General features: G+C 36.6%; 1 long non-coding RNA gene across 2 annotated transcripts; it reads left to right on the top strand.

The window, feature by feature from the left end:
• Nucleotides 1–19,179: 19,179 nt before the first annotated feature.
• On the top strand, nucleotides 19,180–39,662 carry LOC121832775 (uncharacterized). 2 transcript variants are annotated; one of them, XR_013042906.1, is made up of 6 exons: nucleotides 19,180–19,416; nucleotides 19,594–20,525; nucleotides 26,251–26,369; nucleotides 27,638–28,178; nucleotides 31,069–31,226; nucleotides 39,648–39,662. It is a non-coding gene; the product is annotated as an uncharacterized LOC121832775 (long non-coding RNA). The 2 variants fall into 2 exon arrangements; XR_013042905.1 differs by lacking the exons at nucleotides 31,069–31,226; nucleotides 39,648–39,662 and having other exon boundaries at nucleotides 19,182–19,416; nucleotides 27,638–28,483.
• The last annotated feature ends 32,427 nt before the right edge of the window (nucleotides 39,663–72,089 follow it).

Consider the following 72,089-nt stretch of genomic DNA (forward strand, 5'->3'; position numbering starts at 1 on the left):
TATTACTTAGTAAAATCTGAATTTGAACAACATGCATTTTCCTGCAGAGATTTCTTTGATGTTATTCATTAACTTAACTATTAATTTCAGTTCATGAAAACTCATGACTAATGTTATAGTACAAACATTCTATAGTGCATCCATTACTTTTGTTAGTTTCACATAGTTGTATTCCTTGCAGCTTATTTCTTTCTTCTCTATTTTAGGAGCCTGTTTGTTATTTAAAAACATCTATGAAACCAGTGAAAAGCAGGTGTAGATCTGTAATTGTAGATATTTAAATATTGTTTCTATAAATCAATTCATTGTAATGACACAAGAGATTGTATGTCTATGTTTATTGTATGGATTCATAGAAAGGGTAATAATGTAGTAAAATAATTTTGAGGGAAAATATCATTTAAATAATGTTCTACTATTCATTGTCAGTAATAAAATAGTAAGAGTTTTCAGTTATATGGATAAGTTTTATAGAAATTTGAACTTTCCATATGGTCCCTCCTACAGAAATTAACAAATATGATTCCAAATGAGGCCTCAGACATAATAAACTACTTAGAATTTTGAAGTGTCCTGTCTTCTATGATCTAATATTTGAAATGTTCAAATTCCAAGGAAAATAATAAAAACATCTGTTAAATTAATAGCTTCAAATCAATAGCCAAGATGTATGAGTTATCTAAAAATTTGTAGAGGAAAACAATGATAAACATCACATCGTCTACACTTCCCGAGACTACGGCTACCCAATCAACTACATTTTATCTACCAGGTCTACTACAAAAACCTTCCCCACCAAGACAAATAATGTTAATATGGTCTTTCAAAATAAAACAAAAATGAACGGGGTTCAGCTCATAGTCATGGCTTTTGTGAATACTTGCCGAGCTAAGATAAAGTTAATGTACCTTGTATCATACATTAATAGTGAATTTTCACATATGCACCCAAATCAGTAGAAATATGACCATGAGTATGTCAGTTTTCCAGCATTACAGAAAAATAATTATTCTTTTCTCTGTTATAAAAAAATAAGTGTGACTCAAACATTGTAAAATATACTTAATCTGTTTTTAACCAAATAAAATGCATTTTTGGGTAAAGAAAATACTGGACATTACATACATTTTCTAATTCTAAAGACACAAGTAAAATTTTATTTAAGCTTCTCTTAGCTTCATTTTAACTGCATATATTCAATATGCAATAGGAAATATTCTCTGTGATGTGGGTGCCAGCAAATGAAACAGAAAGATATTTGTCTTCGACAAGGTGTATCATCAGTCTGTATGCCACATTTTTGTTTATTGGAATATCAATCCATCTAATCTGACACTGTGACCAAAGTAAAATTGTCATTAACACCTCTGTCACCCCACCTCCCACTGATTAACTTTTCTAGTGTCAGAAGGTGTTTACCTGATGCTGGAGAAGAAACAATATTAATGATCTTACCCAAATGTGAATCATATAATGTATAATATCAATCTGTTTGGCAAGATGTATCCATGGGTACAACAGCGGCATGATCGTTTATGGTGATAACCAAGTCCTCTTTGATTGGAATTAAGGACCACTCCACAAGAGGTAAATCTTACTTTTCAATTATTAACTTGATTTAAAAGCCCATACCTAAAATTAAACTCAGTGATGTTGTTTAGCAGAATTATAATGCCACCAAGATGCCTTGTAAATATTTATATTTGTATCCGCTGACAAGTGCTACACGCAGGTTTAATTAGAGCAGTCTCTTAATTAAATGAAAAGTGGTTAGTGCAAACATACATGTGTGCTCAAGACTGAGAATAAGTGATAGTTGTTGAGTATTCATTCTTAAATAACATATTTATAAAACCTCTACACTATGGTTCAGAGAACACTGTAAAAAGTGGAAAGAAGGAATGAAAGAGCCATAAGCTAAGCATAAAGGCTGTAAAAGGCTGTCTTCTGGTCATGTCACAGCAGCACAGTCATGATTCATGATTTCATAGCATCTATGGCTACTTATTTTGAAATCATGCAACAGTGGGCCTATTAACAATCAATCAAGAATCAGAAAGGAGCTCATAGGACCCTTCTCCTCCCTGCTGAACTACTGGCTAATGATGGATTTTGAGGAAAGGTAGTCATTTTCTTCAGTTGTCTACTCCTGAGAAGTCTACTATATACCAGGAGATAATACCAAATTTATGGTCACACAAAAGACACAAATTGCCTTAAAAAATAATAACTGAATGAGAGTTTTTAAGCTATTTACAATCAATTAATTTAATCTAAATTAAATCAAACTATGAATCATTATTGATTTTTTTTAATATTTTAATTGTTATTTATGGTGAAAATCAGACAAATTACTTCATAGTGTCTTTACATCTTTATGCCACATAACTCCCCAAGAATTGGTTGCATCTCACAGTAAATTGACTGCACTGATGTAAAATTGAGGGAAATCAGCATCAGTCAGGTTAACCCGTTGTCTTAGATTCTTAGGCAACACTTTTATGACCAGCAATGTTTTAAAGCTCAAATGAAGGCAATAATATTTCCTGAGGGATGGAATATTGTCAGAGGAAGGAAGAGAGAGGATATGGTATAAATGATATTCAAACTATTGATAATGTAGAAATACTATTTCTGAAATGTGTTTTCTGATTTGTCAATATATTCATGAAAAACTGAGAGAGGAGAGGGCGATGAGAAGGATAAACTCAAGATTGAGGAGAGCAGGGAACTGAGTAGACTGGAGACAGTATGTCTTGTCGGCAGAGTTGGAATTCCCTGGCAGTTGACGTTCACTAATTTTTTGTACAGCCGGTCAACAGCCTTATTCATTTCATTTGCTATTCAGTTTTCAAATGATTCCCTTAATGAATGAAGAAATAGATTTTCAATTTAAACTAAGACTGAATAGGATCAAATGCACCTGGTACAAGAAGAGAGAGCGCAGTGATGAGATGTCGTTTTAAAGTGAATAATTCTAACAATGCACTACAGAATTTGAGTGGTATAAGGAAGCAAAAGGAAACAACTGAGCTGCAGGATTCTCAGGAAGTCAGATGAGCATATGATGGACGTATGGTAACAATGAAAAACCGAACAAATTGAAGGCAGAGCTGCCTGACAAATGTGCTTGCTGTCCGGGCCAATAGGAGTATGATTGGAGGTGACCAGCTGATTTTTGATTGGATTTGAGGTCACCTTCCTAAGAAGAAATGCATTGTTATTATAAAACTGGTTAACAGCCTATAGCTGCAAAGGTCACAGGGGAAAGTTACTACTGATGCTATGCTAATTGGACCCATAGCGGAGCTGCCTTTGGAATATCTATGTTTACAGTCTTAGTTTAGTGCTGCTCTCTGTTTGGACAGGAGAAGCCTCTTTCACCAATAATACAGAGACTCATGCCCAGTCATGGCTAAGAAAAAGCAACTGTTTGCTGTTCATCCCTGAAGCAGATACCTTTATCACCACCTCCCTCCAAGGCCCAAACAACGTCACAGAAGAAGAGGCAGAAAGATCATAATATCTGGAATATAGGAAGAAGTATTACTACGAAGAGCTGCTTTCTGGACACGACATGACTGTTGTAAATATGAACACAGAGAAGCTCTGAGGACTTCCACAACATTTGCACAGAGCAAAATGCTTGACAGGGGGAAGACTGATTGTGAAGAATGAGTTCAGTCAGAGAAGAAGGGAATGTGAGAGAGAAATGGGGCAAAGGTGAGTGATCACAATGTACTGAAGACATGTATAAATTTGTCAAAAATTCAATTTAAAAAATTTGAGACAGACCATATGTTTTACTTTGCATATAAAGCTGTGTTTTGAGGCTCAGTGCCAAGAATTTAAAAAATTATTTTCTTCAAGTTTTCATTTCAACTAATCATTTAAAATTTATTTAAATAAGAGGCTAATTAGTAGGAATCTTGAACTACATATATACTTATATGTAAAAAGTATAATATTAAGAATCACAACACTATTTCAATCAGTATTCTTACTACTCCAGTGAAAAAGAGATATTTCGTAGTATTATGTGAATATCTATATTAACCAGTGTTCTCAAGAGAAACAGAATTAATAGGTTATATAGACAAATAAAAAGAGATTTTATGAGATGTTCCTGGACAAGATTAAGCAGGATGAGCAGCTCTATAGCTATCTGTACCAGGAAATTCAGGAAAGCTGGGGGTTATAGGTCAACTGAAGCCCAGAGGTTTAAGAACAACACAAGATGAGAAGAGGGTAAAGTAGACATTAATGCTGTCTTTGAGTACATAGCCATCTTTGTCTTATGAGTCATTCATGTTTATACCTTCTATTATTTATTAAGCATCAACATTTGTACCTTGAAAATGGCATTTTAATACATACAAATAACCATTTTTCATTCAGTACAAAGAACCATCTTCCTAATTCTAGTGTTTGATCATAGGAAGACTATTAATCAACTACCTCACAGCTTTCACCCTGTCTCAAGGTCTAATTCCTTTTATTTCTCTCCTTGTCTCCAGTTCCCATTATAAGTGCACATAATTAATCTAATGTTCTTGCTTTGATTCATTTCTAATTCCTTTCTGGTTGTTATTATTGGTTGTGCCCCAGGCCAGGTGTTTTATAATAAACAGCAAAGCTCTTGATGCATACAACCAAGGGATAAATTTAAGAAGCAAATACAGTATGATTATTAAAAGGTAAATGGTTCTCTCTACAAAGGCCTCAGCCCCATTGTCATCTCTCCCCCGCCCTTTTCATATTCAAAGTCCCTTCTCCCATTGATGAATGTGTCCACTTACACATTACTTAAGTTGGGTGAATGCACTTACTAAGTAGATAACACTGTCTTGAATTAAGCAGATCTATAAGTGTCTTTTTTCTTTCTATTTTTCTTGTATTAAAATAAACATTTTTATATAATGTAACATAGTTATGGTTTTCCCTCATCCAAATCCTCCCCTCCCCGAGATCTTCCTAACTTCCCCTCCCATCCAACTCCCTGTCCTTTAAGTCTCTTCCTAGAAACAAACAGGCATCTAAAGAATAATAATAAGATAAAGCAAAAGCAATCAAACCAAAGTAGGACAAAGCAAACAAACAGAAGAAAAAGAACCCCTCTCTAAAAAAAAAAGCACTAGAAACACATATAAATGCAGAGACAATCACATTAGCTCACATAGGAATCCCATAAAAACAGAAATCCAGAAAAATCCAGGAGCTATAATATAAATGCAAATGGCATATAAACAATAAAAATGAATAAATAAGTAAATCATAGATAAATAAAATATAAAACTGACTAAACACTTTCAAACTTTCAACATGTGATTGATTTTGCTTTGTGTTAGCCTTCTACAGCTGGCCACAAGGCCCTCCCTTAAGAGTGATTTGTACCCTCAATGAGATTCTGTCAGGGAAAACCAATTTTTCATTTGTTGGCTATCAACTGTAGATAGCTTCTGGGTTAGAAATGGGAGCATATGTCCACTTTTACTCTTGATACTGGGAACCCATCTGGTGCAGACCCATAAAGGCCCTATGCATGCTGTCACAGTCTCTGTGAATTCATATGTGCTTTGGTTCCCCTGTGTTCAGAAAGCCTTTTCCTGATGTTTCCTCTCCCTCTGCTTCTCCAATGCTTTCCACCTTCACTAGTGCAAAGTTATATGGGCCTGTAGAGAAGGAATTTGATGGAGACTTGCCACTGAGTGTTCCAAGGTCTTCACACTCTGCACATTGTCTGGCTGTTGGTCTCTGTATTTCCTCCCATCTACTACAACAGGAAACTTCTCTGATGATGGTTGAACAAGGAACTGCTCTATGAGTGTAGCAGGATGTCTTCTAGGGAAGCTCTTCTAGATTCAGGAGCCCACTTGGACGGAAAGTAGGAAACAGTGAGACATTTCATGGCAACCAGCCCTGCTTGTACTCATCTATCATCCTTCAAAAGAGTGGTTTGTTATTTATTCAATGCTGCCATTTCCCAGTGCAAAAAAAAAGTGAATAATAAACAGGCATGTATGGAAGAAAAAGAGAAAATTGTACCTACAAAAGAGGTCAGATTAAATTCACTCTGTCTAATCTTCTTGTGTTGGTTAGTTTCAAAAGTATCTTCACTGTTTTGATGCATGTACTTACTGTTAGTTTAAATTTTATGGAAATTTTCAAAAACTTAACCTTTTTAATAAATCTTAACTAAATAAAATACTTGTGTGTCATATTCATGATATAAACTTTGATAACTTGGTAATATATGTTTACTTGTGATTCTAAGTTCTTTTTTATCTTTTTACCTTGGTAAAATAAAATTTGCAACTTACCTTTAAATCTGTTGAGAATTTTTACCAAATAAAATACCTGGACATGTTTCCATATACAATTAATTTCAATTTTTTCTCATTATAAGCTAAGACTTTCCCAGTAACTAAATTAAAGAAATCTAAATACTAAATTATAAAATAATAAATTTAAGCCCATACTCTCATGCTCATAAAACTGAAATGTCAATTCACTTTTCTTTTTAATTAAAAATTGCCCATGAATATGCTGCTTTAAATGTAAATGTGAATACTCTAAATGCTTTATTAATCTAATTTTAAATCTAAAATTAGATGTATAACTGGCAATTTTAGTAACAATGTATTTAGACTTTGGCAATTGACAATTTATTTTTATATCAGTTGTGTAACATATTAAATCAACCCTCAATGATACCAATTACTACTTTTCCAAGGTTTCCTGGGCATAACATTGCAATGGATATCTTCCCAAGGGTCCATAGAATTACCTTAAATTAATATTCTGTTTATATCTAAAATTCACTTACACTTTCACTGTGGAGTGCTTATTGATTATTTGGTTATTAAGTATAATGAATAGGTGATGGAAAATATCAAATTAATAGATAATAAGGAGAGGCATACAGGTCAATATATACGTACAAAAATACCTATGCAGTTAGTAGCCACTTATATATGAAGGTACCTATATTTGTGAGCTAGAGCTTCTATCATCACAACATTTCTAGGAAAATTGTTTGCTTTTCTTTTTTATTAAATTCAATGTTAGATAATATAATAAACACCATCAGTTAGCTATAAACAATAAAGTTAAACAATAGATGTGTACTGCCCTCAGAAATTTATATAGTAAACTTGGTTTGAATTTTTAAGTAGAAATATATAAATTTTATTCTAATTTTTTATATTTTCCTGGCAAATACTGTCACTAATTCTGTGATGTGTTTTTCCAAAATTCTAACATTATTTTTTACAGTAATACAATGGTTTTCTGCAAAGAAAATACAGATCAGTGCATTTGCTGTTATTTGATCTAAATTGTAGACACTATTTTAATCTCCTTGAATCAATGTTTTTCAAATCTTTTTTGTCTGGAGGAACATGTAGAAAGTAAGAGAGAGATGGTCCTTGTAAACAAAAACAGATTCATTAAACCCTGCTCTTCATCTTAAGTGCTGTTGTTAGGGCAACTAAACTTCTAAAAAATTCATGAAAGGAAAGGACATCACCTTAAGAGATGATTTAAGTAGTCATAGCAACCACTGTCTTCAAAACAAGTATCTGTGCCCAATGTTCCCTTCCTTCCTCCTGACTTAAGATTTGTAAAATATTGTTGCCCTCTTTCTACACATTTTGTTTATATGTTATAAACATAAAAAAAAATTCAGAAATGCCAAGCTGTGACCGGTAGTTTTTCTCTGACAGGAGACAGACATCAGCAAACATGAGGAGGGTGCTATTTGTAGTATTTCCTCACAGACTGTGGAACCATTATATTCAATATCTAGCTGACACTAAGAATGTACTTTGATAACAACAGCAATAGCAGGTGAAACACTAAAATGCCTTGGAGAACTCAAGAAGTTGGGGTGTTGGATAGACTTCAAGCAAGAGTTAGATCTAATAATTATTTATTATATTATCTTTGAATATTTTTTTGCTTCTTATTTTCTACTTTTATTTTTCCCTGATGTTCTTGGTTCTCTCAGGAGCTGCTGTAAAATAAGTATCTGCCAGCTGCAAACTTGACCTATGCTCCAGGAGCATCTTAACCCTACTTGATTCCCCCTGCCCCATTTCCCCTTGTGATAAACGAGGTCCATGAACACAGATGATATCTCAAAGTTCAAGATGGGAATTTTCTTGTCAAACACATTGGCACATGGACAGAATCCCAGAACCAGAGAGGCTTACACTGGAGGATTCCAAGTTTAAAATCAACATAGACAGAAAAATGAGTTCAAGGCCATTGTAATAAGATTTATAGTGAAATCTTGCATACCTCTTGAAATTATTTAGGTTAATTTTGTTCTTTAACCATTTCACAAATGCACACTTGGTGTTGATCTCCCTTTCCCTGGGACCTCTGCCATCTCCTCACATTCCTTCCATCCTCTTCGCCCTTTTCCCTGTAAATATTTGAACATATTTACTATTTTAATTTCCTTCCACATCCTACAGAGTTTAATCAGGGCCCTTTGTCAAATACTGTGTTTGGAATTAATGGGTGGGTACACAAGTGGATATAATGCTTCTCCTTCTCCAAGAATTTTCAGTATGTAGTGTATCCCTTTAAATCCATCCCCCTGACTGTAACTGGGTGTGAAGAGGGCCTGATTCCTGTGGACCCAGGGCCAGTGTGCACAGCTGCTGTGAGTTCATGGTTGCCATGCACATGTCCTTCTTAGAAGATTATATTTAACAGCTTCTCTCTCCATTCTCTGGCTCTCACACTCTTACCCAATTCCATCACATATTCCAAAATGTTCCATAAGCCTTATTAATGCTGTGCAAATGTCTTGTCCAGGATTAAGACCTCAATCACAAAACTTATTTTTCAAAAACATTATATAAATATATCAATATATAAAGAACATATATAGGCATGTATATAATGTATATGTGAATATATATAACATATGTGTGTGTGTATAATGTATATGTGACAGCAAAGGTTTGATTTGGACTCCTATCAAAATCTCCCTGTTTTAATGATTTCTAGCATCTGATATTCTGCAAATTCAGGAAGAAGAAGGGAAAATGAACACCTCTATTTACCTCCATACACACAGTTGCAACATGAACTCCCAAATAGAAGTGCCTTTTGATTTATTAAAATGTTACCTGATGCCAAATAAGTTGAATTCCCATCTGGTGGGAATTTACAAGTTAAAAAGTCACAGTCCACATGAGTTGGCTTAGGCATGTAAGTGAGGGAACCCTTGTATAATGGAATGATTAAAAGTTTCTAAACGTTGTTTTAATTCAATCAATTAAAAGCATAAGCAGCATGTGTTTGATTGAGTCAATTTAAGGAACTGCACAGTAGTCAATGTGTTGTCAGCAGGAGTGAAAAATTCATGTATCACCTACACACAGCTTGAAATTTGCATCCTTCAGTTGGATATATCAAACAACCTTTTACCATATCAAAGAAAGTAACTAATTTTGCAAAAGGAAAGAAGAATACAAACAAGAGATATATATTGGTAGTTATTACTTCCTTATCTGTCCTCTAGCATTTGAAATGCTTAAAAATTACCACATCTTCATTATGAAAATTTTTGACTTCTTTCTGTACCATCCAGTTTCATCATCACTATACAAATGCACTTGGTCTTTTAAGAATTAAAAAAAAAAAAAAAAAAGAAGAAGCCTGCCCCCGACAACTTCCCTTCTGGACCAGAGGTGAGTGCCTGGGTCCAGCCCGGACCCCATCCCTGGCCACCAGCCACCCCGGGAGGACCTGCCCAGCTTGGCGCCGGTTCTGGCCACCGGGCAGCTCCCCTTCTAGCCCCACCGGGAGGGATCCCCATTTCCAAGCCCCCGGCAGCCCCTGCAGTCTCCGCGCCCTGCCCCCACGCCCATCTGCCCAAGACCCCAGCCACTTCCTGAGACTTAGAGACCGGCCCCCAGCTCCCAGCCTGCCCCTGACGACTTCCCTTCTGGACCAGATGTGAGTGCCTGGGTCCAGCCCGGACCCCATCCCTGGCCACCAGCCACTCCTGAGAGGCCTGCCCAACTTGGCACCAGGTTCTGGCCACCAGGCAGCTCCCCTTCTAGCCCCACCGGGAGGGATCCCCATTTCCAAGCCCCCTGGCAGCCCCTGCAGTCTCCGCGCCCTGCCCCCACGCCCATCTGCCCAAGACCCCAGCCACTTCCTGAGACTTAGAGACCGGCCCCCAGCTCCCAGCCTGTCCCCGACTGCCATTCTGGACCAGAGCTTGCCCCTGACTTCCCTTCTGGACCAAAGAGTTGGACAAGAGAACTCCCTTTTGGACAAGAGAGAGAGTCTTCCTGAGTCTGTCAGCTCTTTGTGAAACAAGTCCACTGATAAGACCAAGAAGGAACCACAAGGAGATGGGCAGACGTCAAAGCAGAAGTACATACAGCAAAATGAAGAGCAATACAGCATCACCAGAACCTAGCTCGCCTCCAACATCTAGACCTGAACACCAAAAATTGGAAGAAGCAGAAGAAAGTAGCCTTATGAGTAACTTCATGAAGAAGGTAGAGGCTTGAGTAGAGGAAAAGACAAGAAAATTGGAAGAACGCTGTAAACAACTAGAGGAAAGGGCAAACAAATTAGAAGAAAACAATAAAGCCCTCCAAGAAAACAATAAAGTCCTGGAAGAAAACATTAAAATCCTGGAAGAAAACAATAAAGCACTGAAAGAAAATCATGAAAAAGCAATGAAACAAACAAAGGAAACAGTCCAAGATCTGAAAAGGGAAATTGAAAAAATGAAAAAGACACAAACAGAGGGAATGCTGGAAATAGAAAACCTGAGTAAAAGATCAGGAACTTCGGATGCAAGTATAACCAACAGAATGCAAGAGATGGAAGAGAGGATTTCTGGCATTGAAGATACAGTAGAAGAAATAGTTCCATCAGTCGAAGGAAACACTAAAGCCAACAAAGTCATGAACCAAAATGTCCAAGAAATCTGGGACACCATAAAAAGACCAAACCTACGAATTATAGGGATAGAAGAAGGTGAAGAATACCAACTCAAAGGCACAGAAAATATATTCAACAAAATTATAGAAGAAAACTTTCCCAACTTAAAGAAGGAAATGCCTATGAAGATACAAGAAGCCTATAGAACACCAAACAGACTAGACCCCCAAAAAAAGTCCCCTCGACACATAATAATTAAACAACTAAATGTACAGAATAAAGAAAGAATATTAAGAGCAGCCAAGGAAAAAGGCCAAGTGACCTATAAAGGTAAACACATCAGAATAACACCCGATTTCTCAATGGAGACTTTGAAAGCCAGAAGGACCTGGACAGATGTAATGCAGACACTAAGAGACCATGGATGTCAGCCCAGACTAATATACCCAGCAAAACTTTCAATCATCATAGACGGAAGGAACAAGACATTCGAAGACAAAGCCAGATTTAAACAATACCTATCCACAAACCCAGCCCTACAGAAAGCACTAGAAGGAAAATTCCAACCGAGGGAAGTCAGATACACACTTGAAAACACAGGCAATAGATAAAGCCACAACAGTAAACCCCAAAGAAGAGAAGTACACACACACTACCACCAAAAATAACAGAGATGAAGAATCACTGGTCATTAATATCCCTTAATATCAACGGACTTAATTCACCTATAAAAAGACATAGACTTACAAAATGGATACGAAAGCAGGACCCATCCTTCTGCTGCATACAAGAAACACATCTCAAATTCAAAGATAGACACTACCTAAGAATAAAAGGCTGGGAAAAGACTTTTCAATCAAATGGTCTTAAGAAACAAGCAGGGGTAGCCATCCTGATATCCAACAAAATAGACTTCAAACTAAAATCAATCAAAAGAGATCAAGAAGGACATTACATCCTCGTCACAGGAAAGATCGACCAAGATGAAATTTCAATTCTGAACATATATGCCCCAAACATAAGGGCACCCACATATGTAAAAGAAACATTACTAAAGCTTAAACCACATATAAAACCCCACACATTAATAGTGGGAGATCTCAACACCCCACTTTCACCACTGGACAGATCTCCCAAATCGAAACTTAACAGAGAAATAAAGGACTTAACCGATGTCATGACCCAATTGGACCTAATAGATATCTACAGAACATTCCATCCTAACAAGAAAGAATATACTTTCTTCTCAGCACCCCATGGAACTTTCTCTAAAATCGACCACATACTTGGCCACAAAGCAAATCTCAACAGATACAAAACAATCAGAATAACCTCCTGTGTTCTATCAGATCACCATGGTTTAAAGCTAGATTTCAACAACAACAAAAACTACAGAAAACCTACAACCTCATGGAAACTGAATAATGCTCAACTGAATCACCAATGGGTTAAGGAAGAAATAAAGAAAGAAATTAAAGACTTCCTAGAGATCAATGAAAATGAAGACACCACATACCCAAACTTATGGGACACTATGAAAGCAGTGTTAAGAGGGAAATTCATAGCACTAAATGCCCACATAAAGAAGTTGGAGAAATCGCACACTAGTGAATTAACAGCACATCTGAAAGCTCTAGAACAAGAAGAAGCAAAGTCTCCCAGGAAGAATAGACGCCAGGAAATTATCAAAGTGAGAGGTGAAATTAATAAATTAGAAACTAAGAGAATAATACAAAAAATTAATGAAACAAAGAGTTGGTTCTTTGAGAAAATCAACAAGATAGACAAGCCCTTATCCAAACTAACCAAAAGACAGAGAGAGAGAATCCAAATCAACAAAATCAGAAATGAAAAGGGGGACATAACAACAGACATTGAGGAAATCCAGAGAATTATCAGGTCATATTTCAAAAACCTCTACTCCACAAAACTGGAAAACCTAAAAGAAATGGACATTTTTCTGGATAGATACCACATACCTAAGTTTAATCAAGACCAGATAAACTATTTAAATAGTCCAATAACCCCTAAGGAAATAGAAACAGTCATTAAAGGTCTCCCAACCAAAGAAAGCCCAGGACCAGATGGTTTCAGCGCAGAATTCTACCAGATCTTCAAAGAAGAGTTAATACCAATACTCTCTAAATTGTTCCACATAATAGAAACAGAAGGAACATTACCAAACTCCTTCTATGAGGCTACAATTACCCTGATTCCTAAACCAAACAAGGATGCAACAAAGAAAGAGAACTACAGACCGATCTCCCTCATGAACATTGATGCAAAAATACTCAATAAAATACTGGCAAACAGACTCCAAGAACACATCAGAACAATTATCCACCATGATCAAGTAGGCTTCATCCCAGGGATGCAAGGGTGGTTCAACATACGAAAGTCCATTAATGTAATACACCATATAAACAAACTCAAAGAAAAAAACCACATGATCATCTCACTAGATGCAGAAAAGGCATTTGACAAAATCCAACACCCCTGCATGATAAAAGTCTTGGAGCGATCAGGAATACAGGGAACATACCTAAACATAATAAAGGCAATATATAGCAAACCAACAGCCAACATCAAATTAAATGGAGAGAAACTCAAAGCAATTCCACTAAAATCAGGAACGAGACAAGGCTGTCCACTCTCCCCATACTTATTCAATATAGTACTTGAAGTTCTAGCCAGAGCAATAAGACAACATAAGGAGATTAAGGGGATTCAAATTGGAAAGGAAGAAGTCAAGCTTTCCCTATTTGCAGACGACATGATAGTATACTTGAGTGACCCCAAAGATTCCACCCAGGAATTGATAAAGCTTATAAACACCTTCAGCAACATAGCAGGATACAAAATCAACTCAAAAAAATCAGTAGCCCTCCTATATACAATGGACAAAGAAGCTGAGAAGGCAATTAGAGATACATCACCCTTTACAATAGCCAAAAATGACATAAAATACCTTGGGGTAACACTAACCAAGCAAGTGAAGGACCTATATGACAAGAACTTTAAGTCCCTGAAAAAAGAAATTGAAGAAGATCTCAGAAAATGGAAAGATCTTCCATGCTCATGGATAGGCAGGGTTAACATAGTAAAAATGGCAATCTTACCAAAAGCAATTTACAGATTCAATGCAATCCCCATCAAAATACCAACACAATTCTTCACAGATCTGGAAAGAACAATACTCAACTTCATATGGAAAAACAAAAAACCCAGGATAGCTAAAAGAAACCTGTACAATAAAACAACTTCTGGAGGCATCACAATCCCCGACTTCAAGCTCTACTATAGAGCTACAGTAATAAAAACAGCCTGGTATTGGCATAAAAACCGACATGTGGACCAATGGAATCGAATTGAAGACCCTGACATTAACCCACACACCTATGGACATATAATTTTTGACAAAGAAGCCAAAAGTGTACAATGGAAAAAAGAAAGCATCTTCAACAAATGGTGCTGGCATAACTGGATATCAGCGTGTAGAAGGCTGCAAATAGATCCATATCTGTCACCGTGCACAAAACTTAAGTCCAAGTGGATCAAAGACCTCAACATAAATCCAGCTACTCTGAACCTGCTAGAAGAAAAAGTAGGAAATAATCTTGAACGCCTTGGCATAGGAGATCACTTCCTAAATATAACACCAGTAGCGCAGACACTGAGACAAACAATCAATCAATGGGACCTCTTGAAACTGAGAAGCTTTTGTAGAGCAAAGGATACGGTCAACAAGGCAAAGCGACAGCCTACAGAATGGGAAAAGATCTTCACCAACCCCACATCTGACAGAGGACTGATATCCAGAATATATAAGGAACTCAAGAAATTAGACATCAAAAGGACCAACAGTCCAATTGAGAAATGGGCTTTAGAACTAAACAGAGAATTCTCAACAGAGGAATCCCAAATGGCTGAAAGACATTTAAGGAATTGCTCAACTTCCCTAATCATCAGGGAAATGCAAATCAAGACAACTCTGAGATACCACCTTACGCCTGTCAGAGTGGCTAAGATCAAAAACACTGAAGACACTTTATGCTGGAGAGGATGTGGAACTAGGGGAACTCTCCTCCACTGCTGGTGGGAATGCAAGCTTGTACAACCACTTTGGAAATCAATATGGCGCTTTCTTAGAAAATTGGGAATCAATCTCCCCCAAGATCCAGCTATACCACTCCTGGGCATATACCCAAGAAATGCTCAATCATACCACAAGAGCACTTGCTCAGCTATGTTCATATCAGCATTGTTTGTAATAGCCAAAACCTGGAAACAACCTAGATGCCCTTCAACTGAAGAATGGATAAATAAATTGTGGCACATATACACAATGAAATACTACTCAGCAGAGAAAAACAACGACATCACACGGTTTGCAGGCAAATGGATGGATCTAGAAAAAATCATCCTGAGTGAGGTAACCCAGACTCAGAAAGACAAATATGGTATGTACTCACTCATAGGAAGATGCTAGATGTGGAACAAGGATGACTAGACTGCTACTCACATCACCAGTGAGGCTACCTGGAAAACGGGACCCCAAAAAAAGACACGGAGAAATGGACAAGATCTACATGAATAGCCTGGTCATGAGTGGGAACAATGAAGGGCGACAGTCGAGGGAAAGAGTGGGAGATCCTAGCTGGATCAAGAAAAGAGAGGGAGAACAAGGAATAGGAGACCATGGTAAATGAAGACCACATGAGAAGGTGAGAAGGGGAGGAAGCAGAGAGCTAGGGAGGCCCACGGAGATCCACAAAGATACCCCCTCAAAAGACTGCTGGCAATGGTCGCAAGACGGCAGGAACTGACCTACTCTGGTGATGGGATGGCCAGACACCCAAATAGTGGTGCCATAAACCCCATCCAAGGACTGAGGAATCTGAAGGCAGACATCCACGGCTGGGCCCCTGGTGGAGCACTGGGAGTCTAATTAGTGAGTAAGAAGAGGATTTATATGAGCGAGAATTGTTGAAGCCAAGGTTGGATAAAGCACCGGGACAAATAACCAAATGAATGGAAGCACAGGATCTATGAACCAAAGGCTGAGGGGCCCCCAACTGGATCAGGCCACCTGAACGGGTGAGACAGTCATTTGGCTTGATCTGTTTGGGAGGCAGCTGTGCATTGGTGCCAGGTCCTGGGCTCGTTGCATGAGTTGGCTGTTTGAATCCTGGGACTTATGCAGGGACACTTGGCTCGGTCTGGGAGGGGGGAATGGACCTGCCTGGACTGAGTCTACCAGGTCAACCCCGGTCCTCGGGGGAGACCTTGATCTGGAGGAGGTGGGAATGGGGGGTGGGCTGGGGGGAGGGGTGAGCGAGAGGGGGAGAACAGGGGATTCTGTGGCTATTATGTTGAACTGAATGGTGTTGTAAAATAATAATAATAATAATAATAATAATAATAATAATAATAAAAACCAAAAAAAAAAAAAGAAGCTACTTATTAGGATTCCTGCAAGATACTTTCTTAACATAATAACATGAAATGATGTGTTTACAATCATCATAAAAATCATTGATTTGTTACAAGTTGGCATCAATAGCAAATGTTGTTAAACCTGGAGATGCACAGCTGTAGCCAAAAGAAGATGAGACATGCTCTTACATAATTGATGGCCTGAAAAGATAACAAATGTGGAAAACTCATAAAATTTCTCAAGTTTTTGACTAATACACTTATCTCGGGAGAGCAGATTCCCTTTACAGTGTTCATCGTTTGCTGTGGATATCACTCTATATAAATAAAACACTGATGGCCATTGACCAGGCAGGAAGTATAGGAGGGACAAAGAGAGAGGAGAATTGGGGAAACAGTAAGAAGCAGGAGACCTTGAGTTCAGTCTCCAGCACTGAAGGAATAAAGCCTCACTTTCCATCTATATTCAAACATCTCAGATTTCCTAACTTTGCATGGAAAAAGTATTTCACAGGAAACAAATAGAAAAGCAACAAATTTTGCATATGCTCATACCTAAGGAGAGTAATGGTGCAGTGATATAATATTTTTAATTAGTCATTTGGTAACTTCACAAGTGTACACGTGCATACAAACCAACCTCACCACCTCTGTCCTTTCCCATCTCCTACATTGTCTGTCAGCTCTCTTTCATACAAAACCTTTTTTTTTTCACTTCAATATATTTCTTCTGTTTTGGGACCCACTAAATTTAACCAGGGCTGTCCACATGTCCATGAATCAGGAGCTATCTCTACTGAAGCCTGGTAGGCTCAGCATTCAATTTATAACTGGAGGCAACAGTCCCCTGTCTTTCAGAAACTATCAACTGTTGCAGGATATTTGATCATACTGTGCCACTCCAAGACCATGTTAATAAAGCTACCTTTGAATCAGGGGGCAGAGCCAGTGGCTAGTTGGTAGGAATTAACGATAGGGAAGCCAGGAATATGGTTAGAGAGGACGCACAGGGAGGAGGAGGAAGAGACTTAGATTTTTGAGCTCTCTTCCAGCTGGGAAGTGTGGATAGAATGACAGCTGGTAGCTCCTCTGCCACTTCTTTGATCTATCAGATTTTTATCCCATTATCTGACTCCTGAGTCTTTACTGATAATAGAGCAGCTGTGATAAACACATTTGGGATCCAACGTAGGGCACATATGTTCAAGCATAGGCTAACTGGTACTCTACCTAGCAGGAGACTAGTAGAAAAGGCTTGCCACAGCATGGACACAACAGCCTCCCAGAGCTGGTCCTCTAGCTGATACAGGTGGACTTAAGGCTGTGCTCTCAAGGACCTCAGTGGGGAAAGCCTGCTGACAGCACCATGTGCTAAACAGAGCTTTAGAAGGAGGCTGCAGATGCACAGAAGGGCTTTGCACCATTGTCCTGGAGTCATGGTGCTCAGATGCCACAGTTTATGCTCCTTGCTTGCAGCTGCCCCTTCCTGTCTGGTCAGTCAAGGCAGGTAGCCTGACCCTTTAAGGCTTGGCTCACATGGCAAGAAAAGGCTACAGGTATGCAAATAGCCAGGTCCGGACTGAGGAGACTTCTGAACAGGTACAATATGCTTGAAAATATGCTTAGATGCTAGAGAGAGAGAGAGAGAATGGCTGTAGAAAGTCATAGAAAAAATTTTAAAAATAATATAATAAGCTGGGCAGTGGTGGCACATGCCTTTAATCCCAGCACTCAGGAGGCAGAGCCAGGTGGATCTCTGTGAGTGCGAGACCAGCCTGGGCCACCAAGTGAGTTCCAGGAAAGGCGCAAAGCTACACAGAGAAACCCTGTCTCGAAAAACCAAAATAATAATAATAATAATATAATAAAATTCTCAAAGAAAGAGTAGGGTGAAACACTGTGGCCAAAGCCACTTGAGGAAAAAGTATATTTGACTTCCTCTTCCATATCACAGTTCATCATCAAAGGAAGTCAGGACAGGAACTCAAAACAGGGCAGGAACCTGGAGGCTGGAGCTGATGCAGAGGCCCTGGAGGGGGGCTGCTTACTGACTTGCTCTGCTGGCCTGCTCAGCCTGCTTTCTTATAGAACCCAGGACCATCTGCCCAGGGATGGCACCACCCACCATGGACTGGGCCCTCCCACATGAGTCACTAATTAAAAAAATGCCCTACAGTCCTGCCTGCCTACAGTCTGATCTTGTGGAGGTAGTCTCTAATTGAGGCTCCCTCCTCTTAGATGACACTAGCTGTGCCAAGTTAACATAAAACTAGCCAGCACACCATATAACCAAATTGTCAGGTTTTCTTGTTTTGTTGAAATTCACCAGGTAGGGAGATATTCATTCATTAATAGATTCTCTTTGTATTTATTTATGGGGTGATTCACATATGCAGATACTTCAATATTAATTTTGGAAGGACTTAAGGTGAAATACCCCAAATTGTAGCTAACTTACTAAGGAAGAGACATGGCAGAATGAACCATTCAGTGGAGGGAAATTTCCGGAAGAGTTTACTGAAGCAAACCCTTTACCACATGTTCTATCACAACAATGAGAATATGAAAGAGGGTAGCATGAGTCTCTTGGAGAAGTTCAAGAAAAGCCTCCTATCTGGATCCAGACTCTACTGCCTTAATAGCATCTCCCCCAACCAGGACTGTCAAAGATGATACTTTCTGATTTTGAGCCACACCATGATCTCTGAACCAGTGCCTGCTAATATCACGGCTACGAGGTGCCCACAGTTGGGCTTTGTGTTGTCAAAGGAGCTCCACTGCCACTATTGGCTGGGGAGGATCTTGCTGACCTATCAGGACTCAGGGGTGTGGCCTTCCATTGTTCTTGGTGGCTTCACAAGAAAGTGCCTCTGAGCCCTGAGCCAGACCAACCCAGGCTTCAGTATGGCGAAGGCAACTAAGAAGTCACATGATCCTACCAAAAATATCAGGCCATCAACCTCAGGTACCAAGTCGAAGAAAGCCAAAAGTCGCCATGAGCCCAAAACCAGAACTTCTGGCAAGAAGCATGGTAAATCCAGTTCCAGAAGCTGTAGAATGGTAAGAAGGTCCAAGCTAAGTGTAGTCCTTTCTCTAGTGATTTCCACTCCTAACCCTTTCTTGGCCTAGCATTAAGCCCTTCCTCAACCCACTGCCCTTCTCCTTCAGTCTCCCTCACGTATTCCATCTTCTTGAAGACCCATATGCCCTTGTCACGTTACTCTGTTGTCCTTCCAGGTGCAAATGATTACCAAGGTCAAGAAAAACCCACCAAGGAGGGCAAAGAGAGGCTTCTGAGAAAACTACAACCTCAACAAAAAGGAACAAAAAAGCCAGTTGGAAATTACTATATGGTCACTACCACCGCCTGATGAAAGAGATGACCAGGACTAAGACTGATCCAGGACAAAGCAGCTTAGAGAGTTGCAGTATCTCAGCAAGTGACCTGGAAAGCCAGTAGTCTCAGAATGCCACCAGAGACCTAGCCATCTGTGCAAAGGTCTAGCAGCTAAGCAATGTCGAACTGTGTAGAATGAATTTTTACTACACAGTTACTTTGATGTTGATGAAAATAAAATCAATCTGATATGAAAAAAATAGTAGGAAATATAAAAAGAATAAGCCACGTAAGGATGGGAAATATACACGACATCTGGATCCTATGCAGCGCTTTATTAAATTTAAATTTTTTTAATTAAATTTATTCATTTCACATCTTGACCACATTCTCTCCTCCCATTTTCTCCCCCTACGTCCCCTACCCCCTCCAATCTATTTCTCCTCTGCCTCCGTTCAGAAAGAAGCAGGCCTCATGGTGGAAGCAGGGCCTGTCACTATAAATTTTTTAAATGCAAATGAGCAAAAAACAACATCTGCTAAGAGACATTGGATTGTTGAAACAGCTGAATTAAACTAGCTTATATATTTTAAGGATGTCTGAACTTCAGAATGGAAATGAGAAAATGTGTTGCATTGAGGGGAAGGTTATACCTTTTTTCCAACAGGAAACAAAAAGCTATGGATTCCTTAAAAATTAATAAAGACCAGAGTTGACTGGAGGAGACCTATTGGAAATCTGGTGGCAAACATGAAGGAAGAAACCAAGAAAAACTATAAGACAAGTAACATATATGATGATCCCTCTACTATGGGAACAGCTCTGAGACTAGGTGAGATATAATAAATCCTGTTGGCTATGTACTCCACATGAGTTATTACATGCCATCCTTTTACATATCGTGCCTGGAAATTTACATTACAACTTGGTTATACAGTCCAAAAGATACATACAGTTGATGGATGCCTTTCACCTGCTCAAACATAGAGCAGAGAATCAAAATCTTTAGGTGATTTCTGTACACCACACATCCCATATTTGTGTTAAGGCAAATATGTATTTTACCTTTAATAGTCTGTGGGTTTTCAGAAAAACAAGACCAGATACCATTGAAAAAGGCAAGTAGGCCAGGTGATTCAGCTCTAGAACACGTCTGCTGATATTTACTCAAAAATCTGCATCCAGAACAACTTCAAAGTGGCTAGCTGAGATGGTTCAACCTCAGAGACTACTCCAGCTAGCACTTCAGTTAAGCCCTGCACTTTCCCATTGCACAGAGACTGTACAACAAATGAAACAGCTAGCCTCATGGGACATGACCACTATTCCAGTTTCCTCAGTGTCCCCTAAAGTTTCCATCACCTCCAGACAACAGGAAGTAATTTTAAGAATATGATGCCCATATTCCCTAGAGGTAGGATGGGTGGTTTTGGGTCATGCAGTGGGTTATGTATGTTTGTCATTGTTTAGGGAAGTTAGTTGCAAGTTGTTATTGGTCACAGTCAGGGAGGAAATTAAGCAAGGGTCATTAGATTCAGGGATCTCTTTCTGAAAAGAAAAAAAGGAGGGATATAGGAATGATAAGATAAAAGAGTAGAAAAAGGGTAGATTATTAAATCTAAGGATTTCTCTATTTTGATACAAATTTAAGGTTATTTTTGTTAGAAATTTATATATGTTTCTACTCTTGATTAAATTTTTTGTGTATATTGATATAAAGTTAAGATTATTTTGTCTTATAATGCTGCATATATGTTTCTACTTTTGTTTAAGGTATTGTGCCTATGCAGGTCACTTAAATTGTAAAGTTATAATTCTTGAAAGCTATTATTACAAACTATTTATGATAATAAAGAAATGAAGGTTAGTAGTTAGTCATCTACAACAATCAAACTTGTACTCATGCTAGGTATGTTTTTAAAGTTAAACAGATATATTTTAGATAGATAGATGGTCTTCAAACACTTCAGAGAACTACAGAATATGGTATTTAAGATATTCTAATTACATAAGGCTTTTCATGACAGTGAGATACCTCTGATCCTGTTAGCACCAATTTACTTTAGAAAAGATGTTGGGCATCAATGAACCTCCACATAGAGTTTGCTTTCAATGTGGCAAAAGATAGCCACTTGGAAAGAAACTGTCCTTGCCTCAATTGCTGATAGTATACCGTCCAAAATGGAAAAAAAAATGACACAAAAGAGGATCACTGCAAACTTTGCCAAAACAAGGTAAAACAGTCCTTCAAAATTCCTGCTTCACATAAAAGTCTGTCAGATGTTCTAGGCTTGTAGGCTGAAAATGGATACCCAAAAGTTTCAGAGAAAACTTGGATGACTGTCCAGGCAGCCAGCTGTCTCTGTCATTTCTGTAGATTTGGAAGTTGTTTGCTCTACATTTTCTGTTTACTCGGGTAATATTTTATCCTTCTCAGATCTCTGATTGGGTTGAAGACTAAATTATTTTTAGCCTTAGAGTTTTCCTCATTAACAAATTCAGAAAAGAGATGTAAAGTTTATACAGTTGAGAGATATAAAAGCTCATGTTGTTTATCTAAGAAAATGCTTTAAAGTCTAAAAGGATATTTTAGGCTGGTAATACAAGTTATGATAGAAAGTGGTTTAGATATAAAATTTTGGATTCCTCAAGATAGGATAGATTACAGTGTATTTTCTCACAATTGCCAGATACAAATGTACAAGACATTGTGAATGTAATTGCTACTTGATAATTGTTTTTATTTTATATAGTTTTACTGTGTTAGAGTTTAAGTATTCCTTTTTTCTTTAGACAAAACGGGGAAAATGTTGTGTGATATTTACTCACAATATGACATTCTGAGACCATGTTAATAAAGTTAACTTTGAATCAGGGAGCAGAGCCAGTGGCCAGCTGACAGGAATTAGTCATAGAGTAACCAGTTATATGAATAAATAAGATGTACAGAAAGGAGGAGGGAAGGACCTGGATTCTGCACTCTCGTCAAGCTGGGACATGTGGAGAGGACAGCTGATTGCTCCTACACTACTACTTTGATCTATCAGATTTTTACCCCAATATCTGACTCCTGAGTCTTTATTGGTTAATAGAATAACTTAGATAAACCCATCAATTGATAATCAATCATTCAACAAAACAGATTCCTGTCAAATGTGGCTTTTCAAATTCTAAGACTAATTATTGACAACTTGTCTTTCAAGGACCTATGTCATGTAACTTCAGTTGTGAGTTCATGGTTCTTGTGGCTGTACTGAGTCTTTAGGATCCCCTTTCATGACCCCAACCCTGACTTCCTGCTCTTACATGCTTTCTATCACCTCTTCTGCCTTGTTTTCTGAGTTTTACATGAGAGAATGTAAATATCATTTTTAGGGACAAATGAGTCTTTAACACTTATTTATTCTCAGAATCTTCCATGAGGTTCTCATTCTCAGAGCTTCCATGAGGTTCTGCATTCACCATGATACATATAAAGAGAGGCTTCTCTGAATAAGGCTGAGAGTCACTTTTGTCTGATAGTATAAACACACAGGCAGTTTGATCTTTGCAGGCATGGATTTTGAACCAAGCGTATAGTAGCAAGCCTGGATTATCTCCAATGGAGGTATCCTCAACTTCAACCAGAGGGCACTTGGTCAGTCACACACAGTCATGCTCCTGCTGCACACATCTAACCTGGTAAACTGGGGTTTCAGTTAGTAAGGCTCACAGATGGAGAAGACCAATGTTGCCCATTGGTAGCCTAAATAGTACCTTCTGAGAGTTTAAAAGATAACCATAAAAGAAAAAATTTCCAAAACAGTAACAGCTTCTTTCTCTACATCTTGTAACCAAGATACATGCTATCATCAGCATTACAGTCTTCTTTTCTAATTCCAACACACAACTGAGAAATTTATTGAGACTGCTTTGTTTAGTGAGCCTCTGGGAACTCCTTAATAAATCTTTGCAGAAATACCCATAGCCAGGATTGAGAATTTCATTCAGTAACATGTTGTTTTTAGATTCAGGATTATTTAGCCATCCCAATCAACACTAATTAGTGAGCTGTTTAATCTCCATGAGATTATGTGCATTCTGTGTCTTTTCTTGCTGTTGATACATAGCTTAATTCTACTGTGGTGTTGATGTCTAGCTCTACTCTATTGAAATTTCCCATTATAACTCTGTTGCAGCTAGGTCATGACTTTACATCTGTTAGTATTTGTTTTATGAAGCTGAGTATACCTGTGTTTGGAATGTATGCACATAAGAGTAAACTATCCATTTGATATATTATTCCCTTAATCAGTATAAAATTACCCTCTTTATTACTTCTCACCAGTTTAAACTTATGGAGTATTTTTCAAATACTATAATCACTTCTGTTTTCTAGGTCTACTTGTTTGTAGTACTCTTTTCTGTGATTTGATTCTAGGTTGGTATCTCACTTTGATGGTGAAATTTGTTGCTTGTAAGCAGCATAAAACGGATCATATATCCATTGTAATCTATTATTTGTCTTATCAGTATATTGCAACCATTAATATTCAGAGTTATTGAATGATGCTTATTGATTTCCATATTTCTTTTATTTTGTGATTTTTCTTAGAGTCCCTATGATTAACAGTACTGGGGTGTTTTTATTTTTCACCCATATCCTCTTGAGATGTAAATTTTCCTAAAAGTATTCCTTCTAGTATCCTATGTTCTTCTTTCTCAGTAGTCACATTTCACATTGGTCTATCTTCATGGAAAAGTTTTATTTGTCCTTTAATTATAAACGATAGTTTTGCTGGGTACAATATTTTAGATTGGCATTTCTGATCTTTCAGAATTTGGAATATATATTTCTAAGCACTTCCAAATTTAAAAATTTTTCACTGAATGATAAAGCAGTGTGGCAGGCTGGATTGCTTTGGGGACTCTAGAGATGGTATAACCAAGACTGGTTAGGAGAGGTCTGTGTCATAATCTAGCACCTGAATGACCATGTGAAGTGGTAGGGCCAAAAGGGAGAATGAAATCAGACATTTATGTGAAGAACCAGATATAAGGAAGTCTAGGCCTAGAGATTTCTTAACAGATCTGTAGAACTCATATCACAAATGTGAAATTATATAATTGCAACAATTAAGAATTAAAATTGAATTTGTACCAGAAATGACTGTCATGTTTCAAAACACAGATGTTAAACTAAAGCATTCATGCATCATTTAAATAACAAATTTCTTGCATGTCCCTGGAGCAAAGGTTGTAATAAAAAGATATGTGAGTGTAGTTCCTCAAGAGTAAGAGATAGGCAGGGAAGACAGTGTTGTTTGTTTACAAATCTATGTGTCTGTGGGTTTTACTCAGCAAAACCAGTTTAAGTCCCTACGGCGGGAACATTGGGACCCTTCAAGGATTTCTTATATTTTGGGTTATATATACTTTTAAGAGTATAGATGTTTGTGTGTATGTGTATGTATGTGTGTATAAAAATAATAAAAAGAGATCATAAATTTGAAAGACGAGCAAGGGGTATTGTTGCAGGGATTGGAGGGAGGAAATGTAAGGCAGAAAGTGATATATTTTAATCTCAAACATAAAAGAAAAAAATTTAATGAGAAAAAAACAAATGCTTAAAATCAAATGACACACACAAAAAAACTAGTATGTTAAGCCATGATTTGTTTGTAATTTTCTTAAACATGTCTTCTAAAGATACCATTTTAAGTTTCAAACTTGCTACAATATCATATGTAAAAGTACAAATCTTTAAGTAAAAAAAATAGCATAGTAATTATATAATACTATATTCATGAGGTGCCTAATCACCAAATTTAGATATTTAATTACCAATTTGAGATGTCAATCAATACATGATTATATTTTCTCAAGAGGCTTGAGATCATTTTATCCTTCTAAGAATATATCAATAAACATGAATATATAAATAGCATTATTTTCATCTTTACTTTTCCTATGATGGTACTGGATTATACAGGCTTTAGTCTTAACAGATATTGAGCTTGTTTTCATACTATAAATCAAAAAGTTGTATAATATTACGAACTAGATAGATGATACATAGGTAGATAGATGGATAGATAGATAGATAGATAGATAGATAGATAGACAGACAACACAAGAAAATAAATATTAATTATTTTTATACTTTTTCATCTTTCATATATTGTGTGTTTGGGTATGCATATCTTACAAATGTGTGCAGGCATGCATCCCTGTGCACATGTGCATGTATCTGAGTATATATTCACAGAGGCCAGAGGAGAGTCATCAGGTACTCTCTTCTACCTACATTTCAATGTATTCCCCTAAGGCATTGGGTCTAGAGAATACTGTTCTTACTTTAAACTGGCTTACCAGCAAGAGGCCCCAGAGATCCTCCTGTCTTCAATCAACCCATTCCTCAGACCTGGTGTCATAGGAACAGGGAGCAACATCTGGCTTTTTACATAGACTTTGGGAATCTGAACTGAACTCAGGGCCTTGTACCTGAGCAACAGGGAGTCTTAACTAATAAGTTATCTCGAAAAGTATTGATCCTATTTTTTTTTTTTTTTTTACAGCTCAGTGGTGGCTCACAGCTACCCAACTAGCTAAGGCCAGGCTTGGGGATTTTCAGCACTGTCTTCAGCGGACATGGAAATCTGTCAGCCAATTCTTCCCATGCACAATAAGGAGAAAGGTAGGAGATGAACCCTGCAAAATACAGGTTCGTTCAACCATAGAGATGAACCCTGCAAAATACAGGTTCGTTCTATTAGTTTCCTTGTGAAACTCAAGAAGTTGATTACAATCTTACTGTGAAATGCTCTCATATCATGGTTCTCTTTGGCTTTCTTGATTTTGTTTTTATTCAATTCAATCAACTGTGTAGCCCAGTCTGCCCTGAAACTCAAGGTCCTCACACATCATCTTGAGTTCCTGATCAGGTGTGGATTACTGTTTCTCCAATTTGGTTTTTTTTTTTTTTTTTGGTTTTTTCGAGACAGGGTTTCTCTGTGTAGCTTTTGCGCCTTTCCTGGAGCTCACTTGGTAGCCCAGGCTGGCCTCGAACTCACAAAGATCCGCCTGCCTCTGCCTCCCAAGTGCTGGGATTAAAGGCGTGCGCCACCACGCCCGGCACCAATTTGGTTTTTGATTAAATAAAAAGTTTAATTATAGAAGTATACAAGAATAATCTTAGGGTTGAGAAAAATGATTGTAGATTTTTGAAAGCTTAAAAATACCATAGAAATTATTAAACTGGAGTAAGAACCAGTGTCAATTTTATTAATTCACTGGCTAACATATCTGTTTTGCACAAGACCTTGAATTTATTGTTTTACTCTTCTTCATAGGACAATTTTGTATTTGATTTTTCCCTAGAGAAGCTACAGGGCACTCAGTTTTTGTTGCATGTAATTATGGAAACTTTTTTAATGCTTCATCTTAAGGACTCTTTCCTCATAGGAGAAATTGTAGGGAAAGTTTTAACTTTCTAGAAGCATCTAGAGTATTAAGAATTTTTCAAAGATGAGCTCTTCACTTAGGAATTTTGATCATGATATTTCCTTGTCAACCTACAAATTCCTAATTCAAATACAAAGCTAACTTGATTTATCTGTGTATAAACATTGTATTAGTCAGCATTCTATATAGTAACCAAATTTATAAAATGAATATATATATATACATATATATGTATAGAGAGAGACTCATATATATAATGCATAAATAATGTACATATATATGGAAAGAAAGAGAGAAAAGGAATTTATTAGAATGACTTACAGGCTGTGGTCTAGCTAATCCAACAATGACTGGCTATGAATAGAAAGTCCAAGAGACATTTGATTATGAAAGGGATTGCTAATTTAAACCAGTCTATATATTTTAGAGATGTCTTGGCTTCAGAATGGAAGTTTAGAAATGTATTTTGTTGAAGGAAAGGTTGTGTTTCTGTTTCCACAGGAAATGAAAAGCTGTAAAACCTGTGAAAGATCTAATAAAGATCAGATTTGACCAAGGGAGACCTCCTGAGGATCATAGCTACAGACATGAGAGAAGAATCGAGGAAAGAGTACAGGACAGATGACATGTGTTCTGATCCCTCTGCATGAGAACAACTCTGAGATTGGATGAAGCATGCTGGGTTTTGTTGTTGTTGTTTGGCTACAGAATGCTCATGACTTATTGTTACATGCCACCCTTTCATATGGCATGAATGGAGGTTTGGTATTCAAATGGACTTATAAAGTTAATAGATGCCTTTACCTCCTAAAAAGTAAAACAGAAAATCATCTTTAGCTGACTTGTACACACTGCATATTCCATACTTGTGTTTATGCAGATATATATGTTGCCTTTAATAGTTTATGTGTTTTCAGAACAACAACAACAAAAAAAAAAAAACACCAATAAAGACAAGAAGCCCAGATGATCTAGCCTCTCAGAATTCCTCTGCTGCAGTTTCCTCAAAACTCTGCATCCAAAACAACTTCAAAGCTGCTAGGTGAGATGGTCCAACCTTACAGACTACTCCAACCAAGACTTCGGATGAGCTGTATACTTTTTCATCACACAAATAATACACCTAGATTTCCCGGGACTTGATCATTATCATAATTTTCTCAGGATCCCATAAAGATGTCATCACTCCCAGACAACAGGAAACAGTCTAGAGAACATAATGGTCTCATTACCAAGATGTGGGGTGGGTTGTTTCTGGTCATTCAGTGGATATTTGTCATTATTTGGGGGAAGTTAGTTGTAAGTTGTTACTAGTCATGGTAAATAAAAAAAAAATACTAAACAAAAGAGGTTGGATTTGAGAATATTTTTATGAAAAGAAAGGGGTATTATAAAAATCATAGGATAAAAGGGTAGATCATTGAATCTACTTTTAAACTAAAAAAACAGCTAATTAATCTCAAAATATTTACATTGGCATGCATTCTTGTACATTGATATAAATTTAAGATTATTTTTGTTATACTGTATATATGTTTCTATACTAGTTTATGGTATAATATCTATGCAGCTCATTTAAAAATGTAAAGTTCTTGTCCTTGAAAGCTATTTAAGATTAAAAAAAAACAGGTTAGTTCTCAATAACAATCAAACTTATAGGCATATTAAGTATGTTCAAGGCCAAAGAGAGACATGTTTTAAATAGCTAGATGGTCTTTAAACACTTCAGAGACCTGCAGAATATGGCATTTAAGACGTTTTAATAATGCAAGGCTTTGCATGACAGTGAGACATGTCTGCTCCTGGCAGTAACAATTTACTTCAAAAAAATGATGATGGGCATAGAAGAACCTCCATATGGAATTTGATTTCAATGTAGCAAAGCTAGCCATTTGGGCAAGAAACTGCCCTTGCTCCAGCTGTTGACAATACCTGTCCAAATTGGACAAACAGGACACACACACACACACACACACACACACACACACACACACACACACACACAAAGGTGACTGCCAAACTTTGCCAAGAAAAGGTAGCACCAGTCCTTTAAAATTCTTGCTCCACAGAAAAGTCTGCAAGATATTCTAGGCCTGTAGGATGAAAATGGATCCCCCAATATTGCAGAACGTTGGGTGAGTGTACAGGCAGCCAGTCGTCTCTGTCGTTTCTATAGTTTTGGAAATTGTTAGCGCCGCACTTCCTATTTACTCAGGCAATGTTTTATCCTTCTCAGATCTCTGAAGGGGTTGAAGACTAAATTAAATTTTGTCTTACAGTTTTCCTTGTTAACAAATTCAGAAAAGAGGCTCACAAAAGAGCTGTAAAAGTATGTAAGGTCAAGAGAATAAAAGCTTAAATTGTTAATCTAAGAAAATGTTTTGAGGTCTAAAATGATAGTTTTGGGTTAGTAATCCAACTTAGGATAGAAAGCAAACTAAGTACACAACAACTCACCAAGATAGAATAGATAATGGAGTATTTTCTCTGAATTTGTCAAATGCAAATGGACTGGTTATCTTGAATGTAAAATTCTTACCTGATAATTGTTCTTATTGCATATAGATTTACTTTTTTAGATTTAGAAACTTACCTTTTCACCTAGACAAAAATGGAGAAATGCAGTGGAATATTTTGATCTTACTCTGACACTCCTGAAACTGACAATAAAGTTTACCTTGAAACACAGGGAAGAGCTACCTACTAGCTGGCCAAATTAGCCATAGACATTTTGGAGGACCAAGGACATAGAGTAAGAAAGACCCAGGGAAGTAATAGGGAGCAACTTAGACAGGTTCATGGCACTTTTAGTTCAAGAAGATAGAGTGAAGGTCACTGGTTACTTCTCTGATCAATCAGGTTTTTACCCTGGTATCTGACTCACAAGTTTTTATTGATAAAGAAGGAGTTAGATAAACGCTTCATATACATGTATGTATACATATTATATACGTATACATATTATATACATATTATATACGTATACATATTATATATATTATATATATATATATATATACACAGATAGATGCCGATATATATATAGTTCTGTCCCTAAATACAACCTACTTAACTTGTATGTATGTTTTCAGGAATGACAATTGTGTGTTGCATAAACAGCATTTGTACTCTTTCCCGGGGAAGACTTCTCTACTCTCTGCGTTCCTTTGTTGCCTGTAGTTTTTTCTGTAGAGTTGAGGCCTCCTGGAATGTCCCCTGTCTAGTTTACCATGTTTATTATTGTTGTTCTTGTTCAGCTCATGTTTAATCAGTTACATTTTTGAGAAATAAAGGCACAGTGTCATACCAAACTCCCTGATCTTCTGTTTTTTATAATCTTTTCCCCCCTCTTCTGCAATGTTGCCTGAGTCACAGGTGATGGAATTCTTTGGTGGATGTCTCCATTGGCAGTGCATTTTGCAACTGTTTGTTTTGCTTGGTTGCCATTTCCTATATAGTTTTGATCTGTCGCAAACAGAAGATTCCTTGATAAGGGGTAAAGACTAACTACACTTACCTGTAACTATAAGGACTAATATTTAGAATGTACTTGGGAATTATGCTGGTTTAGTAAAGTAGTGGTTGAGGTTCTCCACTGAGATCCACAACTGTAAAAATTTTAAGACATTGAAATTATTCTCCCTTTTAAGAAATTAATGTACTGTGTCATGAAAAGTCAGCTGAGGCTAACAAGATTGGAAATAGCAAGTGGAAGCATCAAAGACAGGCTTAAAATCCCAACATATGGTAGCATTAACCAACATTAATTTTACCTTCTCATATTGGGATGCAGAGAATTCATGTGACTGTTTTAACCTATAACAGTGACTCTCTCAAAATGCAGACACAGTGCATATTGTAACATGCAATGTTAAAACTCCCTAAAAAGTACATACTAGTAACAATTTTCTTTTTTTTTTTGGTTTTTCGAGACAATTTTTAAAAGGATGTTTCAATAGATATTTGCTTCTATGCCTAGCAAGATTATGAGGAATAAAGAGCTCTTTCTGGTCTCAACCAGGTTTGTAGTGGTAGCACACAACCACAAAACCACTATGTATGGAACTCAACCATTCCAAAGAAAGCGCAGGTAAGAGGTCAGCTATTCACTTTCTTATTTAAATATATTTTAATAGAAGACATGTGACTCATTATGTATGGTACTATTCCAGAAAGTGGATAAAAAACAAAAAGAAAAAAAAAAGTCCAACAAAGTATTTGGCATTATTTTTAATGGAGAAGAATACTGTGAAAAATGAGCCAATTTGTTAGATTTTTTTTGAGAATTTGCTGTGTATTTATGCTGTGTTGAATTGTTAATAACAATTTATAAGACATCCTACAGAGAATTAAGTTCTTTGCATACAGCACTCTGCTTACAGGGTTCTCTCCACTGAATTTTCACTAACTTTTACATGCTTGTAAACATTTTATTTATCAGCTTCTCTTTCCAACTAGATTACAAGCTTTTTTTTGATTCCCACTATGGTGTGTTCCACATACTTACCAGTTCATTTGAAATGAAATAATTCTCAGTACAGGCGATTGCTCAATAATACCATGAGTACAAAGAGTGGAAAGGCAGACTACTCAAAAATAATTTTAAGATGTGTGTTTTTCATTGGATTATGAATGTCTTTTTTTGAGGCAGGGTCTGATTTAGCTCAGGTTGGCCTCAAACTTTTTATATGACTAAGGATGACCAGAACTTCATATCATCTGCATGCTCTTGCATAATGCTGGAATTACAGGATTCAATCTTTATCTCCTTTCCTAACAGAAAGGTTTGCACAAAATGAACAGAAGAGCTCAGAAACATTTGTTAGCTCCTAGTCTGCATCTGAGTTCTTTTGAACATTTAATAATTTTTGATGACATCTCTAAAGGGGTCGGCCCAGTAGAAAGATGAAGAGTTTGTAGTTGTTGCATATACACATAGAGGATTCAGTGTTGTTACTGTAGAACTAGAGTGTTCTTGAAAAGTCATATCCTGTTGTTCCTTCTTGATTAAGATCCAGTTTTAACTTATTCCACATAATACATTTCTCCAAACATTAAAACAAGTTAATTTGCAAACATTGCAACATCAAGAGTCTGTTCTCTACAAAGACCATAGTATGTCCCTAAATGGGTGCAAAACTTCAGCCTTATATTGTGAGGAAGCCAATTAAATTAAACTGCTTTGAGGAAATCAACAATAAATCATGAAAATAATAAATATCAACAATTTTAAATTGTTTAAGGATATATATCAAATTTATATCTAAATTTCTGTAGAAATAGAGTTAATGGCAGTGAGGCATGACTCACTCTTTCTACCAGCCCCATCTGCTCAATAGAAAGTTGAAATAATTTTGTGAAATAATTAAGATGCAGATCCCTCTCTCCCAATCTGACCTATAGTAATTTTCTAACTGGAAGAAACAGACCACCATCTTATTTTCCTTACTGCTAGATTTCAGACTTGTTATTCCATGCTAGATTGACATCGAACTTAGGTGTCTGCTCTACCTAGTACTCTCATGCAGGTACTGGGGTCCACCAGAAGCAGGGGATTTATGTCCTTTCTTCCAGATTGTTCATGTGGTGTATATTCCACATTGCAATATGTTCATTGAGAGAACCAGGGCTATCCACTCTATCCAGTTTCCTAACTGCAATGCTGAGCTGTCATTCCAAAGCAAAAAGACCTCTGTCCAATCCTCCAGCTGCAGTACAGTCATTTTCCACTAGGCAAAGAAGCAACTTACAAAAGCAGAGATCTCTGTAGCTCTTCCAAAGGAGAATGAATATTTGAAACAGTGTGTGGGAAATTCAATTTTGAGAAACCTCTCAAAAATAATAAAGACTTTGGCAATGAATTCATTTAGAGAGAAACCAGTAGATCCAAAATAGAAAGAAGTGAAATGACAGACCCAAAAGCAAGCTTAAGAGACAAATATAAAAACATCTAAGAAGAAATCTCCTGTGTCTAGATAAAGCCACTGAGTGAACAGAACCTGCCTAAATAAAGACATCTCAGATGCAGACCCACAGCCAAACATTAGATGGAATTTGGGGAATCCTGCAAAAGAGGGGGAGAAATGATTACAGGAACCAGAGGGGTCAGGGACACCACAAAAAAAAAACACCCATAGAATCCATTAACCTGGGCTCACAGGAGCTCACTAAGACTGAAAAGACAAGCAGGGAGCCCTCAGGGGACTGACCTAGACCCTCTACATGTGTGTTAGAGTTGTATAGCTTGATCCTCTTGTGAGACTCCTAACAGTGCAGCTGGGGACCGTCTCTGAATCTTTTACTGGCTTTTGAGACCCTATTTTTCATACTGGCTTGCCACATTGTCTTTAATACATGGGTAGGTGCTTAGTATTACTGAAACTTGATATGCTGTGCTCTGTTGTTGTCCATGGGAGACCTGCCCTTTCCTGAATAGAAATGGAGGATGAGTAGATGGGGGATGCGGACAGTGTGGGTGGGGGAGGAGGAAATGGGAGGAGAGGAAGGAAGGAAAACTGTGGCTGGGATGCGAAATAAATAAATAAATGAATGAATGAATAAATAAATACATAAATAAATATATAAATAAATAAATAATAAATAAATATTTTTTAAAAGAATTAAGAAAAATAAATATAAAATACATTGAAATGAATATAAATGAAACAACACACTAAAACTATGGCATGCAACCTAAAACACGCTGAGAGGCAAGCAAGAGCGTAAAAGCATCAATTATAATAGATATTTGGGACTGGGAAGGTGACTCAGTGAGTAAGATCATTTTATACGTAAGCATGGGAATCTGAACTTGGATCCCCATACACACTTAAATGCCGGGTGTTGTTATCCATGCTTACTACTCTACCTCAGGTAAGCAGGCAGAGGATTGCCCAGACTTCTTGCAAGCCACTTTAGCCAAACTATGAGCTTCAAGTTTAGTAAGCGACACTGTTTAAAGGAAATAAAGGAGAGAGTGATAAGGGAGTATGATTCCTACCTAGGTACATGTACCTATACAACATGTTTACACACATACATGTAACATAGCGTTTAATTAATTATTAATTAAAAATAAATTTGTATGAGATACACAAAGATGTCCTCTGACCTTCACATGTGTACATATGGCAAATGTACTTGTACACAGAAGGGACACATACATATAACTGAAGATATCAAACCAATACAATAATTTTCACTTTAAAACACACGGGAAAGGAAAAGGAAAATAAGCATGTAATGAGAAAAAGAAAGAAAACAGTTAAAAGAATCTAATAAAATAGAATACAGCCAGAAACCAGTAAGGACTATGGAATAATCAACAATTTTATGAACACTTAGGAGAGAAAAGCATTGAGAGGGCATTAAATCCAATTGGAAAGTGCTTGATTACTCCATAACATTTGTGCCACTATTTTAACAGTATATTTTCCAGGTATGTTTTGTAGATGGGTAATGTTGATTTCTTTTTTCCACAATTAGCATGCAAAGTACCTTCAATGTCATGGACATTAGTCAGAAGTAGTGAAGCTTATAGTTTGGAATCACCTGGATCTCTCCAAGTTAAATGATATAAGTAGGATCTTCAACAATATGGCCTTACCTTCCAACTTGGTCATGATGGATAATCTCTTTGATATATTGTTGGATTCTGTTTGCAAGTATTTTACTGACAATTTTCATACCTATGTTCATAAAAGGTATTGGTCTATTCTTTTTATTTGCTTTATGTGGTTTTGGTATCTGAGTAATGGTTTCATTTTAAAAAATTAGGAAGTGTTCCTTCAGTTTCTATGTTCTGGCCAGTTATGGATTATTCTCTGAAGTTCTGGCAGAATTCTTTGCTGAATCCATCTGGCCCTGGGATACTTCTATTTTACTGAGAAATATGGGTCTGTTTAAATTACTTATTTCATCCTGATTTAATTTTAGTAGGCAATATATCTCAAGAAATTCATCCATTTCTTCTCAGTTTTCCATTTTGATGGAGTAGAGATTTTTTTTAAGCATGTCCTTATGATTCTCTGAATTTCCTCAGTGTCTGCTGTAATATCCTCCTTTTCATCTCTAATTTTATTAATTTTGATCTTCTCTCCATGTCTTTTGGTTCATTTGACTAAGGATTTGTTAATCTTGTTTTCTCAAAGAACCAACTCTGCTTTTCATTGGTTCTTTATATTGTTTTTTGTTTATTTGTTTATACATCATTAATTTCTGCCCTGGCTTTTACAACTTCTTCCTGTCTGCTCTTTTTTTGTATATTACATTTTTCATTTTGTCTAGAACATTCAGCTGTGCCATTATGCTTTTAATATGAGATTTCTTCAGTTTTTGTATAGAACACTTAGTGCATGAACTTATCTCTTAGGGATGTTTTTTAAGGAGTATTGAGTTTCTTTCCCTGTCTCTTCTAATTTTGGTTTGACATCTGTTTTGTCAGATATTAAACTTGCATGCCTCTTGGTTCCATTTGCTTGTAATAACTTTTTCCATCCTTTGACCCCAAGGTGATACCTGTACTTGGTGGTTAGATGTGTTTCTTAGAGGGAGCAGAAAGGTGGCTCCTGTTTTTTAATTCATTACGTTAGTGTGATTTTTTTGAGGGGGAGGGATTGAGATAATTGAAAGTTGTTAATAAGCAGTCTTTACTAATTCTTGCTCTTTTGCTGTGATGAGGTGGGGTTTTTAATCTCTTTTTCACTTCACTGTCCTAGGATTATTTAGTCCTTGGGTCTTCTTAGTTGTGGTTAACCTTCCTTGCAGGCAGGTTTTTCTGTAGAGTTGCATTGGGAGGTAAAAATTGCTTAAATTTGGTTCTATTGTGGATTCTTTTTCTTTCTCTGAAAATTGTGATTAATAGTTTTGCTGGATATAGTAGTCTGGATTCACAACTGCCATCTCTCAGAGCTTGCAGAACATACCTCCGGGCCCTTATGACTTTCACATTCTCCATTGAAGTCACATGTTTTTCTAATGGGCCTGCCTTTATATGTGAATCAGACTTTTCTTTTTATTTGTTCTGTGCATTTGGTTTTGATTGATATGTGCCATGGGGAATTTCATTTTTGGCCCTGACTATTTGTAGTTCTTTATTATTCTTTTTTCCCCTGGTTTACATTCTCTTTTTTTCTCTTTAACATAATTTTTCTATTGATTCTTTGCAAATTTCACATCATGCACCCCAATTCCAGTCATTTCCCAGTCCTTCTATGTCTGCCTTCCACCCCTGTGGCCTCCTCCCACAAAAGAAAAGAAAAAAATAATAATAATAATAAAAAAAAACACTTTGCCCCTCTGTCACATCTTCTTTTGTCATAGTGGTATTGGGAGCTGTGGTGTGTTACACAGCATACACTCTTGCCCAAACAGATTTTCGTGCAAATGTTCATTGCAATGAGTCACTGGTCTGATTCAAGGTCTCTGGCTTCTGCTACACTGTCAACTCTGGTCACTCACCAAAACTCCTGTCAGATTTCCTGCTGTTGCCTCAAGTCATGGAGATCCTGCAGCTATGGATCTACAGGACCAGTCCCTTCACACTCTTCAGCACGTCATACACAGGGTAGATGTTGGGGTGGGCCAACTCAAAGCTTTGGATCTGAGTCTGGGTGGTAGCTGAGTTGGTCATCCTGCGCCTCTACCAGGACCCCACTCCCCCGCCACCGGCAAGGGTTAAGGCCAGCACTCTGCTCCCAAGCCACCACTAGTGCCTCACCACAGCTGTCAAGGGTCAGGGTCAGCTTACCTTCCTGTAGCCAGAGAGGGGCAGGACCAGCTCTCCCAGCCGATGACACTGGGGCCAGCTTACCCACTGTACCAGCCAGTAAGGGACTGGGCCAGCTATCCCGGAGCCATTGAGGGGTAGGGCCGGCTAATCAAGGCCCTCAGACATCAACATGATTTGGGTGGCAGTCCAGACTACAAGGCATCTATCTGCAGAGCCGTCTGTGGTAACACAGGCAGCAGACATCAACACAGACTGACTGTGGTAGGGCCACAGAACCAGATACGGTCATGACATAACAGGTCCAGAAATCACTTGGCGTTAGGTGGTAGTGCCGGCCACTCACACCAGCCTTTTCCTTACTACCATCACGTCTGGAATTCTGCCTTTCTCCCCAGAACATCAACTGTTCTGCTTCCCTATATGACCCATTTCTCCACCACGTATTTGCTCATCATAGTGACAGCCAGCGGCCCCTGCCTTTCTGTCTGCCTACGCCAGTGGAGTGCAGTGGCAGGCAGGCTGCTTTATTACTTTTAAACCATCATAAGCACCCCCTTCTTTAGGGTATGGAAATTTCCTTGGATGATTTTGTTAAGTATATTTTCAGTGTCTTTGACCTGGATTTCTTCCCTTTCTCTTATACCTATTTATTCATGTCTGATCTCTTAATAGTTTCCCATATTTCGTAAATGCTGTCTGTATTTTTTTTTTAGATTTAACTTTTTTGTTGTTGTTTTGTTTGATATTTTGTTTTTTTTGTTTTTCGTTTCTTTCTCTGTGTAGCCCTGGCTGTTCTGGAACTATCCTTGTAGACCAGCCTGTCCTCAAATTCACAGAGATCCTCCTGCCTTTGCCTCCTGAGTGCTAGGATTAAAGGCATGCACCACTACTAGCCAGCTAGATTTAACTTTTTTCCTTGACTGAGATATCCATTTTTCTACCTTGTCTTCCAGACCTGAAAAATGCTCTCCCATTTCTTTTAATTCATTGGTGAGGTTTTTGCTTGATTCCCTAAATCTTTCATTTCCAGCTTTATTTTAATTTGGATTTTATTTACTGATATTATTTCTTTGTTAAATTCTGCTTCCATGTCTTTTAATATTTTTATTGTTTTATTCAAACATTTGTGTTTTCACTGATTTAATGTATTTATTCATGAATCCCCATTAAGGTACGTGAACATATTCATAATTGCTGTTTTGAAGTCCTTGTTTTATGCTTCAACAATAGTGATTTTTCTCAGAGATTATTACCATAGGGTTGCTGGCTTCTAGAAGAGGTATATTGTCTGGATTGTTCATGTTTGTGTTATTGCCCTTGGATCTAAGGCATCTGGTGCAATGAGTTTTGAAGTGATTCTTGCCTCTAGATATGTGTCTCTCTCTTGTTGGGTAGGTCTTCCATTCTTTGGCACCATTGCCCTCTCTGGGTCCTAGCCAAGTGTGGTGTCTGTGGCATCCCTTATCCTCAGCCAAGTGTAAAAGATATAGGCTCACTAGTAGAAAGCTGCTATTGGGCTTTACAAGGAGTCACAAAAAAAAAATGGAAATTGGCTATAAGGAATGGCTGAAAATGGCTGCCAGGAAAACCTAGTGGGACTCTGGGCCCTGGGTCTGCACCAAGAGTCAAAGGGGAATAGAGGTGCACTTAGTGGAGACACTTAGGCTATGGGCAGTTTGAAATCAGTTTCAATGATATATAAAATGTAACAAAAATTAATGAAAAAGAGGCCATGACTTTGAAAATGAGCAAGTGGGACTGACTATATGGGAGGTTTTGAAGGGAAAAAAAGAAAGGGAAAAATAATGTAATTATCATATAAAAATAGATTTTTTTCAAGTGTTTATTTGGAGAGACCTGAATGCAGTACAAGACAGAGGACAAAGGAGACATACTCAAGGACCAGGCAAGTGTGGCAGCTGTAGGTTCCTGATAGAGCAATTTTCTACAGGGCCAAGGAGTGACAAGGAATGAATGGAAATGTACTAAAAGAAATGGCAGAAAGAGGCCTCAGGGAAGGTCTAGGGGGCCCTGTGTCCACAACAGGAGGCATAGTCTCAAGGGGATCTTGTTTACTTTATTTTAATGTTTGTCTTTGCAGCAAGAGTCTTGTGAACTAGATGGGAGAGATGATTCAATAGATATTATTTGTTTACTTGTACTGAAAAAAAAAATTTGTTCATAGAATATAATTTAATCATGATTCTCCCTCTCCCAACTCCTCCCAGATCATTCCCACCTCCCGATCACCAAACTCCATACACTCTCTTTTTCATCCCATTTAGTAAACATACAGACAAACAAAAAGAATAGAATTTAAAAGTATTTTGTTTTAAATCTATTTCTTTTACCTCCTAACCTCAGTTACTCCTCCCTGCTTTACTCACCTCCCCTCTGCCCCCACAGCCACTCCTTTTCTATTCCAAAAAGGGCAGGCCTCCATGGATATCAGCAAACCATGACACATCAAGACGCAGTACGACTAAGCACCTCCCCTTGTAGTAAGGCTGGGCAAGGCCACACAATATGTGGGATGGTGTCCCAAAAGCCAGTGAAAGAGCTAAAAACAGTCCCTGCTCCCAGTGCTAGGAGTCCTACAAGAAGACCAAGCTAAACAGCTGTCACATATATGCAGAGGGCCTAGGTCAGTCCCTTGCAGACTCCCTGGTTTTCAGCTCAGTCTATGTGAGCTCCTGTGAGCTCAAGTTGGTTGATTCTGTGTGTTTTCCTGTGATGTCCTTGACCCCTCTGGCTTTTACAATCCTTCTTTCCTCTCTTCAGCTGGATTCCCTGAGCTCTGCCTAATGTTTGGCTGTGGGTCTCCATCTGTTTCCATCAGTTCCTAGATAAAGCCTCTCTGATGGTAACTGGGCTAAGCATCATTTTATGAGTGTAATAGAATATCATTAGGCATCATTTCATAGATTTTTTTCATCAGTCACGTTTGATTCTATTCTAGATCCCTAGGTTACCCAACTTCTGGGTCCTGGTGCTCCAGGCAGTGTCATGGGTGGACTCACTCTCAGGGCATGGGTCTGAGGCTGTAGCAGTCATTGGTTGACCTCTTCCACAATCTCTGCACCACCCCTACCCCAGTACATCCCATAGGCAGGAAAGACAGGACCAAGGTTTTGTGTCTGGTTTGGTGTCCCAATCTCTCCACTGAAAGTCTTGTCTGGTCATAGGATTTGGCCATTTCAGACTACATAAATGCTATTGCTGGGAGTCTTAGCTGGGGTCATTTTTGTAGATTCCTGGGAGTGTCCCTTGCACCAGGTTCCTGCCAAACCCTAAAATGAACCACATGTCTTTTCCATCCATCCCTCTCCCACCTGATACCTCATGTTCCCATGCCCACTCACACCCACTCCACCCATGCAATCTCTTCTATTTCCCCTTCCCAGGGAGATCTAATTGCCCTCCCTTGAGCCCTGCCTGTTACCTAGACTGTGTGGATGAGATTGTACATGGTTATTCTTTAAAGCTAATATCCACTTACAAGTGAGCACATACCATGTTTGCCTTTCTGGGTCTGGGTTACCTCACTCAGGATGATTTTTTTTATAGTTCCATCCATTTTCTTGAATGTTTCAAGATGTCATTGAAAAACAATAGAGATTTTAAAAACAAGGAGAAACCACAGCAAGCATACATACAGACACACATGTACATACTAAAACAAAACCTGTAGAAACCATAATAAACAAGCAAAAGACCAGTAATACAAAAAAAAAAGTCCAAACAAAACAATATGAGGGGAAAAGTTGACAAAAGTACTATTAGTTTGTTTTGTGTTGGTTATCTACTGCTGACCACGGAGCCTATACTTAAGAGTGGTTTGTATACTCAGTCAAACTCCATTGGAGCAAACTAAATTTTCCTTTGCAAATGGGTGTCAGTTAAAAACAGTTTTAAATAAATTTTAAATCAGTATTGAAGTATTACTCCTTTATGTGTAAAATTTTATGTAACTTGGAGTTATATATGTGTTCATAGTTGTGTATATACAAATGTGTTAATACTAATTAGCATTGAATATGTACACATACATACAAGAGAGATTAAAAATATACTGCATGCATATGTGTTCCTCAAGTTAATTATATTTGTTCATTATTAATTAGCTTTTGGATTCTATAAAAAACATTGCTATCTATTTTACTGAATGATTTTTCATCTAGAAATGTCCAATTGATATGTAAAATCTCTAATGAGCTTACAGATTCTTTCCATAAATGGAGAAGAAATGGTCTTAAACAGATTCACTTAGTGACTTACGCCTCCCACTCTCTATTAAAGTGTAAACAATTCAAAAATATTTTTAAACTGTTAAAATTAAAGTGCCAAAATATTCAAGCAGTTAAACCTTAAAATGCCATACCAAACAACTTCTTGTGCATATCCTAGTGAGGAAAGTGACTCCACCAGACCGGAGGAATCACTGCTGCTTACCTAATTGGCCATGAACAGGTGGAAATATCCATCTTCACAGATGGAGGAACTCAGACACAGAAGGATTAGGAAACTTACGTAGAGATCCACAGCTGTTCAAGTTAGTGCAGGCACATAGGAACCCACTGTGAAGGGGTTTTATCCTGGGATTCTTTCCTTTGATGGATCCATTACACAGTCGCCTTAGACAGAGCTTTCATTTCTTGTTAGCAATTTGCCACACTCAGGTAGGATTTGGCTATATTAGTAAGTCAAGAACCCATAAAGTGGAAGTCTCTAGCACATGCACCCGCACTCCCAGATCAGTAGTTCCCAAAGCATTTTAACGACTTAGATGCAAGTATAGAGATGAATGCTTTTCGTGTCTATTCACGTTGCCCCATTTTGTTCTGGTCCTACCGCCAGAATGACTGTCTCTCTGTTCTTGTCCTTTCAGCTTCAAAGTGAGCTGAGAGAATTTTCCAGTGCCTGCAGAAGGAAATCCTCCTAACCTTGGCCTAGATGCCCTCTTGTATAGCTCTGCACATGCCACTGTCTCCTGTTTCTCCACTTCAGCCTGTGTGATAACAATGGCTATGCTTGGTTGTTTTCCTAAGTGTCTGGGCAAGGGCACACTCAGCTATGACAAGCTGTTAGGACAACACTCGGTATTAACAAAATGTAATTTCCTTAATCCACCGGTCTCTGCTTTACGTGCCCTCTATTTAATCTCTTTCCAACCCCTACCAGGATGACTTCCATTTAATATTAGCTAATGTACTAATGGGGAAAGGGAATAATGTAATTAAACTGTGATTCTGGGGATTTATTCTGAGAAACACAAGACGATCAGTTACTTTAGATTGATGTTGCCAGGTGGTTCCCGAAAGTAGAGAGCTGGACTAAAAGACAATGTGCTTTTGTGTATAAGACATGAATGTTCTGAGCTGGTCTCTGATTACATTTTGATATGAGTAAATTTAACATCCTTTCACTGTATATACACATTCTACTTGTATCCAAGACATAACCAAGTGTTGGATATCCCTGCCTTTGGACTTCAATACAATTTGGAAAACTCTCTCCAAACTATTGTATATATCAATATCAGAAGAATTATTTCAGCCTGACTCAAATTATATGTAATGCTAAGCTTAACTTGACGATAGATCTAAATTCTTGTATGTGACATGATGACTTTTGTAACTTTAACTTCAATGTAAAAATTAACTTTGTTGATGTCAAGTTACTGTGCATCTTTCCACTGAGTCTCTTAGAACTTGGCATCACTCTGAAAGTACAGATTGATGTTACATAGAGTCACTGTAGCGACAAAATATATTTCTAGAAAGTCTTTAAAGAGTATGCAAAAGATATGATTGACTACCACCTCTGCAAAATAAAACACAGCAGAAAGAAATTTTGACTAACATATTTTCAAATGTAATTTTTTTAAGTTGTTGCATATGTGGGCATCATTTGTGGTTAGATATGTGTATACATGAATATATATGCTATGTATTAGTCATTTTTACTTGTTCTAACAAGTATACAATATACTCAGTTGCTGTAGGATATCTTTCTGTGCATTGCGAATATGTGTTGATCTGATTGGTTGATAAGTAAAGCCACATTGAGCTATGGCAGGGCAGGAAGGAGCCAGGAGGGAAAATTAAGAGAGATAGTGAAAGGAGAATAGGAGAGACTCCAGCCTCTACCAAAGGAGCAACAAGATGCGAGCAGACAGATAATGCCATGGCCACGTGTCAATATGTAGATTAATAGGAATGGGTTAATTTAAGATGAAAGAGCTAGCTGGCAAGAAGCTGAAACCATAGGCCAAACAGTTTGTAATTAATATAAGCCTCTGAGTAATTATTTTATAAGCAGCTGTGGGACCTGCGGGTGGGAGAGATTGGTCCGAGTTGCTGGGCAAGGTAGGACTGGAGAAACTTCTGACTATACTCAGTGGCTTAAACTACATTTCTCACAGTTCTGGAAGCAAAGAGTTATCAAAATCTTGCCAGATGTCCAGTCTGCTGAGAGCCCAACTTGTAATTTATAGGTTGCTACCCTCAAACTGAATCTTCCTACAGAGGAGCTGACAATGAGCAGCTCTCTTTTGTCTCACAAAGGCTCCATTTTCTTAGTTCTTAAGGTACATGCCACACTATAACCCGACTGCCTATCAGTAGATCATCATAATAGGATTGGGGCCAACATAAGAATTTTAAAATAACACAAATATTATCTTACATCAGGTTTCCATAATAAACCTCAAACTTAGTGACTTAAACTACAAATACTTATTCAGTAGTTTTGGAAATTCAAAACAAAGATTTTGGTAAAATAGTTTCATTGTAGGGGTATCTCTTTTTGCCTCCAATATAGGTGCTAATCTCTAAGCACTCATATAATTTCTTTGTACCAATGGAGTGGATGTTTACTAATGTTTTCATGAGAAAATTAATACTGCCTTATATAATTATTCCTTATGACTATATGTAACCTCCTGACTCCCCCCTTTTACTAACTAAATCACATTGAATTTTGGCCTGAAGCATCTATATTTTTTACTAGAGAGATAGATAGATGACAGCCAAATGGATGAATAGTTTGGTAGTAGATAGACTGAATGATTGATTTGTGATAGATTCAGAGAAAAAATATTAGATAATAAATGGATAGTAATAGACAATAGATACATACATACATAAATGATACGTGGTTAGATAGACATGTATATAAATATTTAATGATATAGACATAGAACTGAAAAGGCAAGTCTTTAGACTGCCATGCATTTGGGCACTCACATACATAATCAAATTTGACAGTGATACCACTTATAAACACTTTTCAGTATCTCTCCAAAACATTAAAACAACTGATCTTTCAGTAAGACATGAATCGTCTAAGAGAAATGAAATGTGAAACTAAATGTGACATCTAGATGTTCACAGAGGATACTGAGGGAAGTAACATAATTGGGAAGTTTTGTTTTGGGTTTGTTTGTTTGTTTTTGCTTTGCATTGTGGAGTGAAAGAATAGGTAATAGTATTGTTTTCCCTAGCAAAACCCCAATAACAGTCTCTTCCCTAACATGTTACTAGATCAAAACTAGGTTAGACAAGGAAGTAGACATGCAGGAAGCCCATCAGCTCATATGTGGTAGAATTTTTTTTTAAATAAGCGTTTAAACACTCAAGAGAAAGATAGAAATGATGGATTCAGGAAAATTAAATCAAAACATTCTTTTCTTTCTTCTCAGGAATGTTTAATATATGCACCATAATCATGTGAGGGAGAGTACTAAATTCAAATTCATAAAACTGTGATGATTTCCATATAAATTATTTCATAAATAAATGTGATTAAAATCTTCAACATTTTGTTTTTTTTGTGTAAATTCAAACTCTTACTAACAGACAAAGGGGGAAAAACTAATAGAAGGAGCTGTTTCAGCCAAGATGAAGAGACTGTGTGAGCTCTAATAACTTACCAGTGAAAATGATCACTTTGGTCTTAATTTTCTAAATTCTGGAAAAATGATCACTTCAGAAATAAGAAAAGTCATTATAGAATAAAAGGTACTTCCTTCACGTTAGTTAGTCCAGAAATAGTTCTATCACTGCTTTAAGGAGAATTGCTTCGTTGAAAATTGGAACATAAGATCAGTTTCCACTTGGGGATATATCTCATGAAAGTTAAGTTAGAAGTTTTTTGTTTTTGTTTTGTGGGGGTTTGTCATTATCATGTAACCTACACCTAGAAGAGTGACTGCATGTTGAAGGATCTCACAATGTGTTAAACTATATTTCTGTGTTTGGCCATCCACTTTTCAAGTATACTTGATTTTGTATATGAAGAGGACAGTATTCACTATTGATCTTGGTGACTCCTGTCTATTCTGGCAGAAATACAAGTGCCTAGCTGCTACTTGGCTCTCAGTTTCTTCCCTTCCTGGTTGTTCTGACTGCTGCTCTTCTTGGCACAGAGCTTTTTGCCCTGTGTGGTTGAGGTACAATTGATTGACTCTCTGTTCACAGATATGGTTACTTCGCTCTGTGACACTGCCCATCAAAGCCTATTATACACATAATCCCCAGGAGTCCTCACTGCATGCTATAAACCACAGGAAAACAAGTTTGAATATAGCCACCATTGCCCTTTCCACTTAATTCTAGACTTGTACATGCCTAGTTAACAGAAAAATTTCACAGCTCACTTCCCACAATAACATGCTCTTCACAATTGTCATTCACATATAGTAAGATTATTATTCTAAAATCAGAAAACTAGCAAGTAAAGATCTTCATACTATAATTTCTGACTTCCAGATTTGAGTCCCAGTTTCACTTAACCACTAATATATTTATGCAGCTTCATAATCTGAAAATAAGAATAATTCAATACTTAAAATTTATAAGTCAGCCTGAAATTGCAAATAAATATAAAGTGTGACTGGTAAGTGAAAAATCAGAAAACTTTATAAACCACCCATGCAAGTGGAGTATTTGTATCCTTCAATGAGAAGAGAGGTTGGACTACACTCATGTCTTGCTAACCAATGAGGAGCCCATGAAGAGACACAATTATGTCATATTTCATAGATTAATAAGTGTCATGTAAAAATATCCTGAAAAAATATCAAATGCAGGAACTGAAATTACCCAAGAGATTAATCAAAATACAAACAGAAATTCTTGCTTCCAAGGTGTCTATTGTTAAAGTGACATTGACTTTGAAAGAGGGACATCTTAAAAATTGACTTGGTAATAATTGAGAAGTGGTAGCTAGAAGTAGTCCCTAAATTCTGATGGCTGTTCTTTATGGGTGTGGAAGGTCTACTTATGCCTAGTGTATGTGACTCTGCCATCCTCATCAACGTTGATCTTCTCATTCCTCTCTAGCTTGAGTAAAATTGGACATTCTACTCCCAGTCTAAAAAGACTCTTCACTCACAATGATATCACTTTCTCATGACTAGTTGAAGGAATAGCTCTAAATTGCTTGGAAAACATTTAATGGTTCCCCTAAAAGAGTTGCCCTTTAAGATAATTCTGATTCTTTACAAGACCTGCTCCCATGACATATTTTTTCTATAACTACATTCAAGTACAAGCAGAATCCTAAAGTCTAATTGATTAACAAGTACATTCTATTTCAAAGAAAACAAATTCTTATTCCCACAGATTGAAATCCAAGGCGAACATATAAAAATGGACACTAAGGATGTAAGCTAATGGCAGGAGGGTGTAAAGTTAGATCAGTTTTAACTAATTGGCCTGATTCACTAAGCAGAAACTCCACCTTTTACAAGTGGATCAAACAGGTGATTTTCTTCAATGCGCGAAATATAAAACAAAATATGGCCCACAAAAAGCAAAGTGGAAATGCAAGTGGGCATGCCTTGGTTCAAAGTACAGGGAAATACTTCAAAGGATGGAGACTGCAAGGTTAACGTGGGTTTGTTATTAACAGTTTATTCACAAACATTATTATGGCCTAGAATGTATAGATTTAACATGTGAGGCAAAACTGAGCAACATTTAATAACTGCTTGATTGCTCATAACTGAAAGCCAGACCTTACACTGAGAAATTCAATAGCTAAATGCGGGAAGATACTTCAAGTGGAGATTTTGCATGTTAGTGGCATTAGCACCAAGGGACGACACTTAACTGACATAATGAAGGAAGAAGACTGTGAAAGAAATAATCAGACAAGACAACTTACAAATGGTTCATTGATTTCAGTGACCCTAGACATAGGATAGATGTTCTGATAAATCATGTGTGAGCAGAAGAGTTCCAGGTCAACAGAACATACTTTTGTAAGAAAATAGCAATGGTCTTTGAACCGGTTCCTATATTTGAGACGGATAGTAGATGTAGAAGTCTTTCCATGAAGGTGAAAACAAGTCCCCTTGAGATATTTTACTTGAACTGCTTATTTTTTTCCAAGTCTTCCATAAAGATGCCTATAGCCTTGTTAGGAGCAAATGTAACTTTCAGGGTACTACTACTTACTGCACATCAAATGTAAACTAAGACTAATTCTAGGAAATCAAAAAGTAACTGCTGTCCAAGAGTCATATTAGAAGCTTTGGGAAGTCAGATTACCATTAATTTTAGCTAAGTTCCATCTTAGAGCAGATCAAGTTGATTTCAGTGTCTGCTATGCTTATTCCCATACTATCTGAAAACACAATTTGAGTTAGTCTATGTACCAGGGGGTACAATCACATTATTCATCCCCTCTACTATGGAATATAAATCAGAATTGTAAGATAAGTGAAATGGCGGTCATTTGAACTACCTACCTTGAGAAACTATAAATAATAAATAATACACGGGTGGTGGTGGTGCACGCCTTTAATCCCAACACTCAGGAGGCAGAGCCAGGTAGATCTCTGTGAGTTTGAAGCCAGTCTGGTCTACAGAGTGAGTTCCAGGAAAGGTGCTAAGCTACACAGAAAAACCCTGTCTCGAAAAACAAAAAAAAAAAAAGAAAAGAAAAGAAAGAAAGAATACTTTATTTCAGAAGGATGTACAGAGATTAGTGTCACCATTTGCAGCTTAAAAGATAAGGATTGGTTGATTCCCATTGTATCCTCATTCAGTTTTCATATTTTATTTGTGTAAAATACTGGTAGATGTTGGAGAATGATAGAAAATTATCAGTTGATCCTGGTTATGATTGCAATTGTAGCCATTATTACTAAATATTTAAGTAAAGCAACCATTCTCTGATACCTGCTATATAGCTATTCTTACATAGTAAATGATTTTTTTCACTATGGCTGTTTATAAGACATGCCAAAAGTAATTTTCTTATGCATGTGCTACCAAAATTATGCATTTATAGTACTAACTCTGAAGTATATTAGTATATTAGTATTCTGTCATATGTCATAATTTGGCCACAAGAAACGTGATTGTCAATCCTTTCAAGTGGATATCACAGTTGTTCATAATATTCGTGAATTTATAGTGATTGGATCAATTGGATTAATTGAAAACATAACACAATGTCAGATGAGCCTGTTTTGAATTGAAATTTTGGTTGTATAGTTACACTCTGTTTAAAAGCTGAACATAGACTCTCACTCTATAGTAGAAACTAAAATGAGTATTTCTTAAAAACAAGAGACCCTGTAGTCATCACTAAGGATTGCCATGCTCTGTGATTAAAGATTATGGAAGATAGTGAGGACTTAATTCAGACAGGAGAATAGAGAATTTTCAAGAATAAAGCTTTGAGTTGTCCCAAATTGCAAGGAACCACAACTGGATGAACTGGAAGTTGATGTAAAAATCAAAAATGACTATGTTAGTATTTTAAAACTCAGGTTATAATTTTTGTGGGTTATTTTTTGTTTGCTCTGAAATGCCCTTATTTCCTTTTATCTCTTATCCTTTATCATGTAACTACAGAAAACTCACATGTTATATATGTAAGTATTGGAAAATTTACTCCATCATGTACAAGTTACAAGGTATCAAGGAAAATAATAAACATCCTTCCACCTCTCTAGCTACTCTTCTATGAATGTCTTTTAATTTTATATACAATACTTCTATATACATAATAAATACATATATATATATATTATATATGTAGTAGTTTTATTACAATAATTCTGCATTAGGCAGAATTGTGTCTTTACTAACTTCTTAATTTGGGAATTTGATGTCATTAAGGATATATGTATGATGCCAAGTTAACAAGCGCTGAAATTTTAATGGTTACTTTTCATTATCAATTGGATTATTGTATTTGAAGATGATGTGCTCAAATATCTAATTGAATGTTTTAACTTGGTGTGTCTACAAGAGCATTTCGATATTAGGTAAGTGTTTTAATAGCTGTGAACTGATGAAAGTAGATGGTGCTCTCCAATTTAGCTTGTCATCATCTATTCTAATCAATATATTATATTATATAATATATCTACAAGTTAAAGCTTTGATTCCTCTTCTTCCTAAGTGTTTAAGCTGGATCACTGATATTCTATAATATATATATATATATATATATATATATATACATATTAGTTTGTGATCTCAGTGTGAAATGCACAGCAACATCTATAAACCATTGTTCTCTCTCTCTCTCTCCAGCATGGAAACCATACCACTGGGATTATTGTCTATATAGCCTACACATAGAAGCTAGTAAAATCCTTAGCTTGCACAAGCATGTGATCCAATACTTCATAGTAAATCGTAAATCTGTTTATCTATGAAATGTAAAACTCTCTCTCTCTCTCTCTCTCTCTCTCTCTCTCTCTCTCTCTCTCTCTCTCACACACACACACACACACACACACACACACACACACACACACACACACATATATATGTTCTGTTTCTGCGGAGAACTCTAATACATATGGAGAAGTAGAGAAACAAGGTTCCATATGTGGACTGTAATAAATAGATTTTTTTTGATAGAAAAAAATGAGTGAGCTTTTTTTTTTCAGGACACAGCTGTTATCTCTAGGGAACACACTCAAAGTAGCAAGAAACAATTTTAATGTTCTATGATCCATTAAGCATAGAATATCTGTTTTAAGAACCATTATTTTATTTAACTACTTTACTGAAGCTTAATAATGTTGAATCATCTGCATGCACACATGCACTGCCCCCAACACAGACTTACTTTAAGAAGGACTCTGTTTGATCAATGTTATTTTTAAAGGAGATTACAAGTCCTAGAACAGAATTATAATTATAGTTTATTGAAAAGAAAACTGTAAAAATAAGCAGAAAATTATTATGAACAAGTTACCTAGGTTACTATACTTACACATACAGTGAATATCAGTAAGGTTTTAATAAAGATCATGACCAAAAGCAATTTTGGGAGGAAAAGATTTACAGGGTTTCCACATCCAGATTATACTCTACCACCAAAGAAAATCAAGACAGGTTCACAAACAGTACAGGAACCTGGAGATAGGGAATACGCACAAAACAGTAATAAACAGTTCTTACTGTTTCTTACTGCATCAGTCCCCATGGCTTGCTCATCCTGCTTTCTTATAGAATCCAGGACCACTTTCCTAAAGGTGTCACAGTCCAAAGTAAGCTGGACTCTCCAACATCAATCTTTAATCAAGAAAATGCTCCTGCAGACTTCCCTACAGGTCATCTGATAGAGACGTTCTCTTAATTGAGGTTTCCCCTTCCCAAATGATCCAAATTGCCAAAAATAAAAAAAAAAACTAGTAGTCAACAGCATCTGACCTCTCATATTTATTTAATGAACACCCTGTTTTCATAATTTCCACCTATGCTTGACTTAATATATATTTTTAATTGACCTTGGAGCAATACACTATGCCATTTATTTATATTCTACACAGTTCAGGATGTATATTAGGGTATCCCAACTAGGTGTGTTACATGAGCTTTTCAGAGCTAGGTAAGTCTCTGTGTGTTCAGGGATACAGCCAGTATTGGATATACATGCCTTTAATATCAATACCAACCATAGAAAACCTGGAGGTCTATACAGACAGGCCATGATGAGGTGGCCATGTGGTTGGGTTTACAACCAATGAGAAGGCAAAACAGAAACTCTGTATAAAGACTTTAACACAGGAAGTAGCTCTGATTTGGAGAGGTAGGACCACCGCAGGAAGACGGGTAAGGTTTTAGCTCTTAGCTCTGACCTCTTGGCTTTCTTCTTTGCATTGGTTCTGTGTTTCTTATTTAATAAGATGGTTGATTACATCTACATTTGGCATCCAACGTGGGGCTTGAACCCATGACCCTGAGATTAAGAGTCTCATGCTCTACTGACTGAGCTAGCTGGGCCATGCAGGCTAGAAACCGGACCTGGCGCCAAGCCAAGCCAAGCGGTTTTTAATGGATTCTTGTCACATTGGGCACCAAAAAAAAAAAAAAAAAAAAAGAAAGAAAGGAAAGAAAAGTAAAATGTTAATAGTTTACATTGGAATGGATTGTTTTATATTGTATACAAATTATATAAATTGAAATTTATATTAGAAAATGCTATATGTATATTTCTAATTGTACTTATACCATTCATTTAACAATGTAATACAATTTTCTGATCCTTGAATATTGTTATTACCAACTATTAGGATATAAAGAAATGAAAGTTAGTAGTTAGAAATTATAATAGACCTTGTAGTCATATTAGGTATGTTTTCAAGATTGAGTAGATATATTTTAGATAGACAGGTTATCTTCAAACCCTTCAGAGAGCTACAGAATATGGCATTTAAAATGTTTTAATAGCTTAGAACATTTTTCTTTTTTGTCATGACTATGAGACATGTGAGCTCCTGGCAGTACCAATATATTTCAGAGAAAATATGGGCATTGAAAAACTGCAATTCAAGTTAACTTTCATTGTGGCAAAAGTTAGCCAATGGACACCAAAGTATCTACTAATCAACTGCTGACAAACAGGACAGACAGGACACGAAACAAAGGACTACTGATTCTTGTCAAAACAAGTGTGGTTATGGCTTTATCAAAAGGCATCTTCTAAGGCCAGGACAATATGGCACCATCCCCAAAGTGGCCTTCACAATCCAGAAAAGATACAGTGCCCTTTTCTTCAAAGGCAGCTTAACAGGCAGTAGGCCGATGGCTTCTGATGTGCAATGGGACAGCAGCTGAAACAGTTATTCTTGAAGAGTAATTAAGCTCATGCCTCTCAATAGTAGAATGGCATTTAATAGAGGCATGTGGAGAAGAACAGGATGCTGAGATAAAGCCACATACACATATAGGCAAGAAGAATGGACAGCTGAATTAAAAAAACATCAACAATTTCCAGAATTTAAAATCCTGAATCATGATATGACACTAGTGGAATTCAGGTGTTTCTGGTACATGGACTGCTCTCACCCAATGTGAGGTTGAACTGATGACCTTGTGTACATCCTACTTCACAAATGAGTCTGTCAGATACACTAAGCCTATAGGCTGAAGATGATGCCCCAACACTGCAGAGAAACCTCAGGTGACTGCCCAGGCAGCTGGCTGTTTCTGTCAACTCACAATTTTTTGGAAGTTGCTCGCATGTACTTCCTGTTTTTATTTTTGTTAGCTAATATTATTTCTTTCTTGGGTCTCTGAGGGAGTTGAAGATTAGTTAGTTATAGTTGAAGATTATTTAGTATAGAAAGTGAATTAGATACACTAGGATAAATAATGGAATTATTTTCTCTGAATTTGTCACATACAAATGAACTAGACATTGTTTAGGTATTTATTACTTGTATATATTGTATATAGTTATTGTACTTTTGTATATAGTTTTTCTTATGTTAGTTATAAGCTTTTTCCTGGAGGTCTATACAGACAGGCCATGATGAGGCGGCCATGTGGTTGGGTTTACAACCAATGAGAAGGCAAAACAGAAACTCTATATAAAGACTTTAACACAGGAAGTAGCTCTGGTTTGGAGAGGTAGGACCACTGCAGGAGGAAGAGTAAGGTTTTAGCTCTTAGCTCTGACCTCTTGGCTTTTTTCTTTGCATTGGTTCAGTGTTTCTTATTTAATAAGACTGTTGGTTACATCTACAAATATATCTTCAGAAGGGCTAGGACCTCATGGCTCCTATCTCATAGTCACCTTAGCTCTAAAAATTTTGAGGGGCAATGGACTTTGTAAGTTCCTACTCCAACAGTAGGAAGTTCCTATGCACAATCTTGCAAATGTTGTCTTTTGGTAATCATGGCTACTGACAGTTCAAGAGGGCCATGGCTACATTGTGCCAGGAAGACTGTATTCAACCATAATATATTAAGTATACATTAGTTTTTGCACAGTGATAAAATCATTACTTTGAATATATTTAATCTGTTAAGCATTGAGTATCTGCTCATGTTTTCCCATCCACACAAGATACCACTACTTATTAGATTCTCAGTCTAAAGATATATGTCCAAGACATTTCTAATGCTTGGGCCATATGATCAGAGTTCACTGATGTAGTGACACATAGGTTATGTGTCTTTTATGGCAGTGTTTTGAAGAAGTGTGTTTTCTCCAGCAAGCATTCTCCATTCTACCAGCTAGTAATGAATGGGTAAAGAATGACTATGTTTTAATCTATTTTCTTTGTTCAAAGTACTTTCTTAATGTGAAGGTCTAAAAATATTGTTCCATCACTTTCCCACAACTTTATGAAAAATAATGTGTGAGAGATATTTTATTGAGATTCTTACACATCTAAAAATTGTGGGATATCTTCCATCTTGCAATTTGAATAATAATATAACCGAATATAAAGTTATGAAACCTAAATATGTTGTTCAGAATTTTGAATATTTGTCTCAGTATTTTTTATGGATAATAAACAGAAAGTACTTTGCACTCATGTCTTTCTTCATTTCCTCCTACTTTCCCCCACCCGGGAACATGTTTGGCTATTCTTTTTGCTTACTTTTTCTGAGCTTAATGAAATTATTTCTTTCTTCTACAGTTGGCATTTTCTGATGACCTGCAAGATATTAAATTTTTAGATAATTTATTAATTTCTTTCTCATTTTTGGGACATTTAAATTCATGTTCCTACTTGGTAGAAAGATAGTGAGAAAATAAGTCACATATAAACAAACATGTACATGAATAGATGGCAGATAGATAAATTATGGTTGGTAGATAGATAGATACATACATAGATAGATAGATAGATAGATAGATAGATAGATAGATAGATAGATAGATAGATGGAGAGATGGAAAGATAGATAAAGAGATGACAGACAGCTAGATGGACAATAGGCTGGTTGATTGATTTGATCTATATTTTTAATTTTCTTCCATAGTTCAGTTTTCAATAGGCCTTTCATCTTTATTATCTTTACATCTATATTGCATTATTTACTAATAAGAACTCTTCTAAATTTGTGATTTCTACTCTCAACATATCCTATGTTTACTTCATTTATGTAATGTTCTTTTTCCTCTCTTACACTCTTAATGAGAGAGTTGATATTTTCTTCTTCATTTCTTATTCTATTTCCCCTGAATATATATTGGCCTGTGTGTCCTAGTCCAGTGAAAAGTATTGAATCTTTCTCGGGTATGCATTGACTGATGCTGATGATGGAAGTAGTGTGCATAACTGTAATTCAGAAAGTCTGATCAACCTACTCCCGAAAAATACCTCAAGCAAGACTGCTGTGGTCGATAGTTGAGCAGACATCTGTCAACAGAGCTGCTTATGTTAACACTGGAACCAAAGGATGATGCCTGAATTTGCATCATTTATCATTATTAATTTTCCATTCTACAATGGTTTCTTTTAGGTGGAAAGTGAAAAAACAGCTATATAAAAAAAACTATGCATATATTAGGTCAAATTTTATCTGCATACAACATTCTCTGAAAAGAAAATAGACCCTTACAAGTTATATTAACTATTTCAGTTCAATATCTATTATATTTCAATTACTTCTTCAGTGTATCTGTTTCCTTGGCCTAAAGGAATTGCAATATCTCTATAAGTGTGTTTTTTTAATTCTATGGGGACAATTTCATATTGATATTTTCACATGTGGAATAACTTTGTACATCATTTATCATATAATTCATGTTACTTTTTGGTTCTGTCTTCATAATATTAAATCATCTGGCAAAATGTAGCATGTCTACATACTGTCAAAAGTGGAAAGACAACTCACAGAATGGGAGAAAATATTTGAAAGCCATATATAATAAAAGATTGATACTTGGAGTACATAAATACCTATAACTTAGCAACAACAAAAAACAACCCAACTGAAAAATGAATTAAGGACTTAAATAGTATACCAAAAAATAGATATATAGAGAGTCTGTAAAGACATTAAGGAATTTCAAGTAAATGCCACGATGAAACATCACTTCACACTCATTAGGATGTCTATTATTTACAAAATGGAAAATACTAAGTATTGGTAAAAATATGGAGAAAGAAAGGAGCCTTGTCCTCTGCTAATTGAAATGTAAAACGATGTGGCTGCTATTAAAATATATAGTATAATATAATATCCTACACTGGATTATGGGCCACCAATCAGGAACCACATTCCTGAATAAAATTAACTCTCCTCCACAATAGCCATCAACCGACCATTTTGCCACAGCTTAGTGGTATTACTTCATGACCCCCTCCTTAATTCAGGCTTGTTTACCCCATTCCCACCCTCCTTGCTTATCTTTTTCAGCAGTCACAGTCACTGTGACATCATATGTGCCATGGAGTTGAGTCCAGAAAACATTATTTTGCTGCAGATACCCACGACTTCTGGCTTCTATAATCTTTTCCTCCCAGGCAGATCTCTGTGAGTTCGAGGCCAACCTGCTCTACAGAGCAAGATCCAGGACAGGCACCAAACTACACAGAGAAACCCTGTCTCAAAAAACAAAACAACAACAAAAATTTGCATGCTCCAAGGAAGCAAAAGTCAAAAGTTCGAAGTCTCCATACTTAATATGACAGGTTCTGACTAAGGAGGTATCACTTTAGAAAAAAAGGTACCAAGTCTCAGATGAGTTAAATAACTTAAAGGTGCCTACGTAAAAGTCAATAGAATTGGGATTAAAATACAATAGGTTTGATTCCAAAATATGTTCTCATTAATGGCATACATACAATTTCTCTAAAACAAGAGTTTTAATCCTAGTTATAGTGAAGATTTATTGTTTAGTGGCAATACATAATTCCCACCTCTAGTCACTCCTTAATTTTGTGTAAGAAAGATCAACAGGACACATGCCTGTAATCTCAGTACTAAGGGTGCTGAGGCAGGAGAATTAAAAGATAGAGGCCAGATTGTAGCATGTAATGAAATCCTGTCTGAAAAAAAGCAGGATAAAGGGAAGTAAGGAAGAAAGAAAAGAAAAGAAGGAAGTCATAAATAAAGAGGTAAGCTAAAAGAGCTTTAGTATGAATTTCACACCGTGGAAATTCAAATTACAGAGCAAAAGCATTGTCAAATGCCTTGTCAGCGATTGAGTAGGATAAAAAGAAAAATCATATGTATTCACATATAAATATGCATTATACAGATACACAGAGGTACATATATGTATATAAATTTGTATCATTTTTCAATAGGCAGACTTTCCATTAGCTTCAGTAGACAGCTGCTTAAATTGCACCCATTATCTGTATAAATATATAATGTCCCAAGTGTGCAATTATGTTAGCCCACAGTGGAGAATGACTTGACTTTAAATCCCTGTGCTGGGAACATGACTGATTCTGAAAGATTTGCATTTGAAAGGAAGAAACTCTTCACAGAAGCTGTCAGTAGCTCAATGAAGCCTATTAGTGTAGTTTTATACTAAAGAAAGGATTGTTATGGCTGGGAATTTTCCCTTCCTCCCAGCCAGAGGGATACACTTTCCCTATCACAGTTTGATGAGTTTGGGTAGAGTTGGCTCATTGCCATTCCTCCAAGGCAGAGCATTCTCTCAAGACACATTTTTGCTTACAATATGTAGGAAGTCAGTATCCAAAACCCAATTTGGGGAGTCCACTTACTGTCCAATCGATACTATCATTCTTGGAGCTAAATATACACGTTTATTGTTTCATCACAATTGCACTATCATCATTAAAAAGCTTCCACAGTCTTTTTCTCTAAGTGCTTAACTGGACAAAAATGATTGTGTATTTCTTAAAGAAGTTAACTACCTTTTAAAATTACAAATTGAATTTACAAATTCTGAAAGTACAGCTTCTCACTCTACAGACAGGAAAACTAATCTTTTTAATTTTATGTTGGATTGGAATCTGTTTTATATAATATGATCATTAATTATATGAGATAACTGCTATATTTCCGCCACCTACCAAGATATCACACTAACTATAGTGTACTACAGAACATTTTAACAATGTCCTGAAAGATAAGACTTCTGGAACACATGAAATTAAGTTAACTAAGACTTTCTATGATAAATACATATCATAGAAGAGTGATAACTTAATCTAATGTAATTTTGAGATTGGATTGAATATAGTATATTAAACTGAAGGTGGCCTATTGCATAAAATACAACAGATTTAAAATCAGAACTGAAAGAATTTATAATTGATAGCATTTTTAAATAGAATATAAAATTCCAAGGCCCCAAAGAGAAGATCATGTTTGTACTGTGAAGTAGTCTTAAGGATACTGAGTGAAACAAGGCTTGCAAAGCCAAGGAATCTTGCTCTGCTATGGTTACGTGTCCCACTGAAGCAATATTTAGAAGTCTGTATTTAGATATGAGTTTTCTGATCCCTTCAATAGATTATGAATTTATTGAGTAGTTCATAATTTTATTTTATAATGAGAGATGATGAAAGTCTAAGAAGGAAAGACAGTATTGGAGGAAGTTAGATTGTGTGGACAATATCCTGCCTCTATTCCTCCTTTTCTGTTACCTGGCCATCATGAGGTGAGTAACTCTGGCTATTATGCCTTACAAACTGAGATGTTCTGTCTCAGCACAGGCCCAGAAACAGTGGAGGTATGTGACCATAGGCTAAAAACTTGGCCCAAAACAGACCTTTCCTGATTTAATATTTTCAAATATTTAAACATGGCAAGGGACATATGGATAACTGGAATGCAAAGATGTAAAAAATCAAAATTGATTTGCCCATTGGATTCTAGCCTTCTCTGTGTCATTTTTTCATCTTCCCGGGATTAAAAATGTAATAATGTGGGGCTGTAAGATGACTCAGCTTTGAAGAGTGCTTGTAAGTCAGTTCCAGGTCAATTCCTTTAAGTCCTGTGTCCAAAGAGTGTGGTGACTTTAGCAGTAAGGACTTACTTTCAAGTCAGAGAGAACTAAAGTCAACAGCAATAGCTCATATTGTTTGGAGAGTCTCTCAGACTTTCTTGAACAACAACTTGGAAGGAGGTTTCCAATGCCAGAAACTAGGGATTATATTGGACAGTCTATGGCACTAATGTGCTTTGCAGATTGCCAAGAGGAAAAAGCAATCAATAGTTCTTTCCAGCTGTAAAACCCATAAGCCATAATGACCAGCTTGGTAAGATATCCCAAGCAGGCAATAGTTACATTTATCTTGGGAATAACCTATAGAAATGTAATTGGACTTAAGACTCACTCAACAAGAGGAAGTTAATGCTTGTTCATGTAAACACAGCCAAATATTAGTTGATGAAATCAAGGAACCTAGACGAGAACCTACTAGTGCCAGCTTCCTAAACTAGTATAATTCTGAACTGCATCCTACATACTTATCCCTACATCGAATAGATAAGTATAACTCGTGCTCCTCATCTAACTTCTATTTTCAGCAGACTAAGACCATTATAGAAAGCCAGAAATGGTCAAAATTCAGAAAACAACTGACCAGTTAGTGGCCAACCCTAACTGATACATCTACAACAGAACTCTATAACTCCAGCTTAGGAAACAAATTGGAAATGAGGTGAAAAGAATGTAAGAGACAGAGGACCAGGACATCATCTGTGAAATATAGTCTTCTGTATATGACAAGCTGCACCAATTAAACTTCAAAAACTATGCCTACCTAAACTAAATTTGCACAATGACAAAATGTGGTGGCTTCTAATACTAAAGGGGGAAGCTCAAAAGGCACCACCCCGAGATGAAGAGCTACAAGCAATTAATGTCTGCTCAGAGAGAAAAATTTATCTTCTCAAGGGGTGACTTCTTTGATAGGTTACAGAATCTCACATGGTTAGCCCTAAATACAGACATGTGGGAGCAATAAAAAATGAACTCAGCAGGAATATGTGATGTGCATATATGTGTGTGCATAACTATTATAATTAAAGAAAGGACCAGGCAGCGGTGGCGCATGCCTTTAATCCCAGCACTCGGGAGGCAGAGTCAGGCAGATCTCTGTGAGTTCGAGGTCAGCCTGGTCTCCAAAGTGAGTTCCAGGAAAGGCACAAAGCTACACAGAGAAACCCTGTCTTGAAAAAAACAAACAAACAAAAATTAAAGAAAGGTAAAAAATCTGAACTTGAGTCTGGGGAAGGACACAGGAGAATTTGGAATGGGAGTGGCAGAGATAGATACGTTATATAAAATTCTCAGAAAATAATGGCCAATATTCTTGCAGAGGATTGAAGTTCATTTCTGAAGTTTATTTCCCAGCACACATATCAGGGAGCTCACAACTGTAATAAGCCTGTAACTATAGCTCCAGGGTATGTGGTGCCTTCTTCTGGCCTCTATGAACAACCATATGCACATGTACACACTGACAATTATGCATTCATGTGTGTTAATATATACATACAAATAATATGCATTCATATGTATATATATACACACACACACACACAGAGAGAGAGAGAGAGAGAGAGAGAGAGAGAGAGAGAGAGAGAGAGAGAGGAGAGAGAGAGAGATACACACATAGTGATGCACTGATTTCAAGACAGGTAGGCAGATTCAACACAAGACCAAAAATCAGAAAGAGAACAGCAATCACAAGAAAACAGAATTCTACAGGCTGGAGGTAGCTCAGTGGTTAACGGTGCTGGCTGCTCTTCCAGGGGAACCAGGTTCAATGTCTAGCACCCATATTGTAGCTATCTGTAGGTCCACAGAATCAAATGCCTTTTTTGGACTTCGAGAGCACTAGGTACAAAGCTGGTGTAAAGACATATCCAGGCCAAACACCTATACACATAATAAAATAAATCTAAAGACAGAAAATGGAATTCTATCAATGGGATGTTACACCTATACTTTTAGTACTGAGAAAGCTGAGAGAAGAGATTCAACATTTCTGAGTCAGCTTACGTTACATAGAAAAATTTTGTCTCAAAAAGAAAATGGAATGCAGACAATGATATTCCTACTATTTAATTCTTACTATTAAAGGTTATCAGATGGGCTCCAGGATATTTGCTTGAGGGTAAAGAATTTGGGGTCTCATAAAATTGTCACTTTACTCATTAGGAGCTCATTAGGCATTTACTACATTTGAACAATCTTCTGCTCTGTCTTTCTCCTTCCTCTCTATAAGCTTGGATTTTCTGCCTGCCTCTAAGCTGCCTTGCCATAGGCCAAATGGCTTTATTTATCAACCAATCAGAGCAACATATATTCACAGCATACAGAAAGATATTCCCCCATCACTTCCCCCTTCCTTTCTAAACAAAAGGAAGGTTTTAACTTTAACCTAGCAAAATTATATATATATCAAGCAAGAATTACAGTTACAATATCTAGTCCATTTGTGTTTTGTAAGATGGAGAGGAGAAGAAATATACGTAATTATATAAAGAAACTGTTTTAAAAAATAAAGTCTAAAGAGACAGTAACTGTAATATAAAAAATAAGCCACATAAAGATGGAAATCACACACAGAGTCTGGATTATATTGTCTTTGGGATTTTTAACTGCAGAAAGACATTTGATTAGAGATTTCTGGGCTACATACTGCTGGATAAAAGCATAGACCTACTGCTTCCCATAGTCAGTGGTGAGCATGGTTCCTAGAGCTGGTGGTAAATGTAGTTCTGCCATGTTTGGAAGCTAAGGTAGGCAGAGCCGGCAGCCAAAGCTGCTATTTCAGTTCTAGTAATGCTGAAGTTTAAAGCAGTGGAATCACAAAAAGACAGATCGAGATAAAATAAACTTCTAAATGGATTACATTATATGTAAAAATGCATGTAGGCCTGGAAGAGAGAGGAGACACCAGCCCGCCATCCAGAGAGCAGCATGCAATAGCACACAGGTAAAGCCATGGAACACATGGCAACATATAGATTAACAGAAATTGGCTGAGTTTAAGGGTAAGAGCTAGTCAATGGAAAGCCTGAGCTAATGGCTGAGCGGTTTTAGTTAATATAAGCATCTATGTGTTTACTTGTGGGACATAAGTAGGAGAGATTTGTCCTGACTGCAGGTGGTCTGGGACACAAGAAAACATTTAGCTACAACTAAGTACTCTATTGTTAATATTTAGGGTTCAATATATGTTAAACTTTATTCAAATCATCTTTAGTTGGATTGCTTTGGAGTCTCTGAATACTTAAAATGGAATGTCCCAGGATGGAGGTGGATACATGAAGTTTTTTCCTACAGTGTATCACTTTTATAGTTGCATCAGTAAATAATTTACTTTTACATACAAGTCTAGACATTACTAAAGACTTAGCAATGAAAAAACATAATATCATCCTCAGGGTTGGCAAACATGATTAAGAAGACTAAACAAAAAAACAAAAAACAAAAAAATAAAAACACCAGGAAAGACAACCCTAAAAGCACAAAATGGAGATCAAGAAAGAACTTAAAGTTGAAAGAAAATATTGAACAATGATGGAGGAAGTCAGCTAGAAAATAGATCAAGATGACAGGAGTGAAGTGTGAAAAGAAACAGAAAAAAATGGACAATTATTAAGCAATAAGAAAAGACGTTTTTGAAGAATTGAAGGATATGGACTTAAGATTAAATTTTACCCATAGAATAGGCAGCATATTGTATTAACATGTGAATGTAAGTTATTTCAAGAGAGTGCGGTCAAAAAATACAAGAGGACATGTTCAAAAGGTCAAAAGTGGCAAGACGCCAGGCATTGAAGCAAAATTGTTGGTTGGAATGAAATGGTCTTCAAGCTTTGAACAAAAGTAATTTTTAACCTAAAATCATACTTTCCCTAAACTGTGCATCAGTGTGGAGAAATTATGTAAATATGTGTTTGACTATATTAGCTACCAAATTGGAACTGTTCTATATTCCTCATTTAAAATAAAAATTTCTATTATAAATAACTAGTTTACCTTAAGATCTACTTTGTTTCATATTAAAATTACTTGAACAGATTTATCTTCGTTGGTGATAAATTTTTATCTTGGCTTATAAGCTTTAAATGATTCTGTGGTGAATTACATAGGATGGAGTTTTCCTCAAGTAAATCTAATAATCCTCACCAGTGTTTCTTTCAACTTATTTTGTGCTTCCAATTTTTTGTGTTTGTTATCCATTTGAGTTGAATGATTTATTTCCCTATTCTTATTTTATACCTTTCATTAGTTTTCTTTGACAATTTTCTGCATGTATATAATGTATTTTTTATATTCATACCCACTCTGCCACACTCTCCTTGCTTCCTTACATCCCTGACAACTCCCCTCCATCCTTAAAATATTTTCTCACGTTCTTGTCTTCTTCTTTCATCTCAAAATCCACTGACTTTAACAATTTCTGTCTGTGTGGCCACAGGTTTTTCATTCTTCTTCTGAGACCAGTATGTTCACTGTGGGTACCAGATGAAAACAATGACCACCTCTGCCCCCAAATCCACCTGAAGCCATTGTGAATTCCTCCCTGATATATGATTGACTCATGACAAGCTCAATTCTATGCAGATTGAGTACAAGCAACCATGGCTACAGTGAGACTATAATTATGCTCAGAAGACATCTCATAAGTTTTCTCACTTTCTTTTTGTTACATTCTTTCTGTCTTCTCTTCCACAAATTCCTTGAACCTTAAAGGAGATGATATGAGTCTTTTGTTTCAGACTTAACAATTATACAACACTTGTTATCAGAAATTTTAGCATTCACAACTCTGCCTTCACCAAAGTTAAATGGAAAGAGAAACTTGTAAAGATTGAGTGCATCATCTGTCTACAAGTTTATAATACTTGTATTTTAAATGAATCATTGATCCATTTTAATGTCAATGTCTAGTCATTTCCTTAAATCTTGCAAAACTTTAATATATTTTGACAATGATCATGAAGTATCTCATAATGCTAAATATTAACATGTCCCTTGTCAAATATTTCAAGTCAGGACAAGTGTTTTAAATCCTTATTTATATTATTTAACAGGTAAACTTTTCACCCTATGCAAACGCTGTCTTAAATATCTTAAGATCATCTTATGATACTTGAACATTCATGAGTTACTACTGTCCTTTATTTCACATTTTATTTTTCCACATCTACTGTTTTATTTTGGTTTCTATTTATTTTCCCCTTGAATATTTTCATTCTATTTTTAACCTTTTCCAAAACTACACCTTTGAAAGCTTTTCTAGTGAATGTGTCCCACTGATACAGTTTTTAAAATTCATTTACAAAATATCCATTCAATTCTCTTTTTTGAACAATGGCTTCCCTACATAAAAGTCACATACTGACAATTGCTTAGCATTCCTTCTTTTATTACTCTGTGCACTCTTTTCTAAATTCCATCTGTGCTCAAGAGAAATATCCTGTTGGTTTCATCGATTTTTTTTCTTGGCAGATAATTTTTCATTGCACTTTGAGTTCATTTAAAGTCTCATGTTTTTTGAAACTGTATAACCTTAACAACAATTATTTGCTTATAGACAAATATTTGTTTGCATGATTTTCATTCTGCTTTTTTAATCCTTTTAATTTTGAGATTGTTGTATGATTGCCTCATTACTGCCTTCACTTTCTTCATTCCAAACTGTATCCCCCATATACCCTTACTTCTTCTTTTTCAAATTAAAGAGCTCTTTTTCCATTAATTGCTGATAGGTGCATATGTGAATATAGATATGCACATATATTCCTAAATGCATAAATATATCCTGCTCAGACTGTGTATTTCACTCCTATGTATTTTTCAGGCCTGACCATTACCTTGCTTTTAAAATCTAAGGCATTTTATAGGTTCTCTGTTACCCAAAATTCTTGCAATTTATATTTTAAAAACTTCTTCTTGTAGGTGGTGACACATGCCTTTAATGCAAGCACTCAGAAGGCAGAGGCATGTGGAATCTGTGAGTTTTAGGCCAATCTGGTCTACAAAGTGAGTTCCAGGACAGTCAGGGCTGTTACACAGAGAAACCCTTTCTCAAAAAAAAAAATTCTCTTCAACAGTCCATTAGTTTTATCCTCTGGATTTACAATTAATTATGTATCTTTTAGTTTTGTGCTTTATTTCCATATGTTTAAATATTAATTAATTGATTTCATACAGTATAATTTTTATCATGTTTTCTACTCTCCCAACTCTTCCCAGATCATACCAACTTCCCTATCTACCCTACTTTATGTTCTCTTTCTTTCTCTCTCTCACTTTTAAGAAATGCCCAGGCAAACAAAAATCAAAACTAACACGAAAAATTGGAGAGACAGAGTGGAGAGAAGGAGTGCAGGGAGAGATGGGAGGAATTGCGGGGCCTTTGGGTGTAAACCTGGCACAGTAGAAACTTCCTGGAATGTACAAAGGTGATCTTAATGAGAATGCCTAGTGATGGGAGATACGGAAGCTCAACTGGCAACCTCTTGTCTCCAGGCAAAGGTTCTAGCGATTGGACTGGGTTGCATATCCCATGGAAATTCCCAAACAACCCAAGCTGATGTTAAGACAAATGGTTGTTCTCTTCAAACTGACAGTTCAGCTGCATTGCCAAGGACAACACAACTCATGGAACATGGAAAAGTCGAGCTGATGCCTACATGGAGCTTCCACCCCCACATTCCAGCCACAAAACCTTTGATTTATAATCTGCCCTGCCTATAAAATATGCTAAGGCAATGGTGTTGCAGAATTTGTGGGAGTAGACAACCAATGGCTTATGTGACTTAAAGCCCATACCATGAAAAGGAACCCATATCAGACACTGCTTGGTTAACCAAGAACCAGAAATTATATAACCCAGAGACCTAGAGTAAAATCAAGCACCACTGGCACCAGCCAAAACCAAAAATGGAGCAATAAAGTGACTCATGATGATATTCTGCTCTACTCATACATCAGTGCCTTATCCTGTCTTCATCAGAGAATATTTCTCCAGCAGATGATTGGAACAGATGCAGACACTCACAGCCAAATATTCCATAGAGAGGGTCTAAATGGAAGGTCTCCATCAAATTCCTCCCCTTAGAGTTAAAGGAATCCCAAAGAATGAAAGGCAGAACGATTTTAAGAGCCAGAGAGGATGGAGGATACTGGAAGAACAAGGCCCTATGAATCAAATAACCCAGGTGCATATGAGCTTACAGAGAATGAAGCAGCAAGTGCAGGGTCTACATGGGTCTGCACCAGGTCCTCTGCTTATATAGCAAAGTTTTTAGCTTAGTATTTTTAATGGGATTCCTGACTATGAGAACGAGTGGGTCTCTGACTCTTGCTCCTGCTCTTGGGACTGTTTTCCTCCTGTTGGGTTGCTATGTTCAACTTTGATATGACAGTTTTTCCTCCTCTTATTATATTTTATTTTGTCATGCTTGATTGTTATCTCTTAGAAGCCTATTCTTTTCTAATGAAAAAGAGAGTAGATCTGGAAGGAAGGGGAGGTGGGGAAGAAATGGCAACAGTAGAGGGAAGGGAAACTACAATCTGGATATATTTTATGAGAAAAGGACCCATTTTCAATAAGAGGGAAAAAAAGAATTTGTGCAAGAGCTGAGGACATTACATAGGGGAGAAAGACCAAATGTTGTGAAACACACACACATACAACACAAACAACAACAATAAAACAAAACAAACAGATTTTGTTTTAGGTTGGAGTAGAATAAACATGGGACAAACCAGCCATTTCTTGATTGGATTTAAGGCCCACTCTCTTTGATGGAACCCATACCTGACACTTCTAGAGTGGCCAGAGATAGGAGCCTAGATAGACCACATCTTTAATTGTCTCTCTTGTATACATTCTATCTCAGCCATTGCTCATCTGATATCATAGAAATTACATGAGTATCTAAGCACTGACAAATCATGTAGCATGTACCTGAAGCTTTATCTCATGTCCTCTGGAGAGCCGTTAAAATCCAGAGTTTCCATTACATTGTAACTGACTAGCATAGCAATATGCATAGTTTCAGTTTCAGTGGAGGGAAAAAGAACAGGAAATGTCAACTACTTACAAGGAACTACAGGAAACTAAAGAATGCTGAGAAGAGCACACCAATTGGTTATCTGATACCAAATGGTCATCTCTGAAAACATGCATTCAAATATACTTCTAAATGTGATATATGCACAGTGAATTCTTATTCAACTACAAGGAAGAATGAATTTATGAACTTTGAAGGTAAATGAGTGAAACTGGGGATCATCATGGAAACGGGGCAAGTCAATACACAAAACAAGCAGCAGGTACTTCCTTTCATATACTGGGTCTCGGATAAGACAGAAATATGAAACCAGTATGAAACATGTGGAAAGAGAAAAAGGGCATCAGCAAGGTGATAAGGAAGGATACAAGTAGTAAAATGATCTAATTATGTTAAACAGATGTAAGGAAAAAACTATTACATTTTAAATTAATATATGCTAATAGAAATAAACTTGTAAACACAGCTTTGAATTCATAGAAAGTTACTTTCTTACCTCATTGCCACTATTGGTTCATGTTAAACATCCAGGTTTTCAAGGTTTTCAGGTTTGTCTAAGTTTGGGCTCTTGACTATATCTTATTGTACTCTGGACTGTTATACATGTTTGAAATAAAGCCTGGTAATATCACCCAATAACATTATCATGTACTTACACTCATGTATACATAAGGCAGAGTACTTGACCTCCTCCTAGTAAAACTAGTAATGCTGCCCTTATACTCAATAAATATTTGTTTGATTCTTTGCTTCAACTTACTTTTCAGCTTCATTGGGAGGGATCCTTTTTTTCCTTGAGTTCCTTCAGTACTATCAGATTCTCAGTTCTTTCCTCTTGACATCTCCTTTAAGTCTTATAACCTTCTTCTTGTGCTTTATGAACATTCCTTCCAATTTCACTATGGACATCTCCCACAACAAACACCTTTAAAACATGATTGTGATGCCGTACCCACAGCTTACATCTTTTTTAAACTATTTCTCAAAGCTAAAAGGAAAAACAGTAAATTTGATTAGCACTGTCATAAGCCATCTTACTGAATGTTTGTTCCCACACCTTCCCACAGCAGACCATTTATTCTCCCTCCCTCCCTGCCTGCGGTTCTCTTTTTCAGTTGTATGTTTACATGTTTATTCCCTCTACTGAATCTTTCCATTGGACTTGTACATAAACTTTCCCTCTGACATTGGCTCTTCTATCTCTATTACATCTCAGGAAGAGCTATGCGTCTTTCAGAATCCTGGGAATAACCATCTCAGTGGTTTCTTTGTTGACTGCCTTTTTACTGATTCACAGCCTCCAACCATCATTTACTCACTAAACCAATATTAACTGATAATTTACTATATACCAGAGAGTGCTCTGTGCTATGGAATATATCAAGCATATATTGATTTCTGCATAACTGTATAGACAATAGAAAATGCAGGGCAAAGAAATAAACAATTTTGTGTCATTTAGAATATATAGGAAAATCAAAACGTTCTTAGCTGTGAGTGTAGTTCTATTTGCATATTGATTTGTATTTTATTTACAAAAACATAAACTGTTTTAATAATTACTAAGTTCTCAGTATTTTCCATAGTTTTCACCCACCATAAATTATTAATATATACATTTAAAATTATATTTGGGTAGCATTTATGCATGGAAGAAACATTTTCACTTCCAATAATGGATGTCTTGATACAAATTCTGTCTTTTATTACACAGATGCACACATATGTATGTATATATATATATATATATGTATGTATGTACATATAGTCACCCATTAAATATTATCCTTTGTGCTGTCATGTCATCATAAATTCATGAAATTTGCCCTTTATTGGGTCAGGAGTTAAAGTAATAAATAAATTAATTAAAAAGAACACATATAAAATCCTCACAATTCTATGCCTTTTAACAAGCCATCATTTCTCAGTGGTTGAACCTCACACATACAGTGATTTCAAGGTATCTGAAAATCACATTACCTTTAATACTAAAATCATATTATCTTTGGATTATAATTGATTAGCCCAAAGTGAAAGATGGAACTTATCACCCCTAGCATTCAAATGAGGTTATTTTCAGTACAATGTCATGCACTTGGTGTGATGCTCCTCAAGGTCTTCACATTTAACACAGATGATTACTCTAGGTTGAAATTCCCATTACAAATGCAAAATATCAAGCATAGTACAAGATGTGAAGTACGTGTTTAAGCAGTATCCCTCCTTAGAATGAGTATAAGACAGCTGAAGACATTCAGCCTTTCTTTATCTTCAGCGTGGGGCTGGAGGGAGTCAGAACACATTCAACTTTGTGGCATTGATTTATAGGAAAAGGAATAAGAGTAGTGTAATAAAGAACATATTAAGACCTTGATCCTAATATGTAATAGTGATTTTTAATCCTTTTCTACCTTTGCCTCTTATGATTATTGTCCACATGACAACTTCCTCTGCCAGTGAACATTTTTACACATCTTCAGGAGTTGGAATGAACAGATATTTACCAACTTTTCTATCTGATAACAAGATAAATATGCCCAAAGAATTTCAAATCAGAAATTAAATATACAAAACAAAGTCATAAACTTTTGGAATGTAAGTACCAGAGACAAGAGATTATTTTAAGTTCTTTCTTTAAATTTTTAAATTATAATAGAATTATATCATTTCTCTCCCTACTCTACCCCTCAAATACCTGCCATATACCTCTCCTTACTTTCTCTCAAGTTCACAGCCTTTGTTTCTCAATAGTTTATTATGCATCTATACATAAATATCTCTAAATAAATAAGTATCACCCGCTCAATCTGTATAATGTTACTTTCAAGTATGTGTTTTCAAGGCTGACCAATTGTCATTGGATAATCAATTGATGTCCTCTTCCATGGGAAGGACTATTTCTCCCACGTTGCCTACATTCCCTTGTATACAATTGAAGCCACCTGGGCTTCCCCATCCACTTTAGCATGTTTGTTGTTCTTGATCAAACCATGTTTAGTCAGTCATGGTGGTAAGATTTTATGGGTGTAGCTTCTGACATTTCTAGGAGATACAATCTCAAACTAAACTCTCTGTTCTTATGATTCTCATAATCTTTCAGGACTAATGAAGCTCTGGGTCACAGAGGACCTACAACCACCACTTTACTAAACCAGCATAATCCCTAACTACATTCTAAATGTTTGTGCTTATACCCACAGACTACTGGAGTCCTTAGCTCTCATCAAGGAATCTTCTCTTTGCAACAGATGGAGACCATTACAGAAAACCACAGCCAATCAGAATGCAGAGTTGTGGATCTCAGTCCCAGTGGATATATTCACAATAAAAGTCTCTCTGGATATATTCACAATACAAGTCCCTCACTTACAGCTCAGGGATCACTCCAGAAGGGACCATGGATTATTTTTTAGCTCAGCTCTGATGTGTTTCACTATCCTGTACATGTCTCTCCTTTTAGAGGGATATAACTAACTAGAAAAATTAGTCTGAAAATTCAGAATTTATAATTTTGTAGGGATAAAGGAGAAGAAAAAAAGAAAAATGAGCAAAATTGAAGATGAATTAAGATGAAAAGTGTATAGTTTGGGGACCACTATTTTGCCCTTAGAAGAAAGGATGGAAATTTGCTTCCTAACTATAAGGAGAGAATAAGGGGCTTAGATTAGAATAGAAGCAGAAATCACTCACCTGAGAAACTGACTTGGAGCAACTGACCAAATACCAGACACCAGAAATAAAGGATGCTCCTATCTAAACAGGATCATACATAAAATATTTAGCATAACCCTGAAGTACCTGCCACAATTAGTGTCAGTTCTCATACACGGAGAGTCAGACAGTTCCTGGTTCCACCCAGAGTTTTTCAATATTCACTACCTATTGCCATTCCTGGTACGTTTTCTTTCCCAGCATGCTGGATCTACAAGGATTCTCAATGGATTTCCCTACAGGGGCATGGAGAGCACACTTCACATGGTGAGAGAGACAGGGAGCTATTTTCTCCCTGCCTTAGTTCTAAATCAATAATTGACAGCTAATAAGGAGAGGAATTAAAATGTACAAAAATCTCCCTGCAAGGCAGCTCTAGATTTGAGCTCTATAGTATTGATACTGTTTAACTAGGCTGAACCAGCCAAAAATTTTCAGTTTCTTTCCCTTTTCTTCCTCATTTCTTCAATATTCCCTATATGCTTTCTGGTTTTAAAAAATTCATAATAACTCACTTTTACAAAACTTTTCAATTTTAAGTTCTCCTTGGTTTTGTTCTTTATTCTTTCAAAACATATAAACAATAAAGTAAGATATTTTAACCATAAGTTAAATTACATTCTTCCCTATTTAAATTCCTATTGTGGCTTCTTCTGGTGTATAAGAAAAATTCTTCTTATAAATAATTCCACAGCAGTCTGCAATTCCACAGCAAGACCTTTTGGTCCCAGGATAAACCTTAAGACAACAGACTCAGTCAAATTGTTCTCATTATAGCTGTCCCATTTCCAACATAATATGACTCCTCTGCCCACAATTTATAACCCTGATCTCTCCATGCATGGATGGGTCCTTCATATTCATTCTACTCTCAGTTCCCACACTATCACACTCTGTTATCTTTGTATACCATGTTATTCTAGTAGATGATACCATTCATTGGATATGTAGCAGTTTATTGTCTGCAAACTTCCTACATGGTCCATGCACACACATCAGTATGGTGACACCATTGCCTGGTTCTTTGCATCATCTCCCACTTTTTCATGCTACTAAATCTGTAATGGTATAAAAGGATCAAATGCTTCTCTATTATGCTCTGTTAGAGGAGTCTATATTCTTTATGTCTAAATAGCTGATATGATAGGCATTTTGACAATGGACTCTCTGATACCTTTGACTTGCTGAAAGTTTCTACCAGGATTTTATTAGCTTAAAACCTTAGTGAAGTATGACTTTCTTCACATAAACCTGTCAAGACAAGATAGATAATGCTAACAATGTGAGGGAGGATTATGAAAGTAGATTAAATACTGTTAGTGTATAATTATTTTGTTAGACATAGTATACATGATTTTAATAAATATAATATCTTTGCCTCAGAGATACTAAGCCTTTAGATTCTCAGACTAAGAAAGGCATATAAGATTGTATCTAATTCATTTTAGTATGAAACCAAAGATGAAAATATTAAGAGACACACAGCGAAGTGTTTGGCTAGTAAAAACAGTAACAGAAGCAAGCATTGATTAAGATGAAAGATCGGTAATCACCATCGTCACTAAGTTACATGTCATGTTTATACATTTATAAGTTGATCAGGAAAGAATGGTACGTTTAGTTTTGAAATTCTTTTAATTACACATATTTAAAGTTTCTAAACTTACATGATTTTTAAAAACTTCATTTGTTTCCTTAAAAATGACCATTTCATATTTTCAGCACTTCTCAAAAGTACTTTAGTATTGAATTCCCTGAGTAACAGATAATTTGCCCCTTTAAAAATGTACCCTTCCTGGTGTCCAGAAACTGTGATGACAGTATGTTGCAAGACAGAAACATTTGCCTTACATATTTGATTCAACTAGGAATATTCAGAAAGGGACATTTCCTAGATGGCCCCAATGCAGTCATAAGATTCTCTGTAAGACGAAAGCAGCATGGTCAAAACCAAAGGATGGATGGTGGTAAATGTAGAGGTAGAGCAATGTAGACACACATGCCAGTGCATCTGAGAGTCTCATAGAAGCTAAACAGAAAAAAAAATGCCATTTTTTTTGTTACAGCTCCCAAAAGAACATAGCCCTGTAGAATCACTCTGGACTTCAAACTGACAAAAATGTAGGACAATAAGTTTATGTTATAAACAGCCACTAAGTTAGTGATAATTTGTTATCACAGCAATAGGAAATTAAATGCACCATGCCATTTAATAGTGAAAAAAAAGTAAGAGGACACAGCATTGAATAACGCAATATATT

Source organism: Peromyscus maniculatus, chromosome 10, assembly GCF_049852395.1.
Source record: "Peromyscus maniculatus bairdii isolate BWxNUB_F1_BW_parent chromosome 10, HU_Pman_BW_mat_3.1, whole genome shotgun sequence".
Classification (NCBI taxonomy): Eukaryota; Metazoa; Chordata; class Mammalia; order Rodentia; family Cricetidae; genus Peromyscus; species Peromyscus maniculatus.